This window comes from Triticum aestivum, chromosome 6B, assembly GCF_018294505.1.
Source record: "Triticum aestivum cultivar Chinese Spring chromosome 6B, IWGSC CS RefSeq v2.1, whole genome shotgun sequence".
In the NCBI taxonomy this organism is placed as follows: Eukaryota; Viridiplantae; Streptophyta; class Magnoliopsida; order Poales; family Poaceae; genus Triticum; species Triticum aestivum.
The window spans coordinates 581,639,987-581,712,075 of NC_057810.1; the positions used below are offsets into that span (position 1 = coordinate 581,639,987).

General features: G+C 46.6%; 1 protein-coding gene across 1 annotated transcript; it reads right to left on the reverse strand.

The window, feature by feature from the left end:
* Positions 1-17,183: 17,183 nt before the first annotated feature.
* On the reverse strand, positions 17,184-18,857 carry LOC123138148 (3-ketoacyl-CoA synthase 5-like). Its single transcript, XM_044558060.1, has one exon. The coding sequence runs from the start codon at positions 18,741-18,743 to the stop codon at positions 17,289-17,291; it is 1,455 nt and encodes a 484-aa protein (XP_044413995.1). The 5' UTR covers positions 18,744-18,857; the 3' UTR covers positions 17,184-17,288.
* Between the last annotated feature and the right edge of the window lie 53,232 nt (positions 18,858-72,089).

The window sequence follows — 72,089 nt, forward strand, 5'->3', positions numbered from 1 at the left end:
TGTCGACACCGTTCCTTCTCGATAGGTCCTACTCCGGAGAGTGTTCCAGAGTACCTGTCCGAGGAGCAGTGCCTTGTTGATCTAGCAGGCAAGAAAACCCCCTTGTTCATTCTGATACAATCCTACTCTCTCGTTCCTGCTCTCAGTTATTGCATTAGGACAACAACGATTCATCTGCTACTTTGTGCTGCGGTAGTTGAACCCATTCCTCTGCATGACCTGTCATTGCCAAAGTAAATAGTTGAAACCCACTAGCATGTGTAGGAGTTGATTGAGCCATGTTGTGTTCCTACCATGCTATGCCTGCTATTGCTTAGAGTGTGTCAGGTATGATTCATTGGGAATGAATTGGAGTGCAGTGTTCTATGTTCTGATGCTGAGAGTGAAGTGTGTGAACACAATTTGGTAAAGGTAGCGGTGAGAGGCCATGTAGGAGTACATGGTGGGTTGTCTCACTGGAACCGTCCTTAAGCACTAAGTTCTATGTATGTTGTCCAATGACTCGATACTACCACACATTGGGTTCCGGTAACTCGGCCCCTCTCGACTTATTAACCAACTTGATCTCTGTCTAGGAGTCGCAACTAGTTTCTGGTGTTTGTAGGTAGTGCTAATTTTCTACCAAGTGGCACCCGGCAGGGTGGGCTTGGGACAGACTAGGCACACGTGGCCTGGTGTACCGAGTGGCACCCGGATGGTGGGTTCGGGAACCCTGCACACATCGTTTGGGGCCGTGAGCGACACCCCGGCCGGATCTCCTTGCAGATGGAACCCGAATAGGCGATAAACCTGGGCTAGAGTCTTGTGTGGTTAGTCAGGTCATGGCCGACACCCTCGCCAAGCTTCCGCTTGAAGGTTGCCGAGATACATGACGTGTACATGGCGGTAAGTGGCGAGAGCGTGTGTGAAGAAGTACACCCCTGCAGGGTTAACATGATCTATTCGAATAGCCGGGTCCGCGGTTATGGACTTCTTGGATGCTTACGTGGATACTCTAAAATGCTCAAGACAAGTGTGAGTGCTATGGATGGCCTTCTCGTAGGGAGACGGGGATGAATCCATAGTAGTGTATTGTGTGGTGATTAGTGGACTCGTGTGCGCCTTATCACCTCAAAAGTTCTGGTAGTCGTAGAACAGGATAGCCACAGAGTCAAAGCCGGCTTGCTGCAACTAAACCCCACATTACCCTCTTGATACAAATGCATGTATGATAGGATCTGATGTAAGTCTTGCTGAGTACCTTTGTACTCATGTTGCTTTATTTATGTTTTTGCAGCGGAGACTTCGGTCTTACTAGTGTTCTCGTGGACTTCGACAAGTAGCTTGTACCTCAGCTACGATCTTGATCGGATATTGTAGTTAGTCAGGCTCTTCAGCGTTTTTCATTTGTAGATGTCTGTACCCAGACATGTAATGCTTCCGCTTGTTGCTTGTATGCTCTGTATGATGGGTCTTGTGACCCATATTTGCAATAAATGCTATGATGGCTCTTTGAGCCTTATATATATGAGTTGTTGAGTTATGCTGTGATGACATGTTGTACAGCACATACTTGCATGTTATGCGTACGTGTAATGTGTATTGCTATGTGTGGGATCTGACTATCTAGTTGTTTATCCTTAGTAGCCTCTCTTACTGGGAAATGTCTCCTAGTGCTTCCACTGAGCCATGGTAGCGTGCTACTGCTCCGGAACACTTAGGCTGGCCGGCATGTGTCCTTCTTTGTTCTTGTGTCTGTCCCTTCAGGGAAATGTCACGCGATGAATACCGGAGTCCTGTTAGCCCGCTACAGCCCTCACCGGAGTCCTGTTAGGCCAGTGCTACAGCCTAGATTCACTCGCTGATGACCGACACGTTCGATGTTGGGTCATGGATGCCTGTCCCTGTAAGTTTGTGCCACATTGGGTTCACGACTAGCCATGTCAGCCCGGGTTCTTTGTCATATGGATGCTAGCAACACTATCATATATGTGTGCCAAAAGGCACAAACGGTCCTGGGCATGGTAAGGCGACACCCGTGGGAATACCGTGCGTGAGGCCGCAAAGTGATATGAGGTGTTACATGCTAGGTCGGTGTGGCATGGAATCGGGGTCCTGACAGCTTTGGTATCAAAGCCTGACTGCCTGTAGGGTTACCAAGCCAAACTGGTCGAAGTTGAGTCTAGAAATTCTTTAGTTATATAAGGGAATTGATTGTGGGTAGGAACGTAAGGCTCTTTTACTCCTTCACCTCATGGCCTTCTGATCTGAGTCATCCTATCTTTCCTACGGGATTAAGGAACTAGGCTTCTCTTCCGTCTATCGAGATCACGTGTTACTACTCCGTAGTCCCATAGGATTGGTTGATTAGAGTCATACCCCAGTTTTCGAGTATTTCCGGTGTAGCTTGTTTAGTACTGTCCCAAAACCTTGAGTGGTGATGTTGAGTTATTGTTCTACCCCATTTTTAGCAGGATGTCCCATTCTGAGCATTTTACTGCGGTTATGCTGCCGGAATTGCCCTAGGAGTTCGAGAGTTACTAATTTCTTTATCCTACATTCTATAGCCTATAGATGATGCTGATTCCGTCCTTGGTTTCGTTTCTCAGGATGTCATTAGTTAAGCGAAGTTCTGTTGCCCGTAGCCAGAACCACGAAGATGGTAGGGATGAGGATCCTCCCGACCCGCCTTCGTTGACAGAGTTCATGTTAGATATCGAGAGGAACAAGCGTGAGTCTAACCGCTTGTTGGCACGTATCGAGGAGAACACCGCCCATCAGTTCAAAGGGTCTGTAACCATTCATGACTTCATCCGCTTGCACCCACCTACCTTTCATCATTCCATCGAGCCACTCGATGCAGATGACTGGCTCCATAGCATCACTCATAAGCTGTGTTCCGCGAACGTAGCTAAAGATGACAAGGTCACCTATGCCACATACCACCTGGAAGGTCCTGCTAGTCTTTGGTGGCAGAACTATGAGGCTATGCTTCCAGCTGGCCAGATTCCTACTTGGAGGGATTTCATTGAGGCTTTTCGCGAGCATCACATTCCCCAGGCCCTCCTTGATCGCAAGAGAGAAGAGTTCTGTAGTTTCACCCAGAGTAAGATGGCTGTTGATGCTTACAGTAGAGAGTTTGAGAACCTCGCTCGCTATGCCACAAAAGAGGTGTCCACGGACGCCAAGAAGCAGGCTAGGTTTCGGAAGGGTCTCAACCCCAAGTTGCGTCGTGATCTCCACCTACATCATTGTGATACATTCCAAGCTCTTGTGAACAAGGCCATTAATGCAGAGACAGCTCAGCTCACTTACGAGGAGTCTCGTAAGCACACCCGTGATTTGGGATCCTCCTCCGGTTCTGGTTCTTAGAAGCGTCAGATTTGGATTCCAAACTCCGCTCTTCCTTCCGGATATGCACCGAGGCCATCCCATGTGGTGCCTTCCCCATCTCAGTCGTATGTTCCACCCAGGCCTACTGGTATACCGCTTGTTAGTGCGGGTCCACGTCCAACTTCAGGGACTTGCTTCACATGCGGGAAGCCAGGACACTATGCACGTGACTGCTCTCAGACTAGTTATGCCCCACCCCAACCCAAGAAGTCTGTTGGCCATGGTAAGCCATCACGCAAGATGATCAGTGTCAAGTCAGCCCCCACTGAACGTGGACATGTGCATCACGTCTCAGCTAAAGACGCTCATGATGATCCGAATGTCGTTCTTGGTACACTCCTTGTCAATTGTCATCCAGGATCGGTTCTGTTCGATACTTGAGCATCTCATTCCTTCATTTCTGAAGGCTATGCTCGTTTGCATGACATGTCATTTTGTGATATGCCAACTCCGCTTGAAATCCAAACCCCAGGGTCTAGATGGCAAACCACCAGAATCAGCTATGGTAATGAAATCCTTGTTGATAGACTTGTATTTCTTGCATCACTTGTAGCCCTCAAGTCCTCAGATATTAACATCATCTTGGGTATGGACTGGATGACAGCTCATCATGCCAAGATTGATTATTACACAAGATCTGTTCAGCTTACACACCCATCTGGCAAGATAGTCACTGTCTCCACTAGAGTTGCAAAGCGTCAGCTCTATTCTCTTAATGCCAGCCCTCTTCCATACCTTGAAGATATCCCGGTAGTCCGTGACTTTCCGGATGTCTTTCCAGAGGAACTGCCAGGCATTCCACCTGACAGAGATGTAGAGTTCGTCATAGATCTTATTCCAGGAACTGCTCCAATCTCTAGGAGACCTTACAAAATGGCACCCTTAGAACTAGCCGAGCTTAAGAAACAACTTGATGAGTCCTTGCAAAAGGGTTTCATCCGTCCTAGTTCTTCTCCTTGGGCTTGCCCCGTCCTCTTCGTCAAGAAGAAGGATGGTACGGACCGGATGGTTGTAGATTATCGTCCTGTTAATTTGGTCACGATAAAGAACACGTATCCGCTCCCCAGGATCAACGATCTATATGATCAGCTTGCTGGATCCTCAGTCTTCTCCAAGATGGATCTGAGGTTAGGCTACCACCAAATCAAGATCAGAAACGGGGACATCCCTAAAACGGCTTTTGTCACTCGTTATGGTCAGTACGAGTACACCATCATGTCCTTTGGCCTAACCAACGCTCCAACTACCTTCTCCCGCTTGATGAACTCGATCTTCATGGAGTACTTAGATAAGTTCGTCGTGGTTTATCTCAATGATATTCTTATTTACTCGGAGAACGAGGAAGAGCATGCCGAACATCTTAGACTTGTGTTAGAAAAACTCAGAGAGCACCGCCTTTATGCCAAGTTCTCCAAGTGCGAATTTTGGTTGCCAGAAGTGACCTATCTAGGCCACGTGATCTCTGGTAAGGGCATTGCTGTCAACCCCGAGAGAGTTAAGGCCGTCCTTGATTGGACTCCACCTGAAATAGTCAAACAAGTTAGGAGTTTCCTTGGTCTAGCCAGCTATTGTCGCCGCTTTGTTGAAAACTTCTCCAAAGTAGCCAAACCCCTCACGGAACTTCTCAAGAAGGATAAAAAGTTTGAGTGGTCCCCACAGTGTGAGTACAGTTTTCAGGAACTGAAAAGACGCCTAACTTCTGCTCCCATACTTGTGCCACCGGATTTCACTAAAGACTTTGTTATCTACTGCGACGCCTCACGACAGGGACTAGGTTGCATTCTTATGCATGATCGTCATGTGATTGCCTATGCATCTCGACAGTTGCATCCACATGAGGAGAATTATCCTACACATGATCTAGAGCTTGCAGCCGTAGTCTATGCACTCAAGACCTAGCGACATTACCTTCTTGGTAAACATTGCGAGATCTACACCGATCACCAGAGTCTCAAGTATATCTTCACCCAACTGGATCTGAACCTTAGGCAAAGACGTTGGTTGGAAGTGATCTCAGATTATGATCTAGGGATTGCTTACACTCCAGGCAAAGCCAATGTCATGGCTGATGCGCTAAGTCGTAAATCCTATTGCAACAATCTCATGTTGCAGCAGGGCCAACCACTTCTCCATGAGGAATTATGTAAGCTTAACCTTCACATTGCTCCTCATGGATTCCTTTCTACCTTGGTGGCGAAACCTACTATTGTGGATCGTATCATAGAAGTCCAGAAGCATGATACAGGAATCTCCCAAATCAAGAAAAATATCTCCAAGGGAGTAGCTGGTTGTTTCTCTATGGATGAACGAGGTGTTGTTTACTTTGGGAACCGCTTGGTGGTTCCCAAGAGTCAGCGGATGCAACGATTGATTCTTAAGGAGGCGCATGAATCCCCTCTCACGATTCATCCTAGTAGTACTAAGATGTATCAGGACCTACGCCAGAGGTTCTGGAGGAATAGGATGAAGAGAGAAATCGCTGACTTTGTTGCTAACTGTGACGTTTGTCGTCGCGTTAAGGCAGAGCATTAGAGACCTGCTGGCGCCCTTCAGCCTTTAGCTATTCCTGAATGGAAATGGGATAAAGTTGGTATGGACTTCATCACCGGTTTTCCTAGGACTAAGAGAGGGAATAATGCTATCTTCGTAGTCATTGATCGTCTCTCCAAAGTGGCTCACTTCCTTCCTGTTCGAGAGAGTATCACCGCTAGTCAGCTCGCTGACTTATATATTTCTCGAATAGTGTCACTCCATGGTGTTCCACTAGAGATCAATTCAGACCGTGGTAGTCTTTTCACTTCTCATTTCTGGGAGAGTTTCCAAACTGCCATGGGAACCCATCTTTCCTTCAGTACCGCTTTCCACCCTCAGTCGAGTGGTCAGGTGGAAAGGGTCAACCAAATTCTCGAAGACATGCTTAGAGCTTGCGTTATCTCATTCGGTATGGATTGGGAGAAATGTCTTCCTTTTGCCGAGTTTGCTTATAACAATAGCTATCAATCCAGTCTCAAGAAAGCTCCTTTTGAGATTCTCTATGGACGAAGATGTCGAACACCATTGAACTGGTCAGAAACCGGTGAAAGACAATTCTTTGGACCGAACATGATCCAGGAGGCAGAAGAGCAAGTTCGCATCATTCGAGAGAATTTGAAGACAGCCCAGTCTCGTCAGAAGAGTCAGTATGACCGCCATCATAAGGATATGACTTATGAAATTGGCGACAAAGCTTACCTTCGGGTCACTCCTTTGAAGGGTACCCATCACTTCGGTATCAAGGGCAAGTTGGCTCCTCGTTACATTGGTCCTTTTCGCATTCTCGCTAAACGAGGAGAGGTTGCCTACCAGTTGGAACTACCCCCACATCTTTCTCGAGTTCATGATGTCTTCCACGTCTCTCAACTCAGGCGTTGCTTCTCGGATCCCATCCGCGGAGTGGACGACGAAACGCTTGATCTCCAAGATAACCTCACATACCGAGAGTACCCGGTTCGCATTCTTGATCAAGCAGAGCGTGTTACCCGACGTCAGAACATCAAGTTCCTCAAGGTTCAGTGGTCTCATCATTCCGAGAGAGAAGCTACCTGGGAGCGAGAAGATCGTCTTCGACTGGAGTACCCCACTTTCTTTCCGTCGACCCCTGAATCTCGGGACGAGATTCTTTCAAGTGGGGGCGAGTTGTCACATCCCTAGTTCTGGTATGCTCAAGGCTAGCTAGTCATTTGTGCATCATGTTTAAATTCCATCTAAATTTGAAATGAGGATTTGTGAAACCCTCAGAATCATTTTTGGAAATGACCCAAATAAAAATTGCTCCAAAAAGGTCCAAGAAAATGCTCATGTTGCTCTCTGAAAATGTTGGACAGAGATAAAAATCAAACCAATATTTTTAGGAGCTCATAAGTATTTATTTTGGGCATTTGGAATTAATGCAGTAAATATTTGCTTTGGATATATATTGTTATATATATACAATATTGTCCAAAAATTATGCTAGTTAATGAGGAGCTCTGGAATAATACCACTAGCACCTGCAAAAATTGGTATAAGTAAATAAAATTATTTAGTATTTTTTTTAAATCAAAACATATGTCAGAAAAACAAAACAGGAGAAAACCTACCTGGTGCTTACCTCCCTGTGCAGCCTGGCACTGTGCGGCCTGGCCTGGCCCAGCAGGCCGGCCCAGCCCACCACCGCCGTCGTCCTCCTGGCGCCAGTCGGCCAGGCGTGTGGCCGACGCGCACGCACGGGCAGAGCGCCACGCCACCAGCTCGCCTGCCTGCCTCCCCTGCCAGCGCGATGCCGCGATGCCTCTTCTCGGTGCCGCCCCGATCCCCCTGGCCTCACCCCCTCTCTCCCGTGTCTCTTCCCTCCTCTGGCTCCCTCTCCCTCTCTTCACCGAGTGCACCGGAGAGCACCGCTGCTCGTTGCCGTGGCCACCGGCCACCCCTCGCCCTGCCGCTGCGCCCAGAAGCTCCGCCACATCGCCGGCTACCTCTCCGTCAAGCCACGCGCCTCGGGAGGCCCTGGAGAGTAGCCATCACCGCCGTCTTCATCTCCGGTCGCCGGAGATCATCTTCGCCGCCCCGCCGTCTTCAACGCGTCCCGGAGCTCGCCGACAAGCCTGTCAAGTCCGCCGTGAGCATCTTCCCGTTTCCCCTCTCTTCTCCCCCTTGTTCCCACATCGTAGCCGTCGTTTCCACCGTGGCCGAAGCCATCGCCGCCGCAGCTCCTCGCCGTCGTGGCCACAGCCGCGCGCGCTCACAACGGAGCGCCTCACTGTGCTCAGGAAGCTCCCAGGAGCCTAACGCACACACCCACTCGCCCTCTCGTGCACCGTAGCGCCGAACCCAACCCCGACCGAGCTTCGGCCGCCGCCGAGCTCGTCGCCGGCGCCACTCCGGCCACTCCCCGGCCGAGCCACCACCACGGTTGGATGCGGACGAGCGTCCGCATCCCGTAGCTGTGCTTCACGCGCTAAACAGAGCCCTGTGGGCGATTTCCGCGGTGCCCCGCCGTCTCGGGCCTTGCCGGCGGCTTAACGCCGGTGAGGTTTGACCCTTTGACCTCGCCGGCCGTTAGGTGGGCCCCGTGGGTCAGGTGATTAGCTTAAGGCTAATCACCATCTATCTAACCCTGACACTGACAGTGGGCCCCCGCGCCCTAATATTTTAATTAGATTAGTATAAAACCCCTGATTAATCCTTAGACACTGACGTGTGGACCCCACATGTCAGGTTTGACCCTAGTCAGCCGCAGTTGACCTGCTGACGTCATGCTTACTCAATGCTGACGCAATAATGATTTCTGGAATTATTTTAATCAAGAAATTCCAGAAAATGATTCAAACTTCAAAAAATCATAGAAATTCAACCGTAGCTCAGATTGAAATAATTTATATATGAAAAATTATCAGAAAAATACAATCTTTCCATCTGTTCTAGTTTCATGCATGACAAACCAACTTATACCTACTGTGTAAGTGAAACACTAAAATGGCTTATATAAAGAGCTTATTTTGGAGATGCATTTGAATCTTTGGTTCAAATGGATTTCACCCAAATGATTGCTAGCTGCATTAGCTCAAACAGCATCACATCTACATGCCATGATCATGCATCATATTGTTGCATGTGCTTGTGTTTTGATTGTCGACACCGTTCCTTCTCGATAGGTCCTGCTCCGGAGAGTGTTCCAGAGTACCTGTCCGAGGAGCAGTGCCTTCCTTGTTGATCTACCAGGCAAGCAAACCCCCTTGTTCATTCCGATACAATCCTACTCTCTCGCTCCTGCTCTCAGTTATTGCATTAGGACAACAACGATTCATCTGCTACTTTGTGCTGCGGTAGTTGAACCCATTCCTCTGCATGACCTGTCATTGCCAAAGTAAATAGTTGAAACCCACTAGCATGTGTAGGAGTTGATTGATCCATGTTGTGTTCCTACCATGCTATGCCTGCTATTGCTTAGAGTGTGTCAGGTATGATTCATTGGGAATGAATTGGAGTGCAGTGTTCTATGTTCTAATGCTGAGAGTGAAGTGTGTGAACACGATTTGGTAAAGGTAGCGGTGAGAGGCCATGTAGGAGTACATGGTGGGTTTTCTCACTGGAACCGTCCTTAAGCACTGAGTTCTATGTATGTTGTCCAATGACTCGATACTACCACACATTGGGTTCCGATAACTCGGCCCCTCTCGACTTATTAACCAATTTGATCTCTGTCCAGGAATCGCAACTAGTTTCTGGTGTTTGTAGGTAGTGCTAATTTTCTACCAAGTGGCACCCGGCAGGGTGGGCTTGGGACAGACTAGGCACACGTGGCCTGGTGTACCGAGTGGCACCCGGATGGTGGGTTCGGGAACCCTGCACACATCGTTTGGGGCCGTGAGCGACACCCCGGCCGGATCTCCTTGCATATGGAACCCGAATAGGCGATAAACCTGGGCTAGAGTCTTGTGTGGTTAGTCAGGTCGTGGCCGACACCCTCGCCAGGCTTCCGCTTGAAGGTTGCCGAGATACATGACGTGTACATGGCGGTAAGTGGCGAGAGCGTGTGTGAAGAAGTACACCCCTGCAGGGTTAACATGATCTATTCGAATAGCCGGGTCCGCGGTTATGGACTTCTTGGATGCTTACATGGTACATAGACAACTTGAAGTGGATACTCTAAAATGCTCAAGACAAGTGTGAGTGCTATGGATGGCCTTCTCGTAGGGAGACGGGGATGAATCCATAGTAGTGTATTGTGTGGTGATTAGTGGACTCGTGTGCGCCTTATCACCTCAAAAGTTCTGGTAGTCGTAGAACAGGATAGCCACAGAGTCAAAGCTAGCTTGCTGCAACTAAACCCCACATTACCCTCTTGATACAAATGCATGTATGATAGGATCTGATGTAAGTCTTGCTGAGTACCTTTGTACTCATGTTGCTTTATTTATGTTTTTGCAGCGGAGACTTCAGTCTTACTAGTGTTCTCGTGGACTTCGACAAGTAGCTTGTACCTCAGCTACGATCTTGATCGGATATTGTAGTTAGTCAGGCTCTTCAGCCTTTTTCATTTGTAGATGTCTGTACCCAGACATGTAATGCTTCCGCTTGTTGCTTGTATGCTCTGTATGATGGGTCTTGTGACCCCTATTTGAAATAAATGCTATGATGGCTCTTCGAGCCTTATCTATATGAGTTGTTGAGTTATGTTGTGATGCCATGTTGTACAGCACATACTTGCATGTTATGCGTTCGTGTAATGTGTATTGCTATGTGTGGGATCTGACTATCTAGTTGTTTATCCTTAGTAGCCTCTCTTACCGGGAAATGTCTCCTAGTGCTTCCACTGAGCCATGGTAGCGTGCTACTGCTCCAGAACACTTAGGCTGGCCAACATGTGTCCTTCTTCATTCCTGTGTCTGTCCCTTCGGGGAAATGTCACGCAATGAATACCGGAGTCCTGTTAGCCCGCTACAGCCCGGTTCACCGGAGTCCTGTTAGCCCAGTGCTACAGCCTGGATTCACTCGCTGATGACCGACACGTTCGATGTTGGGTCATGGATGCCTGTCCCTGTAAGTTTGTGCCACTTTGGGTTCACGACTAGCCATGTCAGCCCGGGTTCTTTGTCATATGGATGCTAGCGACACTATCATATATGTGTGCCAAAAGGCGCAAACGGTCCCGGGCATGGTAAGGCGACACCCGTGGGAATACCGTGCGTGAGGCCGCAAAGTGATATGAGGTGTTACATGCTAGATCGGTGTGGCATGGAATCGGGGTCCTGACATTGATCATTTCCTAGAGAGAGTGATTCATTAGTTTTGTGATCATGACAATGTGCATCTCTATGAATTCTAATGACTTCGAAAATGATGTTGCTAATGATTCCAACATCTCCTTTGGCATGCATAAGGTCACAAAGCTCAAATAGACAATCACCAAACTTAGGATCATTAGGTTTCATCTTATTTAAATCAATGGACTTGTGAAGAATCTCATCTAAGTTTTTCAAGGAAGAGTCTAGAAATCGTTCCTCAAGAAATCTCCATATAGTGTAAGCACATTCAAGAGTTGGCAAGCAAGCAATCAAATTTCTAGGTAGTCCTCTAGTGATAAGGTTGACAGTTCAAAGATTACGAATCATGTCAAGAGACTCATCGGGGGTAGGATGTAAGGGGTCAACAAGGGGCGCACAAGGGGTAGTAATGTACTTGTTCAAGTGATATTCATTGAAAATCTCAAGCATCTCATTTTTCCAGGCATTATAGAACTCTCCATCAACCATAGGCACTCTACGTCTAATACTCCCAATCATAGACTCACCCATCTTCCTCCAATGGTGTTTAAACCAAAGCAATGGAGACCAAAGCTCTGATACCAATTAAAAGAATCGAGAAGAGGTGTCTAGAGGGGGGTGATTAGACCCTCAACAAGTAAAGGTAGCAGGTTTTAAGTTTTTCAAGTTGAGGTTGGAGATTAGCACAATTTCAAACATTCATAATACATTTCAAGCAAGCATGGCAAGAGTATGTGAGCAGCGGAAAGTAAAGCATGAAACTTGCAAGAAAGTAAGGGGATGGGATTGAAGTGTGCAAACGCAATTGGAGACACGGAGATTTTTGGCATGGTTCCGATAGGTGGTGCTATCGTACATCCACGTTGATGGAGACCTCAACCCACGAAGGGTAACGGTTGCGCGAGTCCACGGAGGGCTCCACCCATGAAGGGTCCACGAAGAAGCAACCTTGTCTATCCCACCATGGTCATCTCCCATGAAGGACTTGCCTCACTTGGGTAGATCTTCACAAAGTAGGCGATCTCCTTGCCCTTACAAACTCCTTGATTCAACTCCACAATCTTAACGGAGGCTCCCAAGTGACACCTAATCAATCTAGGAGACTCCACTCTCCAAAAGGTAATAGATGGTGTGTTGATGATGAATTCCTTGCTCTTATGCTTTAAATGATAGTCTTTTCAACACTCAACTCTCTCTCACAGATTTCGATATGTTGGAAAGATGATTTGAGTGGAAAGCAACTTTGGGAAGGCTAGAGATCAAGATTCTTGTGTTTGGATTGGAATGTCTTGGTCTCAACACATGAGTAGGTGGTTCTCTCTCAGAAAATGTATGGTGGAAGTGTAGGCATGTTCTGATGGCTCTCTCACGGATGGAGAAGGGCGTGGAGGGGTATATATAGCCTCCACAAAAAATCTAGCCATTACATACAATTTACCAAACTCGTAGGGACCGAATAGTGAAACTCGGTCAGACCGATCTGGTTCAAAATGTGAACGTTAGAGTTTTCGGTGGGACAGACAAGGTTAACTCGGTGGAACCGATGTGCTAGGGTTAGGGCAAAACCTCATCTCGGTGAGACCGATTTCAACAATCAGCAAACAGAGACTTGGTCAAGCAAACTCGGTGGGACCGACTGCATATCTCGGTGAGACCGAAATAACTGTAATAGGTAATAGAGAGTTTGCAGGGCCATCTCGGTGAGACCGAGATCCCATCAGTGAGATCGAACTGATTAGGGTTTCTGGCAGTGGCTATGTCAATGAACTCGGTGGCGCCAGATAGATCAAATCAGTGGGGCTAAGTTTGACTTTAGGTTTAGGACATATGTGGAAATGAGAAAGTGGTTGAGGGATTTTGGATCATATCACTAAGCATTTTGAGCAAGCAAGCCATTAAGCAACACCTCATCCCCTCTTGATAGTATTGGCTTTTCCTATGGACTCAATGTGATCCTGGATCACTAAAATGAAAATGTAGAGTTTTAAGATTTTGCCAATATGTGTCCTTAGCACCTTGAAGGGGTTCCACATCCTCTTATCCTGCCACTCTACTGTTGAACTTATCTGAAACATACTAGATAGAAGTATTAGTCCAACAAGATATATGTTAACATTAATTACCAAAATCACCCAGCGAGCACTTGTTCTTTCAAGGGTCATCTCCATCAACATCTTCAACAACACCATCTCCTCTCAAACCCTAGTTCATCTCTTGTGTTCATCTTTATACTAGAACCTCAGATTGGTACCTGTGGGTGACTAGTAGTGTTGATTACTATATGATTTATTTGGTGGAAGATTGTATGTTCAGATCCATTATGGTATCTAATGCCCCTATGATCTTGAGCACGATTATCATTTGTGAGTAGTTGCTTTTGTTCTTGAGGTCATTGGAGAAGTCATGTTGCAAGTAATCATGTGAACTTGATATGTGTTCTATATTTTGATGATATTTATGTTGCGATTCCCTTAGTGGTGTCATGTGAACGTCGACTACATGACACTTCACCATATTTAGGCCTAAGGGAATGCATTATGGAGTAGTTATTAGATGATGGGTTGCTAGAGTGACAGAATCTTAAACCCTAATTTATGCGCTACTTCGTAAGGGAACGATTTGGATACAAAAGTTTAATGTTATGGTTAGATTTTATCTTAATACTTTTCTCGTAGTTGCGGATGCTTGCGAGGGGGTTAATCACAAGTAGGAGGTTTGTTCAAGTAAGAACAACACCTAAGCATCGGTTCACTCACATATCAAATTATCAAAGTAGCGAACACAAAATCAAACCAACATGATGAAATTCCCGTGTACCCTCAAGAACACTTTGCTTATTATAAGAGACCGTTTTGGCCTGTCCTTTGCTACAAAAGGATTGGGCTACCTTGCTGCACTTTATTTATCGTTACTGTTACTTGCACGTTACAAATTATCTTTCTATCAAACTACATGTTACCGGCTATTTCAGTGCTTGTAGATAATACCTTGCTAAAAACCACTAATCATTTCCTTCTGCTCCTCGTTGGGTTCGACGCTCTTACTTATCGAAAGGACTACGATTGATCCCCTATACTTGTGGGTTATCACCCCTCTATTATTTCTTTGCTTGAGTATTTTTTTATATATTCAATAAAAATTCCTCATAAAGTTCCAGGTCATTTGGAGCTATGTAGAAATAGCTATCTCTGTTGTAGCTCCTTTAGGTCCAGAATTCCAACTGCTGGTAATTTCCCTCTTCATGTATATCTTGCAAAAGAGAGAAAATGTGTTAGAATTGCATCATAAAGGGGAATAATTCCGGCGCGCCTTTAAATTGCGGCGCTCGCCACGCGCCTATTCCACACACTTCTCTTCCTCTTCCGCTGTCACGCGCGCATCCACCGCTTCCTCGTTGCTTCCGCTGCCACGCGCGCCCCCACCACTCCAGCGCTTCGCCACCGACGCGCCACCATGCCGTCGCGCCGCCGAGGAGCGTCGGGCTACCGCGGCATCCACCAGCGCCCCAACGGCGGTTTCTACTCCGAGATACGGTCCGGCAAACTTCGGCTCGGCCTTGGCACCTTCGGGACAGCACGCGAGGCCGCCCGCGCGTACGATGCAGCGGCGTGGCGCCTAGGCAGGCCGCGCGCGCAGATGAACTTCCAGGACATCTACACGCTGCAGCAGGCGTTGGACCGTGCCCCACCGCCTCGTCTTAACACGACAGAAAACCGTGCGGAGCACGCCGAGCGGCAGTGCTGCCTCCTTGTCGCCCAGGAGGACGAGCGGGTCATGGCGGAGTGGCGCCGGTGCCACCCGGAGGACGTCACCTACGAGCAAACCTACTGGGCAAGGCGCCGCGAGGAGGAGGCGCAAAGGCGCCACGCCCGGCGGTTGGACAGGCGTTGGTGGAAGGCCCTAGCAATATCGCAGCGCGAAATCGTTGAGAATGGTGGGCAGACGATCTTTACGTTTGACGATGGTCGTTGGACGGACATATGGCTCGATACCTCGGACGAGACCAGCGAGGATGGCGACGATGATGATGGTGTCGACGACTTGGAGTAGGTTGTAGTTGCACTATCTAGTAGTTTTATCTATCTAGCTATGAAACTATGTAAACTATCTATGTATCTTTTTTTCTATAAATTTTATTTTAGTTTTATTAAAAAAATGTACGCAATGTATAACCCGCGCTGCCTTTTTGCGCCGCCGCTGGAGTTACGCGCGCGCTCAATTTTCACGCCGCCGCTGGAGCCATCGCTGCCGGTCGCGCCAAACCAGACGAACAGCGCACGGTAAATGAATTTTTAGCACGCGGCGCGTTGCGCGGCTGTTGGAGATGCTCTAACAGTGTGCAAGTAACCGGGGACGCCTCCTCGGGCTCGGCAACGTTTGCACACGAGGTACTGGTGTGGTGATATGCCATGCGTATATTCAGATCGTTAATATCCATCGGCATTTCTTAAGAAGCCAATTTTGCTGATTTCGTCCGTGTATGTATCCCCACACAGCACATATATATCCATGCAGCAATGCATCTATCGCCATTGGTACATCTGCATATTTGGCATGAGACAAAAAAGAGAGAGAACGAGCGCATATGCAGTCAAAGAAGCAGTTGGCTCATCTGCATGTGCTGCCAGAGATTATCAGATATGCATATGTTCAGATCAGTATATACAAAACGGCCAGCCTGTACGTCGGGATCGCCCGAAGGAGCCTAGGGTTTCCGATGTTTGGCGTGTCTGCTCTTTTCATCGGGAGCCAGATCGCTATGCTGTCTCGTACTGAAACATCTCCTTTCGGGTAGGAGATCGCTGCCTGTGGCTCTCTCTTCTTCCTGCGAGAAGCACAACAGGCGGAGGAAAGCAACCGGTGGTTGCTGCCAATGTTTCCCCGTGTTGGTCGAACCGAGCAGTAGATTTCGGCCATTTACTCCGCTCGCTGCACCGCTGCGGGTCCGGTGGGCAATGCAACCGCACATTCATGCCGTTCCGGCGCAGAAGGGCCCTCGACGCGGACTGGTCGGCGAGGCGGCGCACCAGATGACCGAGCTGGACTGGAGACTGGACACGCGGCCGGGACGGCGACATGCCACCCTTTGTCGACGCCGATGGCATGCGCGGCGCGCGCTCCCGATGGCACGAGGCCGTTGGGCTTGCCGATACGCACAGCGCCCCTGGCCGGCATTGATTGGGCTCGCACGGCCCGCACGCACGCGACACGTACGCCCCGTCCTGCCGTTGCCGCATCTCGCGCATGCATGCATGCATGATGCATGCAGAGGACTAGATGATGAGCGAGCGGGCGGCCGTGGCAGGCCATAACTTCAGGCCAGCGGCGGGCAGGACTGCGCGTGCAGGGATTGAATTAAACCGGGGTGGCATGTCAGGGCGGAAAGCGCCGAAGCGGCGGGTTCAGACAGCGAGCAGTCTGATCCGTCCGGTGAGTGACTGTCCGTCCGTCACCGCGGCGCGCAGAGATGAATTGATGGAGCAGGGCTGGGTAGGTAGGTATGGCACTGACTAATGACTGATGCACCGGGCGAGCGAGCCAGCTCTCTCTTTTCCCTCGTCTCATTAACTCGTAGGAGGACGGAGCAGGCATGGCAAGAACATTATCGAGTCATCCCAGAAACAGAAACAGAAACGGAGGTGTACACGATACTGGTAGTCTGGTACTGATCATCACACCAATTGAGCGTGCGGTACGTAACCACTAACGAGTGTAAACAGACAGGGCAAATGACCGAAGCAACCAAGCCACCTCGTACGCGCCGCAGCGCACAAGCACGAGCATGGTCGATAGAGCACAGCACGGCGGCGAACCGGCGATGGGATCAGTGCTGCAATGCAAACCCTAGCAGCCTCTGGCTGCCAGCGCATGCACAAACCCTAGCTACCATCGCCCGTCGGGATCTCACGTCCTCTTCTCAGCGAAAACGTTTGGTGCGTAGGATGACGTAGGGGCGGGGCGGGGGAGACGAGAAGTAAAAGGGAGAAGCATACATCAATGCAAGGCAACGTGCGGAGAGAGATGAGATGAGCTCAGTGGATGCATGCAGCGATGAATAGTTTTACGTACAGAGCACGAATCGATCGTTGGTACTAGTATTAGCTAGTGCTGAGTTGGGTTGGGTTGGCTAGGCTAATGCTTGACCACGTCGGGGATGTCGACGGGGTACCGGTGGACGCAGGCGGCCCAGGGCCCGTCGGCGCCGCCGGGCGCCGCGGGCGGGCGGATGCACTCCCAGGCGGCGCTGTTGCACTTGAACCCGGAGCCGAAGCCGATCATCCACACGCGGTCGCCCTTGCGCATGCGCCCCTTGGCCTCCACGTAGGCGAGCTCGTACCACAGCGAGCTGCTCGACGTGTTGCCGAACCGGTGCAGCGTCATCCGCGACGCCTCCACCTGCTCGTCCGACAGCGTCAGGCTGCGCTGCAGCTCGTCGATCACCGCGCGCCCGCCCGCGTGGATGCAGAAGTGCTCGAATGCCGTGCGGAAGTCGGGGATGTACGGTTTGATCCCGCGGTTCACCACCTTGCGCGCGATGAAGGACAACGCGAACAGCAGCTGCTCCGACGCCGGGAGCACCAGGGGCCCCATGGCCGTGATGTTCGCCTTCAGCGCGTCGCCGGCGACGCTCATCAGGTCCTTGGACAGGTTGATGCCCACGTTGCCGCGGTCGTCCTCCTCCTGGTACACGCAGCGGTACGCGCCGTCCTGGGCGCCGGTCAGCGTCCGCACCACGCGCGCCAGCCGGAACCGCGCGTTGGCGCCGTTGGTGGAGAGGAGCACGGCGGCGCCGCCCATGCGGAAGAGGCAGTTGGGCAGGAGCATGGCGCGCTCCTTGCCCATGTAGTAGTTTGGCGTGATGATCTCCGTGGACACCACCAGCGCGTTCGAGCCCCTGGGCGCGACCTGGAGCAGGTTCCGGGCGAGCCCCACGGAGACGAGCCCGGCGCTGCAGCCCATCCCGGCGAGGTGCACGTTGCGCACGTCCTTGCGGAGGTTGTAGCGGTTGACGATCATGTCGGCGAAGGATGGCGTCGGGGCGAAGAGGCTGCAGTTGACGACGAGGATGTCGATGTCCTCCGGGGCGACCTTGGTCTTGGTGAGCAGGTCGTCGATGGCGGAGAAGACGATGAGCTCGACCTCGGCGCGGGAGGACTCGAGGTCACGGGACGGCGGGATGTAGTGCTGCGCATAGGGGAGGCAGGTCTCTTCCCCAAGCCCCGAGCGCTCGAGCAGGCGCGACATGAACCGGACGCTGCGCTCGTCGAAGCCCGGCCAGACGCGGGCGTGCTCCTGGAACGCGGCGAACGGGACGCGGCAGCTGGGGCTGGTGCGGAAGCACGCGTAGTCCACCATGTACACTGCGCGCGGGCGGAGCTTGAGGTAGACGGCGGCCGCCGCGGCCGGGACGAACGCGGCCAGGAACATGTGCACGGGCCGGAGCGCGCGCAGCCGGGCGAGCAGCTCCTCGGGCCCTAGCTCCGCCGCCTTGAGCAGGGCCGAGGCGGCGAAGGGCACCGCCGCGATGGCCACGATGTTGCTCACCGCCAGCTGGTACAGCCGCTTGAGCTGCGCCGACGAGCTCATGCTAACGGTGCGCTCTGTATCGCTTGCGTGCGCTTGAGTCTGTGTTGGGAGCAGCTGTGGCTTTGTGGCCTCGTGGTTGTGTCGCCTGGCTCGCGGTGGGAGGGGAGGAGAAAGCCGGGAGGGAGAATTTAAAGAAGCGAAACTCCGGGTGCCGGACCCCGCAGGTGGAGCCCGAGCCTGTCGCTCCGAGAAGAGATCACGCTACAGAAGCAGGCAGAGGACTCACGATCCTGACTTGATGAGTCGGCTGTGTGAGTAGGTGGCTACTCCCCTCAGATTAATCAAGTCTCGGTCGACTGTGTAAAAGCCGTTGGATCTTTGCGCGTAGATTTGTGCTGGACTGAGCATCATCCGACGGCCCAAGTACCATGTCGTCCCACCGGCTGCAGGATGTTAGGGCATCTCCACGGCGGACCCATAAACCACCCGCGTCAGTCTGGATTGAACTGTCTGGACCGCCGAAGACATCTAATGCGAGACTGTATCGGTCCGCTGAGACGGTCCGGATAAGTTTTCTCCCGTAAATCAAAGACAAACATGGGAGATTTGGGTAGTCCGGACACCAGACACGTAGGACTACGACACTCCCAGCCCACCAAAAACCCTCCTTGAACCCGCGCCTTCATCCTCCTCATTTTCTCTTCTTCCTTCTTTCTTTCTTGCCTTCGTCGCTGCTCCACCATCCCGGCCCCACGCCACACCCTGTCGGAACTCTATGTCTCCCGCACCTCCAGCGCTCCAGCAGGGCTCCATCCCGCTTCTCCTCTGTCGTAGTTCAACCCCTGTCCTCCGAATACTCACCATGGCCGGCAACTGTTCGATGTATTGCTGGAGCTAAAAAAAGTTTTTCCTTCTTCTTTCTAGCAATGGATTCTCATTTGGAGTACATATACGAGTAGTATGTCAATGAGACGGCGATGATGCAGGCGGTCCTTGAAGACGCGGAGTGTGCAAATGAGCATGTTCTCAATTTCAAGGGCTCAATCAAGGGTCATTGACAGCTCAACCGCAACATGATGCGCGACCATGTGACACTGATGGCTGACTACTTTGCCCGATGCACTCTTCGCTGACCATTTTTGTTGACGCTTTCAGATGTGCAAGACTTTCTTCGATCATTTATACCATAGCATCCGGTCCTATGATGACTACTTCATCCTAAAGAAAGACGCCGTGGAAACCATTGAGTTCTCTGGTTACCAAAAGTGGACGGCCACACTCTGCATGCTTGCATATGGCACGCCCACTAATTCGTGGGACGAGTACCTACAGATATCTAAGAGCACATGCAGAGATGCCATGGTCAGGTTTGCAACTGCAGTAGTCGAGGTGTTCAAACCTCAGTGCATGAGAGAACCAACTGTGGCAGACACGGAGAGGCTCTTGGCAATCTCAGAAGCAAGATGGTGGATCTCTTGACTGCATGCATTGGAAATGGAAGAACTTCCCGAAGGCTTTGCAAGGGCAATATCAGGGTCATGTTAAGAAGCTCACCACAATTCCTGAAGCAGTTGCATCACAAGATCTTTGGATTTGGCACGCTGTCTTTGGAATGCCCGGGTGTCACAATGACATCAATGTGCTACAACGATCACCGTTGTTTGCGAGGTTGATTGAAGGAAAAGGACCTCCTTGCCATTATACTGTCAATGGACATGAGTACAAAATGAGCTACTATCTGTTTGACGGTATCTATCCTCCACGGGCTACCTTTGTCACCACCATCTCTAATCCACTTGGCCAGAAAAAGGCTCACTTTGCCCAAAGAAAGAAGCGGCTAGAAAGAATGTCGATAGGGCATTTGGAGTTTTATAGACCCATTTTGCAGTTGTTCGTGGACATGCTAAACAATGGGATTCAGAGACCTTGTGGGAGGTGATGACATGTTGTGTGATCATGCACAATATGATCGTTGAGAATGAGTATGATGATGCTGCTGCAACTCCAAAATCTGAGAACATCGGTGATCCTATCCAACTTCCAAACCAGAATTCGACCATATTTGAAGAGTTTATTCAAATGCATCAACAAATTCAACATCGACCAACTCACGAGCAACCGAAGAAAGATCTGATTGAGCATTAGCTGGCGGTCAAGGGGAAAACAATGTTGCGATGAAATATTTGAACTTTTTAAAATTTAAACTCCTATTGCATGCGGCTACTTGAACGTATGTACACTTTGTGTATGTGTGTGTGTGTTTGATCATTCGGACTTAGAAAAATATGGAAGGCCTGATGTATGCGGCACGGTTGGATGGCGGCCTCCCGTGTCCGTGTCCGCGGACTGGCCCCCTTTGTCTATAGATGTATGGGCGAGGAAATTTGTCGGTTGCCGTTGAAGATGCCCTTATCCCCTTGGTCATGGCTCAAGCCAGCAATCCTGCCCATGGGCTCTCGACCCAATGGGTAGGGTATGTGTCACCAACTTCGCCCATGGGTCTTACCACTAGGTAACTTGACTAGTCATGGGTAGGGTATGGATATAAATTTGTTGGGTAACGTAGTAATTTCAAAAAAAATTCCTACGCATACGCAAGATCATGGTGATGGCATAGCAACGAGAGGGGAGAGTGTTGTCCACGTACCCTCGTAGACCGTAAGCGAAAGCGTTATGACAACGCGGTTGATGTAGTCGTACGTCTTCACGATCCGACCGATCCAAGTACCGAACGTACGGCACCTCCGAGTTCAGCACACGTTCAGCTCGATGACGATCCCCGGGCTCCGATCCAGCAAAGCTTTGGGGATGAGTTCCGTCAGCACGACGGCGTGGTGACGATGATGATGCTCTACCGGCGCAGGACTTCGCCTAAACTCCGCGACAATATGACCGAGGTGGAATCTGGTGGAGGGGGGCACCGCACACAGCTAAGGAACGATCCGTAGATCAACTTGTGTGTTCTGGGGTGCCCCCCTGCCCCCGTATATAAAGGAGCAAGGGGGGAGGTGGCCGGCCCTAGGAGGGGGCGCGCCAAGTGTGGAGTCCTACTAGGACTCCCTAGTCCTAGTAGGATTCCACCTCTCTTGTTGGAGTAGGAGAAGGGGAAAGAGGGGGAGAGGAGGAAGGAAAGAGGGGCCGCACCCCTTGTCCAATTCGGACCAGAGGGGGGCTGCGCGCCTCCTTCCTTTCGGCCTCTCTCCTCTATTCCCGTATGGCCCAATAAGGCCCATATACTCCCCGGCGAATTCCCGTAACTCTCCAGTACTCCGAAAAATACCCGAATCACTCGGAACCTTTCCGAACTCCGAATATAGTCGTCCAATATATCGATTTTTACGTCTCGACCATTTCGAGACTCGTCGTCATGTCCCCGATCTCATCCGGGACTCCGAACTCCTTCGGTACATCAAAACTCATAAACTCATAATATAACTGTCATCGAAACCTTTAGTGTGCGGACCCTACGGGTTCGAGAACTATGTAGACATGACCTAGAACTATTCTTGGTCAATAACCAATAGCGGAACCTGGATGCCCATATTGGCTCCTACATATTCTACGAAGATCTTTATCGGTCAAACCGCATAACAACATACTTTGTTCCCTTTGTCATCGGTAAGTTACTTGCCCGAGATTCGATCGTCGGTATCCAATACCTAGTTCAATCTCGTTACCGGCAAGTCTCTTTACTCGTTACGTAATACATCATCTCACGACTAACTCATTAGTTGCAATGCTTGCAAGGCTTATAGTGATGTGCATTACCGAGAGGGCCCAGAGATACCTCTCCGACGATCGGAGTGACAAAACCTAATCTCGAAATACGCCAACCCAACATGTACCTTTGGAGACACCTGTAGTACTCCTTTATAATCACCCAGTTACGTTGTGACGTTTGGTAGCACCCAAAGTGTTCCTCCGGTAAACGGGAGTTGTATAATCTCATAGTTACAGGAACATGTATAAGTCATGAAGAAAGCAATAGCAACATACTTAACGATCAAGTGCTAAGCTAACGAAGTGGGTCAAATCAATCACATCATTCTCCTAATGATGTGATCCCGTTAATCAAATGACAACTCATGTCTATGGCTAGGAAACTTAACCATCTTTGATTCAACGAGCTAGTCAAGTAGAGGCATACTAGTGACACTATGTTTGTCTATGTATTCACACACATGTATTATGTTTTCGGTTAATACAATTCTAGCATGAATAATAAACATTTATCATGATATAAGGAAATAAATAATAACTTTATTATTGCCTCTAGGGCATATTTCCTTCAGTCTCCCACTTGCACTAGAGTCAATAATCTAGTTCACATCGCCATGTGATTTAACACCAATATTCACATCTGTATGTGATTAATACCCAATAGTTCACATCGTCATGTGACCAACACCCGAAGGGTTTACTAGAGTCAATAGTCTAGCTCACATCGCTATGTGATTAACACCCAAAGAGTACAAAGGTATGATCATGTTTTGTTCGTGAGAGAAATTTAGTCAACGGGTCTGTCACATACAAAGCCGTATGTATTTTGCAAATATTCTATGTCTTCAATGCTCGGCATGGAGCTATTCTAGCTAATTGCTCCCACTTTCAATATGTATCCAGATTGAGACTTAGAGTCATCTGGATTAGCATAAAAGTTTGCACCGATGTAACTTTTACAACGAACTCTTTTATCACCTCCATAATCAAGAAACATCTCCTTAGTCCTCACTAAGGATATTCTTGACCCATGTCTAGTGATCTACTTATTAGATCAAAATTGTATTCCTTTACCAAACACAGAGCAAGGTATACAATAGGTCTGGTTCACAGCATAGCATACTTTATAGAACCGATGACTGAGGCATAGGGAATGACTTTTCATTCTCTTTCTATTTTCTGCAATGGTCGGGTCTTGAGTCTTACTCAACTTCACACCTTGTAACACAGGCAAGAACTCCTTCTTTGACTATTCCATTTTGAACTATTTTCAAAAATTTATCAAGGCATGTACTTATTGAAAAATCTTATCAAGCGTCTTGATCTATCTATATAGATCTTGATGCTCATTGTGTAAGCAGCTTCACCGAGGTCTTGCTTTGAAAAACTCTTATTCAAGTATCCTTTCATGCTATCCAGAATTTCGATATCATTTCCAATATACAATATGTCATGCACATATAACATTAGAAATGCTACAGAGCTCCCACTCACTTTCTTGTAAATACAGGCTTCTTCAAAAGTCTGTATAAAACCATATGCTTTGATCAACTCATCAAAGCATATATTCCAACTCCGAGATGCTTGCACCAGTCCATAGATGGATCGCTGGAGCTTGCACACTTTGTTAGCATCTTTAGGATTGACAAAAACTTTCTGGTTGCATCATATACAACTCTTCTTTAGTAAATCTATTAAGGAATGCGGTTTTGACATCCATTTGCCAGATTTCATTAAATGTGGCAATTGCTAACATGATTTAGACAGACTTAAGCTTCGATACGAGTGAGAAAATCTCATCATATTCAACACCTTGAACTTGTTGAAAACCTTTCACAACAAGTCGAGTTTAGTAGATAGTAACACTCTTATCAGTGTCCGTCTTCCTCTTGAAGATCCATTTATTTAACATGGCTTGCTAATCATCGAGCAAGTCAATCAAAGTCCATACTTTGTTCTCATACATGGATCATATCTCAGATTTTATGGCCTCAGGCCATTTCGTGGAATCTGGGCTCATCATCGCTTCCTCATAGTTCGTAGGTTCATCATAGTCTAGTAACATGACTTCCAGAACATGATTACCGTACCACTCTGGTGCGGATCTTACTCTGGAAGACCTACGAGGTTTGGTAGCAACTTGATCTGAAGTTTCATGATCATCATCATTAACTTCCTCACTAATTGGTGTAGGAATCACTGGAACTGATTTCTGTGATGCACTACTTTCCAATTCAGGAGAAGGTACAAATTACCTTATCAAGCTCTACTTTCCTCCCACTCACTTCTTTCGAGAGAAACTCCTTCTCTAGAAAGGATCCATTAGCAATGAATGTTTTGCCTTTGGATTTGTGATAGAAGGAGTACCCAATAGTTTCCTTTGGGTATTCTATGAAGACGCACTTCTCCGATTTGGGTTCGAGCTTATCAGGTTGAAAACCTTTTTTTCATACAAGCATCGCAACTCCAAACTTTAAGAAACGACAGCTTAGGTTTACTGCTAAACCATAGTTCATACGGTGTCGTCTCAACGGGTTTAGATGGTGCCCTATTAAACGTGAATGCAGCTGTCTCTAATGCATAACCCCAAAATGATAGTGCTAAATCAGTAAGAGACATCATAGATTGCACCATATCCAATAAAGTGCGGTTACGACGTTCGGACACACCATAACGTAGTAGTGTTCCAGGTGGCGTGAGCTGTGAAACTATTCCACATTGTTTTAATTGAAGACCAAACTCGTAACTCAAATATTTGTCTCCGCGATCAAATCGCAGAAACTTTATTTTCTTGTTACGATGATTTTTTCACTTCACTCTAAAATTCTTTGAACCTTTCAACTATTTCAGACTTATGTTTCATCAAGTAGATATACCCATATCTGCTCAAATCATCTTGTGAAGGTCAGAAAATAATGATACTTGCCACGAGCATCAACACTCATTGGATTGCATACATCGGTATGTATTATTTCCAATAAGTCAGTAGCTTGTTCCATTGTTCCGGAGAACGGAGTTTTAGTCATCTTGCCCAAAAGGCACGGTTCGCAAGCATCAAATGATTCATAACCAAGTGATTCCGAAAATCCATCTTTATGGAGTTTCTTCATGCGCTTTACACCGATATGACCCAAACGGCAGTGCCACAAATAAGTTGCACTATCATTATTAACTTTGCGTATTTTGGCATCAATATTATGAATATGTGTATCATTACGGTCGAGATCCAACAAACTATTTTCATTGGGTGTATAACCATCGAAGGTCTTATTCATGTAAACAGAATAACAATTATTCTTTAACTTCAAATGAAAAACCATATCGCAATAAACATGATCAAATCATATTCATGTTCAACGCAAACGCCAAATAACATTTATTTAGGTTTAACACTAATCCCGAAAGTATAGGGAGTGTGTGATGATGATCATATCAATCTTGGAACCACTTCCAACACAGATCATCACTTCACCCTCAACTAGTTTCTGTTTATTCTGTAACTCCTGTTTCGAGTTACTAATCTTTAGCAACCGAACAAGTATTAAATACTCAGGGGTTACTATAAACACTAGTAAGGTACACATCAATAACCTGTATATCAAATATACCCTTGTTCAGTTTGCCATCCTTCTTATCCACCAAATATTCAGGGTATTATCGTTTCCAGTGACCATTTCCTTTGCAGTGTAAGCACTCAGTTTCAGGCTTTGGTTCAGCTTTGGGCTTCTTCGTGGGAGTGACAACTTGCTTGTCATTTTACTTGAAGTTTCCCTTTCTTTTCCTTTGCCCTTTTCTAGAAACTAGTGGTCTTGTCAATCATCAACACTTGATGCTCTTTTCTTGATTTCTACCTTCGTCGATTTCAGCATCACGAAGAGCTCGAGAATAGTTTTCGTCATCCCTTGCATTATAGTTCATCACAAAGTTCTACTAACTTGGTGGTGGTGACTAGAGAATTCTGTCAATCACTATCTTATCTGGAAGATTAACTCCCACTTGATTCAAGCGATTGTAGTACCGAGACAATCTGAGCACATGCTCACTAGTTGAGCGATTCTCCTCCATCTTTTAGCTATAGAACTTGTTGGAGACTTCATATATCTCAACTCGGGTATTTGCTTGAAATATTAACTTCAATTCCTGGAACATCTCATATGGTCCATGACATTCAAAACATCTTTGAAGCCCCGATTCTAAGCCGTTAAGCATGGTGCACTAAACTATCAAGTAGTCATCATTTGAGCTAGTCAAACGTTCATAACGTCTGCATCTGCTCCTGCAATAGGTTTGTCACCTAGCGGTGCATTAAGGACATAATTATTCTGTGCAGCAATGAGGATAAACCTCAGATCACGGATCCAATCCGCATCATTGCTACTAACATCTTTCAACATAATTTCCTCTAGGAACATATCGAAATAAACATATGAAAGCAACAACGCAAGCTATTGATCTACAACATATTTTGCAAAATACTACCAGGACTAAGTTCATGATAAATTTAAGTTCAATTAATCATATTACTTAAGAACTCCCACTTAGAAAGACATCCCTCTAATCCTCTAAGTGATCACGTGATCCAAATCAACTAAACCATAACCGATCATCACGTGAAATGGAGTAGCTTTCAATGGTGAACATCATTATGTTGATCATATCTACTATATGATTCACGCTCGACCTTTCGGTCTCCGTGTTCCGAGGCCATATCTGCATATGCTAGGCTCGTCAAGTTTAACCTGAGTATTCTGCGTGTGCAAAACTGGCTTGCACCCGTTGTAGATGGACATAGATCTTATCACACCCGATCATCACGTGGTGTCTGGGCACGACGAACTTTGGCAACGGTGCATACTCAGGGAGAACACTTCTTGATATTTTTTAGTGAGAGATCATCTTAAAATGCTACCGTCAATCAAAGCAAGATAAGATGCATAAAGGATAAACATCACATGCAATCAATATAAGTGATATGATATGGCCATCATCATCTTGTGCTTGTGATCTCCATCTTTGAAGCACCGTCGTGATCACCATCGTCACCGGCGCGACACCTTGATCTCCATCGTAGCATCGTTGTCATTACGCCATCTATTGCTTCTACGACTATCGCTACCGCTTAGTGATAAAGTAAAGCAATTACAGGGCGTTTGCATTTCATACAATAAAGCAACAACCATATGGCTCCTGCCAGTTGCCGATAACTTCGGTTACAAAACATGATCATCTCATACAATAAAATATAGCATCACATCTTGACCATATCACATCACAACATGCCCTGCAAAAACAAGTTAGACGTCCTCTACTTTGTTGTTGCAAATTTTACGTGGCTGCTACGGGTTTAGCAAGAACCGTTCTTACCTACGCATCAAAACCACAACGATAGTTTGTCAAGTTCGTGATGTTTTAACCTTCGCAAGGACCGGGCGTTGCCACACTCGGTTCAACTAAAGTGAGAGAGACAGACACTCGCCGGTCACCTTTAAGCAACGAGTGCTCGTAGCGGTGAAACTAGTCTCGCGTAAGCGTATGCGTAATGTCGGTCTGGGCCGCTTCATCTCACAATACCGCCAAACCAAAGTATGACATGCTGGTAAGCAGTATGACTTGTATCGCCCACAACTCACTTGTGTTCTACTCATGCATATAATATCAACGCATAAAACCTAGGCTCGGATGCCACTGTTGGGTAACGTAGTAATTTCAAAAAAAATTCCTACGCACACGCAAGATCATGGTGATGGCATAGCAACGAGAGGGGAGAGTGTTGTGCACGTACCCTCGTAGACCGTAAGCGGAAGCGTTATGACAACGCGGTTGATGTAGTCGTACGTCTTCATGATCCGACTGATCCAAGTACCGAACGTATGGCACCTCCGAGTTCAACACACGTTCAGCTCGATGACGATCCCAGGGCTCCGATCCAGCAAAGCTTCCGGGATGAGTTCCGTCAGCACGACGGTGTGGTGACGATGATGATGCTCTACCGGCGCAGGGCTTCGCCTAAACTCCGCGACGATATGACCAAGGTGGAATATGGTGGAGGGGGGCACCGCACACGGCTAAGGAACGATCCGTAGATCAACTTGTGTGTTCTGGGGTGCCCCCTGCCCCCGTATATAAAGGAGCAAGGGGGAGGTGGCCGGCCCTAGGAGGGGGCGAGCCAAGTGTGGAGTCCTACTAGGACTCCCAAGTCCTAGTAGGATTCCACCTCCCTTGTTGGAGTAGGAGAAGGGGAAAGAGGGGGAGAGGAGGAAGGAAAGAGGGGCCGCACCCCTTGTCCAATTCGGACCAGAGGGGGGCTGCGCGCCTCCTTCCTTTCGGCCTCTCTCCTCTATTCCCGTATGGCCCAATAAGGCCCATATACTCCCCGGCGAATTCCCGTAACTCTCCGGTACTCCGAAAAATACCCGAATCACTCGGAACATTTCCGAACTCCAAATATAGTCGTCCAATATATCGATCTTTACGTCTCGACCATTTTGAGACTCCTTGTCATGTCCCCGATCTCATCCGGGACTCCTAACTCCTTCGGTACATCAAAACTCATAAACTCATAATATAACTGTCATCGAAACCTTTAGCGTGCGGACCCTACGGGTTCGAGAACTATGTAGACATGACCTAGAACTATTCTTGGTCAATAACCAATAGCGGAACCTGGATGCCCATATTGGCTCCTACATATTCTACGAAGATCTTTATCGGTCAAACCGCATAACAACATACTTTGTTCCCTTTGTCATCGGTATGTTACTTGCCCGAGATTCGATCGTCGGTATCCAATACCTAGTTCAATCTCGTTACTGGCAAGTCTCTTTACTCGTTACGTAATACATCATCTCACAACTAACTCATTAGTTGCAATGCTTGCAAGGCTTATAGTGATGTGCATTACCGAGAGGGCCCACAGATACCTCTCCGACGATCGGAGTGACAAAACCTAATCTCGAAATACGCCAACCCAACATGTACGTTTGGAGACACCTGTAGTACTCCTTTATAATCACCCAGTTACGTTGTGACGTTTGGTAGCACCCAAAGTGTTCCTCCGGTAAACGGGAGTTGCATAATCTCATAGTTACAGGAACATGTATAAGTCATGAAGAAAGCAATAGCAACATACTTAACGATCAAGTGCTAAGCTAACGGAATGGGTCAAATCAATCACATCATTCTCCTAATGATGTGATCCCGTTAATCAAATGACAACTCATGTCTATGGCTAGGAAACTTAACCATCTTTGATTAAACGAGCTAGTCAAGTAGAGGCATACTAGTGACACTATGTTTGTCTATGTATTCACACACATGTATTATGTTTCCGGTTAATACAATTCTAGCATGAATAATAAACATTTATCATGATATAAGGAAATAAATAGTAACTTTATTATTGCCTCTAGGGCATATTTCCTTCAAAATTTATGTTCATAGATCACCGGTGGGTTGCCCATTAATATTGATAATAAAATAAATATATTTTCTACACTTATTCTTTATATGTAGAAATGCACTTCATACAAGTATAAGCTAACTCTCAAGTCTGAACGGCTAGTTGCAAACTGGACACTACTGGTATCAATGACTCTAGGCGCTCATCACTTCCCTTATCTAGTAGGCCCATAGAAAACCCAACTAGACCCTTTCGTTAGAGCATCTCCAAAAGATGCGCCAGATAAGCCGTGCGTTGGAAAAAATAGCTATATAGCGCCCGCGACCAAAACTAGCGCTCCAACAGTTGCGCTAAAATCCCGCGCGCAATAAACAAGATTCAACGCGCTAGGGAAAACAACATCGCACGCTGCGTATTTGGTGCGCCTGCTCGCGTGCGCTGTAAAATCTGGGCTACTGTAGGTGGGTCCGCCATGTTTTTGTGCATCTGGCAAACCTCTTCGTCACTCTCGCGTGCAAAAAAACTATTTTAACGCTATATAAAAACTAGGGCGCCACGCAACTACGAGTCACTGGAGATGCTCTTAGGCCCGATATTAGTCCTCAAGTCCTAAGCCTAGCCGAATTGACATGGGAACAGTGCGATGTTCACTTGGATGGCCTCTATAGCTGGAATCTGGTTCCACATGTGGGCAATGCTACTGCCCTGATGCCTTGCGTGCATCGAGCTGCTAAATGTCTAGCATTTAGTACCACCTCATTATTGGAAAACGTTGCATGGAAAACAAAAAAATATATACGCACATGTAAGATCTATTCATAGAGATGCATAGCAACGAGGGGGAGAGTATGTCTACGTACCCTCATAGACTGTAAGCGGAAGGTTTAGTAACGCGGTTGATGTAGTCGAACTTCTTCGGGATCCAACCGATCGAGTACCGAACGTACGACACCTCCGCATTCAGCACACGTTCAACTAGGTGACGTCCTCGCCTTCTTGATCTAGCAAGACGACAAGGTAGTGGATGAGTTCCGGCAGCACGACGGCATGGTGATGCTACATCCACAGGGCTTCGCCTAAGCACTACGAAAATATGACCAAGGGACGAAACTATGAAGGGGGGCGCCGCACACGGCTAAGAGATTGTCATTGTTATGTGCGGCGCCCCTCCCACATATATATAGGTGGGGGAAGAGGAGAGCAGCTAGGAGGCGCCCCAAGTAGGGCCGAATCCTACTTGGGCTCCTGCCCTGGCCGCGCCCCCTTCCTTATTTGCCCCGTGGAAAAGGGAAAGGGGGGAGAGGAAGGCAAGGGGGGGCCGAATCCCCCCCCCTTTCCTTTTCTCCCCAAGGCCGACTGCCATAGGAGGGGCGCGCCAGCCCCTAGTGGGCTGGGGTGCTCCCCTCTAATGGGCCAATATGCCCATCTTCCTCACGGGGCTTCCCGGAACCCCTTCCGGTGATCCGATGACCACCGGTACCTTCCAAAACTCTTTCGATGTCTGAATATGATCGTCCTATATATCAATCTTTACCTCCGGACCATTTTGGACCTCCTACTCCTGTCCGTGATTTCATCTGGAACTCAGAACAACATTCAATCAACAAATCATCTAACTCATATAACACTATATCGTCAATGAACATTAAGCGTGCAGACTCTACGAGTTCGAGAACTATGTAGACATGACCGAGACACCTCTCTGGTCAATAACCAATAGCGGAATCTGGATGCCCATATTGGCACCTACATATTCTATGAAGATCTGTATCGGTCAAACCTTATGACAACATACGTAATTCCCTTTGTCCATTGGTATGTTACTTGCCCGAGATTCGACCGTCAGTATCTTCATACCTAGTTCAATCTCGTTACCGGCAAGTCTCTTTATTCGTTCCATAATACATCATGTCATAACTAACTCATTAGTCATTTGCTTGCAAGGCTTCTTATGATGTGTATTACTGAGAGGGCCCAGAGGTACCTTTCCGATACTCGGAGTGACAAATCCTAATCTTGATCCATGCCAACTCAATGAACACCTTCGGAGATACCTGTAGAGCATCTTTATAATCACCCAGTTACGTTGTGACATTTGATAGCACACAAGGCATTCCTCCGGATTTTGGAGTTGCATGATCTCATGGTCGAAGTAACATGTATTTGACATTAAGAAAGCAGTAGCAATAAACTAAACGATCATATGCTAAGCTAACAGATGGGTCTTGTCCATCTCATCATTCTCCTAACGATGTGATCCCGTTATCAAATGACAACTCATGTCTATGGTTAGGAAACGTTAACCATCTTTTGATCAACAAGCTAGTCTAGTAGAGGCTCACTAGGGACATGGTATTTGTTTATGTATCCACACATGTATTTAAGTTTCCGGTCAATACAATTCTAGAATGAATAATAAACCTTTATCATGATTAAGGAAATATAATAATAACCATTTTATTATTGCCTCTAGGGCATATTTCCATCAGTCTCCCACTTGCAATAGAATCAATAATCTAGTTCGCGTCGCCATGTGATTAACACCGATAGTTCACATCGCCATGTGACCAACACCTAAAGAGTTTACTAGAGTCAATAATCTAGTTCGCATCGCCATGTGATTAGTACCCAAAGAGTATGAAGGTGTGATCATGTTTTGCTTGTGAGAGAAGTTTAGTCAACGGGTCTACCACATTCAGATCCGTATGTATTTTGCAAATTTCTATGTCTACAATGCTCTGCATGGAGTTACTCTAGCTAATTGCTCCCACTTTTAATACGTATCCAGATTGAGATTGGGAGTCATCCAGATCGATGTCAAAGCTTGCATTAACGTAACTCTTTACGACGAGCTCTTTATCTCCTCCATAACCAAGAAACATTTCCTAAGTCCTCTTTAGGTACCTAAGGATAATTTTGATCGCCGTCCAGTGATCTACTCCTAGATCACTATTGTATCCCCTTGCCAAACTCATTGCAAGACACACAACAGGTCTGGTACACAGCGTGGCATACTTTATAGAACCTATGGCTGAGGCATAGGGAATGACTTTCATTCTCTTTCCATATTCTGCCGTGGTCGGGTTTTGAGTCTTACTCAACTTCACACCTTGTTACATAGGTAAGAACCCTTTCTTTGACTGACCCATTTTTAAACTTTCTCCAAAACTTTGTCAAGGTATGTGCTTTGTGAAATTCATATTAAGCGTCTTGATATATCCCTATAGATCTTGACGCCCAATATATAAGCAGCTTCACAAAGATTTTCATTGAAAAAATCTTATTCAAGTATCCTTTTATGCTATCAAGAAATTCTATATCATTTCCAATCAGCAATATGTCATCCACATATAATATCAGAAATGCTATAGAGCTCCCAGTCACTTTGTTGTAAATATAGGCTTCACCTTAAATCTGTATAAAACCATATGCTTTGATCACCTCATCAAAGCATATATTCCAACTCCGAGATGCTTGCACCAGTCCATAGATGGATCGCTGGAGCTTGCAAAATTTGTTAGCATCTTTAGGATCGATAAAACCTTCTAGTTGTATCATATACAACTCTTATTTAAGAAATCCATTAAGGAATGAAGTTTTGACGTCCATTTGCTAGATTTCCAAATTATAAAATGCGGTAATTGCTAACATGATTCGAACAGACTTAAGCATCGCTACGGGTGAGAAATTCTCATTGCAGTCAACTCCTTGAACTTGTCGAAAAGCTCTTGCGACAAGTCGAGCTTTGTAGATAGTAACATTACCATCAGCGTCAGCCTTCTTCTTGAAGATCCATTTATTTTCAATGGCTTGTCGATCATCGGGCAAGTCTACCAAAGTCCCTACTTTGTTCTCATACATGGATCCTATCTCAGATTTCATGGCCTCAAGCCATTTATCACAATTTGGGCTCATCATAGCTTCTTCATAGTTTTTAGGTTCGCTGTTGTCTAACAACACGACTTTCAGGACATGATTATCGTAGCACTCTGGCGCGGAACGTGTTCTGGTCGACCGACAAGGTTCAGTAGTAACTTGATCTGAATTTTCATGATCATCATCATTTGCTTCCTCTCTGGTTGGTGTAGGCACCACATGAATGACTTTCTTTGATTTACTACTTTCCAATTTGAGAGAAGGTACAATTACCTCATCAAGTTCTACTTTCCTCCCACTCACTTCCTTCGGGAGAAACTCCTTCTCTGGAAAGGACCCATTCTTGGTAACAAAGATCTTGCCTTTGGATCTATGGTAGAAGGTGCACCCAATAGTTTCCTTAGGGTATCCTATGAAGACGCACTTCTCCGACTTGGGTTTGAGCTTATCAGACTGAAGCCTTTTGACATAAGCGTCGCATCCCCCAAACTGTAAGAAATGACAGCTTAGGTTTCTTGCTAAACCACAATTCATATGGTGTCATCTTATCGGATCTAGACAATGCCCTATTTAATGTGAATGCGGCTATCTCTAATGCATAACCCCAAAACGGTAGTGGTAAATCGGTAAGAGACATCATAGATCGCACCATATCTAATAAAGTACGGTTACGATGTTCGGACACACCATTACGCCATGGTGTTCCAGGTGGCGTGAGTTGTGAAACAATTCCACATTGTTTAAAATGAAGGCTAAACTCATAACTCAAATATTCTCCTCTGCCATTAGATCATAGAAACTTTATTTTCTTATTATGATGATTCTCCACTTCACTCTAAAATTCTTTGAACTTTTTAAATGTTTCAGACTTGTGTTTCATCAAGTAGATATACCCATCCTACTCAAATCATCTGTGAAGGTCAGAAAATAACGATACATGTCATGTGCCTCAACACTCATCGGACCACAGACATCGGTATGTATTATTTTCAATAAGTCATTAGCTCCCTCTATTGTTCCGGAGAATGGAGTTCTAGTCATCTTGCCTATGAGGCATGGTTCACAAGTATCAAATGATTCATAATCAAGTGATTCCAAAAGTCCATCCGCATGGAGTTTCTTCATGTGCTTTACACCAATATGACCTAAATGGCAGCGCCACAGGTATGTTGTACTATCATTATCAACTTTGCATCTTTTGGAATCAATATTATGCATATATGTATCACTATGATCGATATTCAATAAACCACTCACATTTGGTGTATGACCATAGAAGGTTTTATTCATGTAAGCAGAACAACAATTATTCTCTGACTTAAATGAATAACTGTATTGCAATAAACATGATCTAATCATATTCATGCTCAATGCAAACACCAAATAACATATATTTAGGTTCAACACTAATCCCAAAGGTATAGGGAGTGTGCGATGGTGATCGTATCAACCTTGGAATCACTACCAACGCACATCGTCACCTCACCCTTAACTAGTATCTGTTTATTCTGCAACTCCTGTTTCCAGTTAGTAATCTTAGCAACTGAACCAGTATCAAATACCCAGGGGCTACTATGAACACTAGTAAGGTACACATCAATAACATGTATATCAAATATACCTTTGTTCACTTTGCCATCCTTCTTATTCGCCAAGTATTTGGGCGCAATTCCACTTCGAGTGACCATTTCCTTTGCAGTAGAAGCACTCATTTTGAGGCTTGGGTCCAGCTTCGGGCTTCTCCATGGGAGTAGCAACTTGCTTGCCATTCTTCTTGAAATTCCCTTTCTTTCCCTTGCCCTTTTTCTTGAAACTAGTGGTCTTGTTAACCATAAACACTTGATGCTCCTTTTTTTGAGAACTGATGATAGTGAGATTCTCCCACTGCCTTTTGTATTAATAAATCAGAGTGGGGGGGGGGGTTAGAGTGTCCAGATCTTTACATGTTACATTAGGAGGAGGGGGGAGGGTTAGGTAAAGTAGCTAACACAAGAAAAAAAAATCACAACGAGCTAGCTATGGATAAAATGTAAGGACCCTGTGTCGGTGTCAAAACCGGCGGATCTCAGGTAGGGGGTCCCGAACTGTGCGTCTGAGGCTAATGGTAACAGGAGGCGGGGAACACAATGTTTACCCAGGTTCGAGCCTTGTCTATGGAGGTAATACCCTACTTCCTGCTTGATTGATCTTGATGATATGAGTATTACAAGAGTTGATCTACCATGAGACCATAGAGGCTAAACCCTAGAAACTAGCCTATGATTCTGATTGTTTATATATCTATCGACTAGCCTAGCCTCGGTTTATATAATGCACCAGAGGCCTAGGATAACAAGAGTCCTAGCCGAATACGCCGGTGGGGAGGAGTCCTTGTCTTGATCACCAAGTCTTTTGGAATCTTCCTTGTATGCGGCAACTGTCCGAACTGGCCCATGAGTATACGGCCATGGGGGTACTCGGCCCAATCTAACTGATCGGGAGATGACGTGGTGAGTACCCCCTAGTCCAGGACACCGTCAGTAGCCCCCTGAACCGGTCTTCAAGTTGGGGACGCTCCTCGATTCTTCCGAACTGTTATTCATCTTCGGTCGTCGGTCTTGAAAACTGGTTCAACAAATCTTCTCATCTTCGATCTTGAGGATCGCCGAAGTGCATCCGAAGAGTTTACATGTCGGGTATCCGAGGAGCCCCTTTAAGTTTCCGGCCTTTATCAATGCCTTTTTATTTTTATGCCACACCTCGGGTTTGAAGTTGTTCCCGGGCGGTAGTGTCCTCTTGTGTCTGAGCTCCCACGCCGGACTATATTTGAGGTATCTTTCGCAGCCGAGCACCAACGCCAGGTTGTATCTGAGCTCCAATGTCGGACAGTATCCGAGCTCCAATGCCAGATTGTATCCATGCTCTAATGCCGGACTGTATCCGAGGTGTCATAGATCACCTTGGTTCTAAAAAGTTGAAGGAGTTTAGCCATGCTTAATGCTAGAAATGCCCTCTATGGAGCCATCCACTAGCACTCGAGCTTTATGCCGGATTGCTTCTAAGGTGGTGCGCCACCCCTGACTGCGGGCTGATTTTTTGATTGGTGCAATTTATTCTCTGCCGAGATATATAGCCAGTAGCCCTCAAGGTGTGTGTGTCGGTCTAAAACCCGAGATGCACCTGAAGGAAAACATGAAACCGCTGATCCTAGTAGCCCCTGAGACTCAGGTCGATGCGCGAAATCGGCCAGAGGATCAACGCCTAGCTCGACAGCATACATAGGAATAAAAACGCAGTGTAATATATTAGAGATAATAGTGATCGGCGAACAGGCCCTTGAGAGAGGGTCTTGAGAAGTTGTCGTAATATACCAGCTTGATCCTGGAAAGGTCCATATGGTACCTATTGTTGTCCGAAGACGCGTTTGTGCATAGTTCGGTCAAGCCGAACACTAAGCACTTTGAATTTTCTACATTGAATAGGCAATGCAGTAGCCCCTGAGACAATGGTCTGGTGGCAAAACCAGATCAGGGGATCGATGTGCCCCTTTAATATTTGTAAATAATAAGCCCGAAAGCCTAGTAGCTCCCAAGCCTTAATGCAGGCATGGGTGGCCGATAAGGATCGATATCCATAGTATAATCACAAATTATGTGTAATGACTCAATGTATCCAAGTACTTTACATCATTAGTGCTCGGATCCGCATTGTACAAAACTTTTTTGACCGACCATCGGCTTCAACCTCTTTGGCCAGTAGCTGAGGAGTGTTTTCCTACTTTATGAAGCCGTTATAAGGGCAAAGATTTATGGAAAACAAGGCAATCTGGTGACACGGTTTTATGAACAAAGGTACACAGAGAGATATGCTATATTACGTAATGTAAGAAACATCTTCCAAGGAAAATAGTCCCGCTATCGGTTCCTTTCTTTGCGTCGTCATGCTTATCATGATCATGAAACCTCACCTACGGTCAATGTGGGAGGAAAATATTGAGGATTTAGTTCGTGGAAAGTTCCCGAACTCTATGTTATTAATGAACCAAAATTTTCACTTCCGTCATTTCCGACCAATGTGATCCTTTAAGATTGCTAGCTTTCGGCTTCACCCAGCCTGAGGTACTAACTCGGATGACCCGGTAGTAACAATCACATAGGTGCTCCCTTTACCGCCTAGCCGAACAATCGGGAACGTAGGGGTAAGCACAGGAGCCAGGCAACCCAGCTTGGCAAAAATCTTAAGTCAAATTGATGCATATTTATGGCTTTATAACGATGATTATGGAAGGCGGCCCTTGTATATTAAATACAAATGCCATCGATATGTTTATTTTGACTCTGTTGCGACCGTTTGTCAGTTGAAAGTGGCCCATCATCGGCTTCTTCTCCTTTGTAGATACTATGCAGGGTGTTTCCGCAATAACAAGACAACCCTTAGCCGATGTCTCAGTGCCCGAAGGCGTTTATGTTAGCGGAAACAAGGCAATCAAATATCCGGACTTTATAAGTTTCACTTAGTCATAGGAGCTTTAAACTGGGGAAGTTAGCTACGAGCCCCCAGTTAGTGTTCGGCGATAGCCGAGGTCAAGCCGTAAACACGTCGGCCACTGTTATGAACGGCCTGTGATTTAACATAATCATCGGATCACTGACTGGTTTACACTTATTGTGACGGTTAGTTTTCGGCTTTCTCCACTGAGGTGTTTAACCATGCGAGCTGGAAGCACCATCACAATGGTTCTCCCTTTGCACACCTAGCCGAACAAAGCGGAATGTAGGAGGCAAGCGCAGGAGCCGGGCAACCCAACTATTGACCGAAGATACAATTTGAAACCGATGCATATATAACAATATCCCAGAATGTTTCTTGTCGAATCTCTAAAGGTGTTCGGCGTTACACATTTACTATAAAACAACTCATGTAAATTTTAAGAGCCCCCAAGTGACTTGGGGAAAAGAATTTTATGATATAATGATTGTGTCTACCGAAGTACTTATATCATATCTGTGTTCACCCAAGCTTTAAATGCGTCTTAACCGACCGTCGGCTTCTCCCTCTTCGGTCAAGGACCGAAAAGTGTTATGTACTCCACCTGTCGAGAATATCGATGGTGTTTCCGATAACCAGGCAATCAGGCCATAAGGCTGTAACAGACAAAGCACGCTCAGGGAACTTATGCTATATTACTGACGAAGTGTAAGAAGCATCTTCAAAGAAAATAGTACCTCCACCGATACCTTTCTTCGGTTGCTCATTGTTATTATGAGACTTGTGCAATATATTTTTTGTACTCATGAGTTCCGTTGTGTGCCGACCATGATTGAAAATGATAAGAGCGCTAGATTTCGGCTTCACTCAGTCTGAGGTCTAAGCTCGGATGACCCGGTCGTGACAATCGCAGAGGTGCTCCCTTTACTCCCTAGCCGAACAATCGGGAACGTATGGGTAAGCACAGGAGCCAGGCAACCCAGCTTGCAGAACACTTAGGTCAATATGGTGCATATTGTGGCGTAATACACGAACAAGGAACAAAGTCGTACAAGTATAATCATATGCAAGAGGAAAGGCTTCATAAAGGAAGCCCCCAAGTAAACGGGGTATTTGAATTTGTGTGTCACAAACAAAGTTTTGACAAGGAATTTTGTCACAAACAACTTTTTGCCAAAAAAGTATAAAGCTTGGTCGAACCGAACAAAATTTAAAACAGAAAGTCTTTCAGCATGAAAGCAACTTAGCTGGTTAATGTGCTCGGTGTTAATGACGCGATTCGGGCTTGTGGCGGGACGAAGACGCCCATTGATATGTGATAGATCCGACAAGGTTCGCAGTCCTCAGCATGAACGAGGTGTCCGAGCAAGGAGTTTGGCACTCCGGAGTTGTGGCCGCGTAACGTAGTCAAAATCGATTACCTGCACACATAAAACAGTGCGGTCCAGAAAATAATAATATATATATGTATAATCCTTGCATAATTGCTTTACGCAAAAATAATTTATTTAAAGAGATGTGGCCTGGTGCCGAAGCCAATGTCGATGCAGGGCGTCAGCGTGACGTAGTGAAGGCGTAACAAAGCCTGGATTTGCAGGGCGGTCCGGGTTCCGGATGCGGTGTTCGCCGAACTACGGACGGGAAACGGACCGAACCATCATGCAACCATCGTTAATGCAGCCATCATTTGACAGACCTGTGTACAGATGATGGAACAAACCAGAGTAATATTTTTTCAAAAAAATCAACCCAAGCAAAAAAATTACTAGGATTAATAGCACCTGGTTTATCTGTTGTAGCAATCTGAAAAAAGGTTACTCCCGAAATTGGGACTTGATCCGCACACCCATTGCCTGCTGAACGATGGAGCGGCGGCATGGCGATGCTGGCAAAGGTTGGCTTGCCGAGGCAAAGCCCCCGGTCCAGCTAACGTGACAAAGTTGGTCGGTTGACGACGCCAAAGTCTTCGGAGTAGGTCGGTGAAGGGATGACGAAGCCCCCAGTCCAGACAAGGAGATGGAGCAGGTCTGTGAGGAGATGTTGCAGCTGCCATGTCAGCCGAGGTGTTGAAGCAGCTCGGTGTGATGGACATCGTCTCGATGAAGCAATGGTTCGGCCATGCCGATGCAGGTCATAACTTGTGACGTGGTCAATGCTGGCGTGATGAAGTGATGGTGCGGCGATGCCGGTGTGCCTGGTCCGTGTAATCCGTGGGGCGGCGATGTTGGTGACGATTTATCCTTCATGATGCCGAACTATTGTTCGGCTGGCCAAGATGATGATTCGAAGAAGTTGAGCTCGGATCAACAAAGTGACAACGTGTCTAGCGCAGGTCGGCAGCCATAGAGCAACGTTGTCAGGCTGGTTTGACACCAGCGTGATGGTGAATATCATATTGGAAAATACTTTAAAATTAGCGGGATGTGTTTGAGAACAAAACACAATACCCCATACAAAACTTCCTTCAAAAAGGATGTCTGAAATCCCGTTCATAAAAACGATGAATTCGGGTCGGATTCGTTCTCGCGTAGAAAACATATCCGAAAAGTGATGCACTAATCGGAAGGTTCCTGGAGTTTGGACGGTCGGATCGAGCTGAAATTTTGAGAGGTGGTAGATATGGGAATTCCTCAGCAGATGAACGGTTGGATCTTCTAAAGGACCTCTGAGCTAGGCTCTGGAGACCATGCCCTGAACTCGACCAGATTCCCATCCAGATCTGACAGGGCTCCGGTATCTTGGAGATTGCCAGAGATTCCTCCATCGGAACTCGACGAATTTTTTCAGGGTTGTTGTAGACTCAATTCCGCACAATTCCGCCAAAGCAATCGTTAAAACGACACTCAAGGAGGTGGTGGCGGCGGATACAAGTTCACTATCCAGAAAAACAGCACGGTCGCCCGGGGGCAATGTTGGCATTGAGCCCCCGAGCTCCGAGGATAATTTCTCCAAGATCATGATAGAGATCGGAGTTGATGTTGATGAAGTCACTCATCCGAACATAACGGTCGGAGGTAGGGCGCAGTCCTTGGTTAATCCAAGGTAACCAGTCGAGCCGGTGACGAAGAAGTCGACGTCGCAGTTGATCTGCAGTCAACCCATTGATCCTTTTGCTGATCACACAACAAAACTCTCAATGAAAGCACCAATGTTGGTGTCAAAATCGGCGAATCTCGGGTAGGGGGTCCCGAACTATGCGTCTAAGACTAATGGTAACAGGAGGCGGGAGACACAATGTTTACCCAGGTTCGGGCCCTCTCTATGGAGGTAATACCGTACTTCCTGCTTGATTGATCTTGATGATATGAGTATTACAAGAGTTGATCTACCACGAGATAGTAGAGGCTAAACCCTAGAAGCTAGCCTATCATTTTGATTGTTTATATATCTATCGACTAGCCTGACCTCGGTTTATATAATGCACCAGAGGCCTAGAATAACAAGAGTCCTAGCCGAATACGCCGGTGGGGAGGAGTCCTTGTCTTGATCACCAAGTCTTGTGGAATCTTCCGTATATGCGGCAGCTGTCCGAACTGGCCCATGAGTATACGGCCATGGGGGTCCTCGGCCCAATCTAACTGGTCGGGAGACGACGTGGTGAGTACCCCCTAGTCCAGGACACCGTTACCTTGCTCTTGCTTCGATCTATGAACCAACATGGCAAAGTCCAACTTGAATATGCTCCTCCAAGAGTCAAACGAGGGCGGGATCCCTCTGAAGTGTTTATCGTTCCTCTCCTTCCAGATCCCCCAGTCTACCACGGCAAAAACTTCCAGGAATATCGGCCGATCCCATCTGGCTTTGCCCTCATGTAGCATTCGCATCCAACAAGTGTAATTTGGCCATTGTATTCCAAGGGCATCCCATCATCTCTGACTAAAGGGGCAGGTAAAGAATAGGTGCACGATGTCTTCCTTAGGCGGGGGGGGGGGGGTGGCAGAGAAGGCAGGTGTAGTCATTGTTTTGGATTTTGTAATGCCTTCTCCTGAGCATATTTCTAGTGTTCAATCTCTCAGCCATCAGTAGCCACAAGAACACTTTCCACTGCATTGTACATTTGGTTTTCCAGATCCAATCGAAGGCCTCATCAACTTGCACCTGGCTGAAATAGTGAGCATAATACTGCATGGACCGAAGCGCATCACCCTCCCAGACACAAGTCTCCAAATCCTTGCCATCAGCGAGCGAGGTATCCAAAGTCTCAGATTGCAGCCTAGTAACCTCACGCCGTGCCTCCAGTGAAAACGGCAGGTGGAACACTTCACCCAATCGATCAGAAGATAGAAGTTGCCTCACTGAGATATCCGGTTCTCTGGCAAAAGAAAAAGCTCTCGGGAATTTGTCTTGGAAAACCTCACTCTTCCAATTATCTTTCCAAAACAGGATCGTGTCACCTGCCACCACCTCCGATTTTGTGACCCCTCTATATATGTGTGATAACTATATGAGGTCTCTCCACCAGAACGATCCACATGATTCTGAGGCATGAGGTATTTTGCCCACATAGTAAGTATCCCAGACCATACTGACCCAAGGAACATCGCATTTGTTATAGAATTTGTGAAGCTGTTTCAGCAGAAGCCCTTGGTTTTGGATCTTAAGATCGATGATCCCCAGACCGCCTTTGCTCTTAGGTCTGCACACCATCCCCCATGTTGCCAACGAGTTACCCTTGTACCCATCATCCGATTTCTTCACCCAAAGGCATGACCTATGCAGTTTATCAAGGTGCTCGATGATCTTATGGTTTATCTTGATGAAACACATGGCGTAAATGGCTAGGGAGGTGACCACCAAATTGAGTAGTGTGAGCTTGGAGCTATAGTACAACGGCGAGGCTGCTGCTGGAACTCACCTCTGAGCCGAGATCACTATTGGCATCAGGTCAGTCACACTTGGGCGCATGGTGCCCATGGGCAGGCCCAGATATGTAAATGACATCTGGCCAATAGAGCAACCAAAGATAGCTGCAATTTCCACCGCTTGCACATGATCAAGGTTGATGGGCACCAAAGTTGACTTGTGGAAGTTGATCTTTAGGCCCACCGACATCGCGTAGTCGACCAAAATATCTCTCAACACTCATGATTGCGAGGTACAAGCAGGGAGGACAGCGATCGTGTCGTTAACATATTGAATTACGGGATAGTCACTATCAGAAGTGGGCAAGGGCAACCAGAGCAGACCTGCCCGGCTAGCGTCATTGATCGCCGACTGTAGTAGGTCCGCTGCAAGGACAAACATCAAAGGCGATAACGGATCGCCCTGACGAACTCCACAAAGGCACTCAAACTGCTTTCCTGGGGCACCTTTAAGCAGCACCGCAGAGCTTCCCGAGGAAAAAATGCATTTGATCCAGCCCAACCACTTATCATCAAATCCCATATGACGCGTGATCTCAATCATCGGCTCATGTTGAATAGTATCAAATGTTTCCGCGAAGTCAAGTTTCAGAATACAACAGGCTCTCCTCGATGCTTGGCATTGGTGGATGTATTCAAAGGACCAGGCCAAGCAGTCCTGGATTGATCTCCCTTTGAGGAATCCATACTGATTCCAATGAATGATCTTGAGCACAATTTTCTGCAAACGATTAGCAAGCAATTTAGTTATGAGTTTCAAGCAGCAGTTAAGTAACGTGGCCTGAAATCATTAGCATTTTCCGGTGACTGGGTCTTTGGGATGAGTTTTATGAAACTAGAGTTCGGGCTCTGGAGATCAATGACACCATCATAGAATCTTTGCACAGTCTGTAGAAATCTTCTTTGATGATGTACCAACATGACTTCAGAAAGCAACCATTAAATCCATCAGGACCCGGGGCTCTATCAAAGGGCATCTCATGAACTACCCTATCAATCTCATCATGAGTGAAATGTTTGGTTAGTTCATCCAGACCCTCCACCTTCTTAATGATTCTTGACAGATCAAACTTCATTTCATACTCCCCCCTTTTACCCAATCTCTCCTTGTATGTGTCAAAGAGTTCTTTTTCTTTACCCACATGGTCAGTCACCACCGTGCCATCCTGGAGTTTGAGTGAAGCTATGGAGTTTTTACGATATCTTTCAGATGCCGCAGAGTGGAAAAATTTGGTGTTATCACCTGCATAGCAAAACCATCGGACATTGTACCTCTTCTTCCAGTATTCTCGTTTGTAGCCGAGGAGGGTTACCAGATGATTCTTGAAGATCGACTTGAAGTTGGCTTCAGGTATTGTAAGAGGTCTTTTCTCCTCGATACCATCAAGTTCCAAAAGAGCCCAGTTGGAGTTATTGATACACAGGTTCAACCGAGAAATCTGCTTGCTCCAACGCTTAAGAGCATATCTCAAGTTCTTAAACTTCTTGCACAATAGTTTTGCCGAATTGGGTGCATAGCAGTATTTCCCCTAGGTAGACCGGACCAGATCAAAGAATCCTGGGTGGGAGATCCAGAAGTTTTCAAACCTAAACACCTTACTTTTAGGGACACAGGTTTCGATCGAGATGATACATGGCGTGTGATCAGACACTGGCTTGGGAAGGGGCCCCACTATGATGTTAGAATAATTGGATGTCCAATTCGACGAGGTGAAGAACTAATCAATTTGCTCAAGCAGAGGCTCAGTTTGCATGTTAGTCCACGTGTACTGCCTGCCCTTAATAGGTAGCTCAACAAGCGCCTGTGATTGAATAAAATCGTTAAAAGTAAGCATGTCATTAGTATTGCCCCCCGGTTTGTTACGATTATCAGGCGCTCTAATGTAGTTGAAATCACCACATATTAGCCAGTCCTCATCATCAGGTATATCCAGCTCAAACAACCATGAGGTGAAATCATCTCTGCCTGGCCCAGCGCATGGGCCATACACATTAACAAGTTTCCAAGACCTGGTTGTTTGCATAGAAGTAAACTGAATGCCCAAAGCAAAAGATTCAGAGCAAAACACATTGCCAGTGAACACAGAGCTGTCCCACAACACAATTAAACCAACAGAGGCCCCCTGAGAGGGCACCACTTCAAACTTATCGAATTTTTTAGGACAGAAAAGTTTAACAAAAGCAGCATCAAAAGTAGCATGCTTAGTTTCTTGTAAACTGAGAGGATTGAGAAGAGGTGTCTAGGGGGGGGGGGTTGATTAGACACTAAGTGCTAAAAGTAGCAGTTTTTAATTTCTCTAAGTTTAAGTGGAGTTTAGCCACAAGTTTAAAAAACACAATACATATCAAGCAAGCATGCAAAGAGTATATGAGCAGCGGAAAATAAAGCATGCAACTTGCAAGAATGTAAAGGGAAGGGTTTGGAGTGTTCAAACGCAATTTGGAGACACGGTGATTTTTTAGCCGTGGTTCCGATAGGTGGTGCTATCGTACATCCACGTTGATGGAGACTTCAACCCACGAAGGGTAACGGCTGCGCGAGTCCACGGAGGGCTCCACCCAAGAAGGGTCCACGAAGAAGCAACCTTGTCTATCCCACCATGGCCGTCGCCCACGAAGGACTTGCCTCACTAGCGGTAGATCTTCATGAAGTAGGCGATCTCCTTGCCCTTACAAACTCCTTGGTTCAACTCCACAATCTTGTCGGAGGCTCCCAAGTGACACCTAGCCAACCTAGGAGACACCACTCTCCAAGAAGTAACAAATGGTGTGTTGATGATGAACTCCTTGCTCTTGTGCTTCAAATGATAGTCTCCCCAACACTCAACTCTCTCTCACAGGATTTGGATTTGGTGGAAAGAAGATTTGAGTGGAAAGCAACTTGGGGAAGGCTAGAGATCAAAATTCATATGGTAGGAATGGAATATCTTGGTCTCAACACATGAGTAGGTGGTTCTCTCTCAGAAATGGTAAGTTGGAAGTGTAGGTTTGTTCTGATGGCTCTCTCCACGAATGAAGAGGAGGTGGAGGGGTATATATAGCCTCCACACAAAATCTAACCGTTACACACAATTTACCAATCTCGGTGGGACCGAATCAACAAACTCAGTCAGACCGATTCAGTAAACCTAGTGACCGTTAGGGTTTTCGGTGGGACCGACATGCAACTCAGTAGGACCGATATGGTTAGGGTTAGGGCATAACGTAATCTCGGTGAGACCGATTACACAAACTCAGTGAGATCGATTTTGGTAATAAGCTAACTAGAGAGTTGGTCAGGTAAACTCGGTGGGACCGATTCACTAATCTCGGTGAGACCGAAACTTCACGAAAAGGAAACAAAGAGTTTACATTGTAATCTCGGTAGGACCTATTACACAAACTCGGCGAGACCGATTTTCATAATGGACATACATAGAGAGATTACAATCCCATCTCAGTGAGACCGAGATCCCTATCGGTAAGACTGATTTGCCTAGGGTTTGTGGCAGTGGCTATGACATCTGAACTCAGTGGCGCCGGATAGAAAGAATCGGTGGGGCCGAGTTGGACTTTAGGTTTAGGTCATATGTGGATGTGGGAAAGTAGTTGAGGGTTTTGGAGCATATCACTAAGCACTATGAAGCAAGAACCTCATCAAGCAACACCTCATCCCTCCTTGATAGTATTGGCTTTTCCTATAGACTCAAAGTGATCTTGGATCACTAAAATATAAAATGTAGAGTCTTGAGCTTGAAGCTTGAGCCAATCCTTTTATCCTTAGCATCTTGAAGGGGTTCCTCATCCTTTAGTCCACACCACTTCATTGTTGAACTTATCTGAAAACATACTAGGTCAAAGTGTTAGTCCAACAAGAGATATGTTGGCATTAATTACCAAAATCACCTAGGGAGCACTTGTGCTTTCAATCTCCCCCTTTTTGGTAATTGATGACAACATACATCAAAGCTTTAGATAGAGGATAACAAGAATAACAAGTAAAGCTTTGGAAGGACATGTAACAAGCATATGCTCCCCCTACATGTATGCAAGCATGTGAATATGGAATATAGGAGCATGTGAATGCATAAGCATGATGGAGCAGGCAATGTGTTACATGTATCTTGCCTATATACATGAGAGCGAAGAATTTTGGGAAATGTACCTTCATGCTCATGAGTCCTTCTTGCAAACAGTATGTACATCAGCAAGAATTTCTCATACACATGACTGTGATGCATATACTTACCTTGATCTTGAGTTGGCTTAGGGTGAAATGTACCCGTGAAAAAGAGGTTAGATAACACAGATGCATCTACAAGCCTGAGCAAACAAGAAGAAACCACAAGAATACCAAGACTGGGATGACATGTAGAGAGTGAGTGCCAAGTACCATATTGGATTAGACATGTCCCCAAAGGTATAGGTATGTAATGAATTTATAGATTTCCTTTCCCTTATGTATTGCTCCCCCTGAATCTAGCATGGGATACTGGGAGAAGATAGGGAACAGAAAATCAGAGCTCAATGAAGTAAATGAACAGAGCTAATGCAACTAAGCACATATGAACATGTCTTTCCCCTCTAGAAAACATGTAACATCTCTCCTCTTGAACACCAAGCATCTGGGATCATTGAAGATTACCCTCCCCTTGAGTATTCTCTCCCCCTAGAGATATGATCTCTCTCTATAGATAAAGTTTTGATGTGATCTCTCTCTCCCCTTTTGACATCAATTTCCAAGAAGGGCCTTCTGGATTTGTTGTCACATGGGTTTGGTCCTTGAGTCACAGATCAAAGCAGCAAAGAAAAAAGTGATGCTGGTAGAGGACAAGATTCATTGAGTGGAGCTGGATCAAAAGAATCACAGTAATAAGTGGCAAGCTGTTTTTCTCTGTAGTGAGATCGGTAGCACCGAGTTGTATACTTCGGTAGCACCGAAAGGTTTCGGTGGGACCAAAAATAGTAGGCCGGTGTGACCGAGTTCATGACAGGGAAAACATTTGGCACCTCAGCTCACTTAGACAAGTAAGATCTCACAAGAATTTGCAATGAATTGGATGCAGGAAATGCAGAACAGACAGTAAATGAGAAGAAACTTAAAAGAAATCTAGATGAAGTTTTTTTGAAAGGGGAAACAAATATGCATGAGACAAATGCAAGAGCACAGAAAAGAACACGAGAGAACTTCATCTAGAATTGGTCAGCGACAAAGTCACCTATGTTAGAGTATATTGACTTAGGAGTCAAGTGAGATCACTTGATCAAAGGTCATACTCATCGTTTAAGCTCAAAATGTGGTTACCATTTTTTGTTTAAGCATCTTGATGTATTCACATCTTGTCGAGTTGCTTTGACTCATGTCTTGGAGCAAAGCTTCCCTAAGATGGAATAACATACCTTGGGTGGCGGTGTTGATCGTGATCGTGTAGTTGAACTTGTGTGGGTTGCTCAAGGTTGATGTAGCTCATCAAGAGTTGGGAGCACCCCTTGGAATTTGAGTCCATCCACTTTTGAATGGATTTTTGCTTCCTCATCTTCAACCACCCATATGTAGAGACTTGGTGATGTAGAGATTGCTCAAGATGTGAGTGAGTTGCAATCTCATAGATTTAGATCCATCCAAGTTCCTACAAGGGTTAGATGACATGCAAGATGCTAATATATCCAAGATGTAAGATTATCATCATAAGAGAAATATCAAGGATTAGTCATAGGCTCATGTCTTGCATGTATCAAATGGAGTTCCTACTCCAAGTTTGAAGCATCAATGATGTTCAATTCACCTCTCAACCTGCAAAACACTTTCTCATCAAGAGGTTTGGTGAAAATATCCGCTAATTGTTTTTCTGTGCGAACATGCTTAAGATTGATGTCCCCTTTGGCAACATGATCTCGAATGAAATGATGACGAACTTCGATATGCTTAGTTCGAGAGTGTTGCACAGGATTGTGAGCAATCTTGATAGCACTTTCATTGTCACAAAGTAATGGAACATGTTTCACATATATCCCATAATCTTTAAGAGTTTGGCTCATCCAAAGTAATTGAGCACAACATGAACCAGCGGCAATGTATTCCGCTTCGGCGGTGGATAAGGATACCGAGTTTTGTTTCTTGGAATACCAAGACACAAGAGATCTACCAAGGAATTGACAAGTACCCGTAGTGGACTTTCTATCAACCTTGTCACCGGTATAGTCCGAGTCGGAGTAGCCAACAAGATTGAAGGAGGCCCTCTTAGGATACCAAATACCAAAATTTGGTGTATGAATTAGGTATCTCACTATCCTTTTCACAGCCTTAAGATGATATTCTTTAGGTGCAGCTTGATATCGTTCACACATGCACCACTCAGCATAATATCGGGACGTGAAGCACATATGTATAATAATGAACTAATCATAGAGCGATAAACTTTTTGATCGATCGGTTCACCATCTTTGGTCAAATCAAGATGTCCACTAGTAGGCATGGGTGTAGACATACCTTTGCATTCTTGCATATTGAACTTCTTGAATAAGTCTTTGGTGTACTTCGTTTGAGAGACAAAAGTACCTTCCTTAGTTTGCTTGATTTGCAACCCAAGAAAGAATTTGAGTTCACTCATCATCGACATCTCAAACTTCTCGAACATTAGCTTCCCAAACTTCTCACTAAAATGAGGGTTAGTTGATCCAAATATAATATCATTGACATAAATTTGGCATACAAATAATTCTCCATTAACCCTTTTAGTAAAAAGTGTAGAATCAATTTTTCCAATTTCAAAACCTTTTTCAATAAGGAACTTGGTTAAGCATTTATACCAAGCTCTAGGAGCTTGGTTAAGACCATAAAGAGCTTTGCGAAGTTTGTAAACATGATTAGGTTTCTTAGGATTGATAAAGCCGGGAGGTTGTTTAACATAAACTTCCTCCTCTATTTCACCATTTAGAAAAGCACTTTTGATGTCCATTTGGTACAAGGTGATATCATGGTGATTAGCATAGGCAAGTAAGATGCGAATGGATTCAAGTCTAGCAACGGGAGCATAAGTCTCACCATAGTCCATACCTTCGACTTGTGTATAGCCTTGGGCGACGAGACGTGCTTTGTTGCGAACTACTTGTCCATCTTCATCTTGCTTGTTGCGAAACACCCATTTGGTACCGATGATGTTGTCATTGTTGTCGGGCTTCTCAACCAATGTCGAAATTTGATTTCTCTAAAAGTTGTGTAGCTCTTCATGCATAGCATTTATCCAATCCGGATCTTCCAATGCTTCTTCAACCTTCATAGGTTCAATGCTAGAGATGAATGAACATGTTCACAAAAGTTAGCTAAACGAGTTTTAGAGGAGTGATTCTCCCGGTTTGGATATCATTGTAGATTTGCTCGACGGGATGGTCTTTAGCAATTCTTGCTCGAACTCGTGAAAGATTTTTCTTGGGTCTTGGTTGAACATCTTCTTCATCATCATCTTCTTCTTCTTCTTGGCCTTCTTCATTGTTGGCGTTGTCGTTCTCTTGTCGTGGTGGAGAAGGAGGTTGTTGACGTTCTTGGTGTACTTCCTCGTTTTCTTCATCTTGGTGTGTCCCACTTGTGGATGCTTCCGTATCAACTCTTGGTTCACCTTGTCGAGAGGTAGAAGTTTCCACTTGGAAGGACGAGGTACTCTCCTTCACCTCCGTTGGATGAATCTTGCCAATAGATAAGTCTTGAATTGCTTCTGAGGGGTCTTTGTCTCCTACATCAATTGGCAATTGCTCTACTTGTGAGCCGTTAGATTCATCAAACTTCACATCTACCGTTTCTTCAACCTTCCGCGTGAAATTGTTGTAGACACGGTAAGTGTGAGAGTTTGAGCCGTAACCAAGTAGGAAACCTTCATGAGACTTAGGAGCAAATTTAGAGCGACGATGCTTATCAAGAATGTAGCACTTTGAGCTGAATACTCGAAAGTATCCAACTTGGGGTTTGTTACCGGTGAGGAGCTCGTATGCTGTCTTGCCGAGTAGCTTGTGTAGATACAAGCGATTTGTTGCATGACAAACTGTCTCAACCGCTTCTGCCCAAAAGTGCTTCGGCGTCTTGTACTCATCAAGCATCGTTCTTGCCATTTCGATGAGCATCCGGTTCTTCCTCTCAACAACTCCATTTTGTTGAGGTGTGTACGTAGCCGAGAACTCATGTGAAATCCCTTCTTTGTCAAGAAAGGTGTCCACATTTGCGTTCTTGAACTCCGTTCCGTTGTCGCTGCAAACCTTTTTGATCTTCACCTCGAACTGATTTTGAGCCTTCCTAGCAAAGTTTTTGAAGATCTTTTGAACCTGCGATTTGTCATCGAGAAAGAACACCCACGTAAATCTTGAAAAATCATCAACTATAACTAGACCAAAAGAATTTCCACCGAGACTTTTGTAAGCGTTGGGACCGAAGAGATCCATGTGAAGTAGCTCAGGTGGCCTCCTTGTGGTCATGATGTTCTTCACGAGATGCCTTCCTCCAACCTGTTTACCAGCTTGACAAGCACTGCAAAGTCTATCCTTATCAAATATGACATCGTTAACACCAAGGATATGATTTCCTTTAATAAGCTTGTCAAGATTTCGCATGCCAACATGACTTAATCGTCTATGCCATAACCAACCTTTTGAAGATTTAGCAATAAATCAAGTTCTAGGTTGAGCCTTTTTAGTAAAATCAACAATGTAAAGATCACCTCTACGTATACCGGTAAATACCATTTTATGATTGTCTCTATGAAACACTTGGCAATCTACTTCAGTAAATAGGACATTGAAACCAAAATCGGCAAGTCTAGATACTGAAAGTAAGTTGTAGCCAAGAGATTTGACGAGCATGACATTTTGAATGGAGCTATCATGTGAGATGTCCACCTTACCGAGGCCAACTACCTTACCCTTTGAGTTGTCACCGAAAGTGACATACTTTCGAGGACCATCATTTTCGGCAAGCTCACGAAACATGTCTTTATCTCCGGTCATGTGATCGGTACATCCACTGTCAAGAACCCATTCCTTTCCTCCTGCCATATATCCCCGAAGATTTGCCATAAGACCAAAGTGTCTCATTGCATCATCAAGATCAAAGTCATCATCATCATCCTCATCATAGTATCCATGTTCAACATCGTCATGTGGTGGATCAATTCCTAGTGAGGGTGATTCGTTAGTATGAGTTTGACAATGATCTCCTTTATGAAGTCTAGTAGCTTCGGAAATAACATCGCTAATAATTTCAACATTTCCTTTGGCACGCATAAGATTTGTAAGCTCAAATAGACGATCACCAAACATGGAATCATTGGAATTCATCTTACTCAAGGCAATAGACTTATGAAGAATTTCGTCTAGATTTTTCAATGAATAATTAGGAAATCGTTCCTCCAGAAATTTCCATATAGTGTAGGCACACTCAAGAGTAGGCAAGTTTCCAATCAAGTTTCTAGGCAAGCCTCTGGTGATAAGATTAACAGTTCTAACATTCCTAATCATGTCAATTGACTCATCAAGGGTAGGATGCATAGGATCAACATGAGGTGCACAAGGGCTAGCAATGTACTTGTTCAAATGATATTGATTGAAAATCACAAGCATCTCATTTTTCCACTCATGAAAATACTCTCCATGAAGTATAGGCACAATATGTCTAAGACTCCCCAAAGTAGACTCATCCATCTTCCTCCAATGGTGATTAAACCAAATCAATGGAGACCAAAGCTCTGATACCAATCGAGAGGATCGAGAAGAGGTGTCTAGAGGGGGGGGGGGTGATTAGACACTAAGTGCTAAAAGTAGCAGTTTTTAATTTCTCTAAGTTTAAGTGGAGTTTAGGCACAAGTTTAACAAACACAATACATATCAAGCAAGCATGCAAAGAGTATATGAGCAGCGGAAAATAAAGCATGCAACTTGCAAGAATGTAAAGGGAAGTGTTTGGAGTGTTCAAACACAATTTGGAGACACGGTGATTTTTTAGCCGTGGTTCCGATAGGTGGTATTATCGTACATCCACGTTGGACTTCAACCCACGAAGGGTAAAGGCTGTGCGAGTCCACGGAGGGCTCCACCCAAGAAGGGTCGACTAAGAAGCAACCTTGTCTATCCCACCATGGCCGTCGCCCACGAAGGATTTGCGTCACTAGCGGTAGATCTTCACAAAGTAGGCAATCTCCTTACAAACTCCTTGGTTCAACTCCACAATCTTGTCAGAGGCTCCCAAGTGACACCTAGCCAATCTAGGAGACACCACTCTCCAAGAAGTAACAAATGGTGTGTTGATGATGAACTCCTTGCTCTTGTGCTTCAAATGATAGTCTCCCCAACACTCAACTCTCTCTCACAGGATTTGGATTTGGTGGAAAGAAGATTTGAGTGGAAAGCAACTTGGGGAAGGTTAGAGATCAAGATTCATATGGTAGGAATGGAATATCTTGGTCTCAACACATGAGTAGGTGGTTCTCTCTCAGAAATGGTAAGTTGGAAGTGTACGTTTGTTCTGATGGCTCTCTCCATGAATGAAGAGGAGGTGGATGGGTATATATAGCCTCCACACAAAATCTAACCGTTACACACAATTTACCAATCTCGGTGGGACCGAATCAACAAACTCGGTCAAACCGATTCAGTAAACCTACTGACCGTTAGGGTTTTCGGTGGGACCTACATGCAACTCGATAGGACCGATATGGTTAGGGTTAGGGCATAATGTAATCCCGGTGAGACCGATTACACAAACTCGGTGAGACCGATTTTGGTAATAAGCTAACCAGAGAGTTGGTCAGGTAAACTCGGTGGGACCGATTCACTAATCTCGGTGAGACCGAAACTTCACGAAAAGGAAACAGAGAGTTTACATTACAATCTCGGTAGGACCGATTACCAAACTCGGTGAGATCGATTTTGATAATGGACATACACAGAAAGATTACAATCCCATCTCGATGAGACTGAGATCCCATCGGTAAGACCGATTTGCCTAGGGTTTGTGGGAGTGCCTATGACATCTGAACTCGGTGGCGCCGGATAGAAAGAATCGGTGGGGCCGAGTTGGACATTAGGTTTAGGTCATATGTGGATGTGGGAAAGTAGTTGAGGGTTTTGGAGCATATCACTAAGCACTATGAAGCAAGAACCTCATTAAGCAACACCTCATCCCTCCTTGATAGTATTGGCTTTTCCTATAGACTCAATGTGATATTGGATCACTAAAATATAAAATGTAGAGTCTTGAGCTTGAAGCTTGAGCCAATCCTTTTATCCTTAGCATCTTGAAGGGGTTCCTCATCCTTTAGTCCATGCCACTTCATTGTTGAACTTATCTGAAAACATACTAGGTCAAAGTGTTAGTCCAACAAGAGATATATTGACATTAATTACCAACACCTAGGGGGCACTTGTGCTTTCATAAACAGATAACTGAACAACTGCTACTACTGATAGCATTACGCAGTGCCAACTGTTTTTTGTCCGAACTGATCCCTCGGACATTCCAGCATAGAACTTTCCACGCTTTAAGATGCATCAGGATCCGTGGCCTCGCTCTTCTGCCCACCTTGAATACAGAGTAGCTTCTTCACGCTTAACTGACTCAGATATAAACCACACATATTAGTGCCAATGGATTGAATAGCATCACTACAAAAAAATACACATCCGTGACATTTTGGGCTGAACGGATTTTTTTTCTGTCATACATATGACACTTCTATGACGATAATTGTGACAAAACCCGGTATCATCATAGATGTGGTGGGCTCCTACTTCTATGACAAAAAATCATGACAGAAAATGGGCTTTTCGTCCTGGGAGGGCCGGAGACACAGCTCCATGACATTCTTTGGGCCGTCCACGACGGAAAAAACCATGGTAGAAGCGAGGGCGAGGAAAATTTCAGGGAGTTCCCGGTTACGGTGGGTGGTCAGGGGCGGAGCGATGCGCGTTTCTCTCGTACTCGTATGCACGTGTGTGCGAAGCGTTGGCTCTAACTGAACCCGAGCGAGGCGTTGGGCTCTAACTAAACCCGAGCGATTTCACTGCAGGCTACGCGTTACTGAACCCAAGCGATCGACCGATGGCTGTTAACTGAACCCGATCGAGCGATTCCTTCGCTACTGTTGCTAAATGAAGCCGATCGATGCTGCCTCTGGAAGAACAGTGAGCGTTGCGGGGGGTTTGGATGAACAATGAGTGGTGGGGGTGGATGAACAGGAGCCCGTGGCGTTGCCTCTGGATGAACAGGACCCCGATTGATCGAGTCGGTTTGGGCTGGATGAATAGGAGCCCGTGGAGGGCTGGATGAACAGGACGACCCCGTGGAGGGCTGGATGAACAGTAGACGGTGGAGGGGTGGATGAACAGTAGCCCGTGGAGGGGTGGTTGAACTGGAGCCCGTGGAGGGGTGGTTGAACAGTAGCCGGTGGAGTAGCGCACGGTGGAGGCTGGATGAACACGAGCCCGTGGAGGCTGGAGGAGGTCGACGGTGGATGAACAGTAGCCCGTTGAGGCTGGAGGAGGTCGATGGTGGAGATGAATAGCATCCCGTGGAGTCCTGTTTTGCGGTACGCCACACCCCTCCCGATGAACAGGACCCTCGTTCGACCGTAGCGCTCCAACACAAGTCCGTTTCATCCGTTTTGCGGTACGCCACACCCCTCCTGATCAATAGGACCCCTGTTTTGACCGGAGGAGGTCCGTTTCCTCCATTTTGCGATACGCCAGACCCCTCCCGATGAACAGGATCCCTTTTCGAACATGGCCGGTCGAACACAAGGCCGTTTTCTCCATTCTGCGGTATGCCAGGCCTCGTTTCCATCGCCTATTCCGTCCAAGCCCTCCCGATGAACATGACGATGCATTCTGTTTCGACCCAGCCAGTTGGCTCCCCATGAACACGATGATGACATTATTTCTCCGTTCCGACCAAACCATGTACACGAGCCCTGGCCTTACGTATACGCGAGTAGGCATTCGAGACCCTACCCATATGTACACATACGTGGCCGTATTTTCTTTCTTGCACACTGGCCGCTATACGTACGTGTACATGCTACGTGCGCGCCTCTACTACGACACGTGCGCACCTCTACATCGACAAGTATATATGTACGTACACGTTCGTGACCAAAATGACAACACTACGTATGCTTCGACCAGGTGGGTCTCGACTATCAGGCACTTTCTTGCGTGCGAAGATGTAGCTGGTGGGTCCCAACAGTCAGGGGGGCGAATCATTTTTTTTGCCCGGACGCACTTCCTTGTGTGCGAAGATGTACCTGGTCGGTCCCAGCAGTCAGGGGGAAACATTTTTTTCATGAAATACGGTGGCCCGTCCGGTGGGTCCCCACTGTTCGGTGGAGGAATAATTATTTTGCGCGTACTAAGGAGGCACTTCCTTGCTGCGGCCGTGGACCCAGCTATCAGCCTCTCCACATACAGTCCACGTCCGACGGAAGCCGTTCCTTGACCATGTTGACCACGCTGCGCTGAGAGAACCACGGCGGTGGACGACGGCGAGGCCCAGGAAGGGGACGAGGCGGAGCCGGGGAAGACGTAGCAGTGGATGCCCATGCGAAGAGGAGTACGAGCGTTCACTGGTTCGGCTGCGGTGTGAGGCTGCCGTTGCCGCAGAATAACAGGGGGTGTGGGTGAGTAGAGGGATGGCCTGGCCAGTGGTGGGAGTAGTAGGGGGCGGTGAGGCCTCCGCGGCATCACAACCGGCCACGGGAGGGAGGAGCATGCAGCACGACCGGCGCTGCTTTCGGCGACTGGAGCACGAAGACCAGAGGTTGAAGAAGCACTACGGCCGTTGGATGGACATCGTACGGTCACTAGAGCTGGAATCGTTCATATTGACTAAGTTGACAAAGCCCTCCGTCCCCGTCAACTTAGTAGGCCCACAAGTCAGCCTTCCACCAGGGTGGGTCCCAGCTAGCCGGGGGAGTATTCATTTTTTTGTGCGTAATAAGGAGGTACTTCCGGTGGGTCCGAGCTGACAACGGGGGGAACATTTTTTTTTTGCGAAATATGGTGGCCTGTCTGGTGGATCCCAGTAGTTAGGGGGAAACGTTTTTTTCGCAAAATATTGGTGGCCCATCCGGTGGGTCCCTGCTGTCACGTGGAGGAATAATTATTTTGCGCGTAATAAGGAGGCACTTCCTTGCGGCTGCCGTGGACCCAACTGTCAGCCTCTCCACGTATAGTACTCTTCTGATGGAAGTCGTTCCTTGACCACGTTGACCACGCCGCGCCGAGAGCACCAGGGCGGTGGACGACGGCGAGGCCTAGGAAGGAAGGGGACGACGCGGAGCTGGGGAAGACGCAGCAGTGGATGCCCACGCGTAGAGGAGTAGGAGGATTCACTGGTTCAACTATGGTGTGAGTCTACCATCGCCGCAGGGCCTGGATAGTGGTGGGAGTACTAGGGGGCGGTGAGGCCTCAATGGTAGCACAGCCGGCCACTGGAGGCAGGAGCAGGCAGTCTCGCCGGCGCTGGTTTTTGCGGCTGGTGCAAGAAGAGCAGCACTTGAAGAAGCAGCAGGACCGTTCGATTCAAATCCAACGGTTACTGCTGCTACAATCATTTGTTGACTAAGTTGACAAGCCCTGCGGACGCGTCAACTTAGTAGGCCCACAGGTCAGCCTCCCAACCGGTGCGCCCCAGATGACAGTGGGAGGAATCATTTTTTTTGCGTAATAAGGAGGCAGTTGATTGCGTGCGGCTAGGCCAGCGGAGGGAGCATGGTGGGCCGGGGAAGCCTGCGCATCATCACTTCTGTAGGACCTTGAGAAGAGGTGTCTAGAGGGGGGGGATTAGACACTAAGTACCAAAGTTGCAGTTTTTAGGTTTCTTTAACTTTGAGTGGAGTTTAGGCACAAGTTTAACATTCACAACATATAGCAAGCAAGCATGCAAAGAGTATATGAGCAGCGGAAAGTAAAGCATGCAACTTGCAAGAATGTAAAGGGAAGGGTTTGGAGGATTCAAACACAATTGGAGACACGGATGTTTTTGGCGTGGTTCCAATAGGTGGTGCTATCGTACATCCACGTTGATGGAGACTTCAACCCACGAAGGGTAACAGTTGCGCGAGTCCACGGAGGGCTCCACCCATGAAGGGTCCACGAAGAAGCAACCTTGTCTATTCCACCATGGCCGTCGCCCACGAAGGACTTGCCTCACTAGCGGTAGATCTTCACGAAGTAGGCGATCTCCTTGCCCTTACAAACTCCTTGGTTCAACTCCACAATCTTGTCGGAGGCTCCCAAGTGACACCTAGCCAATCTAGGAGACACCACTCTCCAAGAAGTAACAAATGGTGCGTTGATGATGAACTCCTTGCTCTTGTGCTTCAAATGATAGTCTCCCCAACACTCAACTCTCTCTCATAGGATTTGGATCTGGTGGAAAGAGGGTTTGAGTGGAAAGAAACTTGGGGAAGGCTAGAGATCAAGATTCATATGGTAGGAATGGAATATCTTGGCCTCAACACATGAGTAGGTAGTTCTCTCTCAGAAATAGGATGCTGGAAGTGTAGATTCAGTCTGACGGCTCTCTCCATGAATGAAGAGGAGGTGGAGGGGTATATATAGCCTCCACACAAAATCTAACTGTTACACACAATCTACCAAACTCGGTGGGACCGAATCGTTAAACTCGGTTAGACCGATTTAGCAAATAATGTGACCGTTAGGGTTTTCGGTGGGATCGGAATGCAACTCGGTAGGACCGATTCAGTTAGGGTTAGGGCATAACGTAATCTCGGTGAGACCGATTACACAAACTCGATGAGACCGATTTTCGTAACAAGCTAACCAGAGAGTTGGTCAGGCAAACTCGGTTGGACCGATTATCAAACTCGGTGGGACCGATTTTGATAATGAGTCAACCAGAAAGTTTGCATTGTAATCTCGGTAGTACCGATTGCTCAAACTCGGTAAGACCGATTTTGATGATGGACATACACAGAGAGATTACAATCCCATCTCGGTGAGACCGAGATCCCTATCGGTGAGATCGATTTGCCTAGGGTTTGTGGCAGTGGCTATGATATCCAAACTCGGTGGCGCCGGATAGAAAGAATCAGTGGGGCCGAGTTTGACTTTATGTTTAGGACATGTGTGTGGAAATGGGAAAGTAGTTGAGGGTATTTGGAGCATATCACCAAGCACTTGAAGCAAGAGGCTCATTAAGCAACACCTCATCCCTCCTTGATAGTATTGGCTTTTCCTATAGACTCAATGTGATCTTGGATCACTAAAATGTAAAATGAAGAGTCTTCAGCTTGAAGCTTGAGCCAATCCTTTGTCCTTAGCATCTTGAAGGAGTTCCCACATACTTTAGTCCATGCCACTCCATTGTTGAACTTGTCTGAAATATACTAGATAAAAGTGTTAGTCCAACAAGAGATATGTTGTCATTAATTACCAAAACCACCTAGGGAGCACTTGTGCTTTCAACTGCGGGCCACAAGAGGAGGGAGCAGGCAGTCCCGCTGGCGCTAGTTTAGGAGGCTGGAGCAGGAAGATCAGAGATTGAAGAAGCACGTCGGCCGTTGGATGGACATCCAACAGGCACTGTTGCTAGAATCGTGTGTTGACTGACAAAGCCTTGCGTAAACAAGTCAACCTCGAAATCTGTGTCGTGTATAGCCCATTTGCTATTATTTTTATAATTTTTACTCACTTTCTAATTCATATGGAAATTATTGCATTCCCTTTTCCATTTTTAGAATTCCTGCCCATTTTCTGGTCAGTACCAGGGTTAAAGAAATTAACTAAATATGTGCAAAATTTTGAAAATTCGCAAATTTTGGCTAGGGAACGAAATATTCTTAATCCAAAAATTAGTAGCCATACTAAAACAAATTTAAAAATAAATTAGTACTATGTCATGTTAAATCCAATGAAATACAATAAAATATCAATGAAGAACAAAAACAAAAAAAGAAACTAATATCCCATTTGCTATATTTTTTTGGAATTTTCAACCCCTTTGATATTACTTTTAATAGACACTGACCATACTCTTTGGCCAGGACGGAATGCATCCCTCCTCGTCTTCAAAGATTTGCAGACCAGTAAGTCGAAGAAACCAAATAGGCCTAGCTTGGGTATTCTTCAAAAAGAAATACTAGGCTACCTATTTTCCCAAAAAAATACCTGCTGGGCTAGTCATGTTGTTAGACGGGCCACAGAGACCACACAACCCAGTTTATAGCCTACTCCTCCGAATTACTACTCAAAGAAAGTTGTGCAATTCTGTCGTTAATTGACTATATGTTAAAAATGATGTGGGTCCCGGATATCAGCAGGGTGGATTAGAGTAAAAAAACGAGGGGTGCATCTGAGTAGTAAAAGAGGCGCTTGCTTGTGTTCAGGAGTGGACCTGGTGGGTCCGTACTGTCATACTCACACTACAGTTCTCTCCCGATTCACTATGTTGACATGCACCATTTCGAAAACAAACTATGTTGACAGGGACGGACGGCGGCGCTGCGGCGAGTGCACCAAGGCGGAGGATAAAGTGCTGTCGCCAATGTGCTGGGCTGGGTTGGACATTTTTATTGAAAAATGAAAATGGACTGGAACTATTTACGACGTTGACTATGATTTGCATGGGTCCACTGGTTGCAGGAAGAAAATGCTGGGAGAAAGAAGACTAGTCGCTATCTTTGCCTAAGAATAATATCGACTGAATGTAATGACACTATCATAGGAAATAATATTCTCCTGTTAAATCATGATTTTTAAAAACTGTTGCATGAGCATTTATCTTTATTTATTTATTTACTTATTTATGTTTAGGGAACCATGAGCATGTACCTGGGCCGGATTCATGTGAGAGCCTCCTTTCCAGTTAATTATGGGCTCCTCTATTGGGCCTTCATTAGTGGGCTGCATGTTATCAACAAGTGGAAAATGTGTTCCGTACGAAAAATAGTATGCATTACATACGGTATGGGGTACTAAGGATCGAATCAGGCAATGACTTCCAAAACATTGTGTTTGTCATTCTAACAACACATTTATTCAACCAACAAATGAAATATACTACTGATTGTACATTGAAAACAGCAGCAGCAGCAACCAGGCCTGGGGGTGCAACAGAAGCAGTAAGCAGGCCAGAAGAGTGAAGACGCAGCTCTCTCTTCCAAACCAAACATCAGTCATTATTACAAAAGGGCTACCAAAAAAGAACAAGTGTATGCATCAAACTAAATAAAGATCCTACTACACCAAGTGTATGCATCTAACTAACTGGCTTAGTTAGATGTTACTATTTATTAAGCTTGGAGATTGGCTGATGGCTTGAACTAGATGGGTGCCTGACGGGGGAAACTCCAGCCAGCAGGTCGAAGTCTGATACTTGCGACCCTCTCTCCTACTTTGGGCTGCAGAGCGTGGCGGCACGTATCAGGGTATTGTGCAAGCAGAGACGCATCATACGCAGTGTACACATAGTTTTGCCTGATGAACGAAACCACACTGCCATCATGATCCTTGCCATCGGTTATCTCCTGGTTAATCGGATAATTCAGTCCGACAAACAGAGAGCATGTACCAAGGCTACTTACTAGCCTCCAGTCAAAAATTCCTGAAGGCCCAGAGAAGCTGGGATCCTGCTCAAAGACCTAGCAGTGACTATGATTGTATTCCGCGAAACAACACGTCCGGTATGTGCGAACGATCATTAATCGTTCGCCGTTGTCTGATTGAGCCAGGAACCACCTGCAACTGCCATGCTGCTTTTCTTTGAAAGGTTCTGGGATTAGGAAGGGTAGGGACACCAGGCGGCCTACAACATCATATCAAGTTGGAGTCAAATAAAAAAGGCCTCTTGATTTAGTCAATCTTAAGAACAACATGTTATGAGCATGACTATTTTTTCAGTAAATGTTGACAGTAATATAAGCAAGCCATCATGATATCATAGGAAAGTAACATACTGCTGTAACAGCCGATTGTAGCGATGACTGGAGTAGGCCAGCAATACGTCCAACCATAGAAGGAGTCGACGGCGTAAATGAAGCCCTTGTGTTCAATGGCATCAAAGAACCATGGAGGATGTATGATCCTGGGATGGACATGCAGATTTATCCACTTACCGCAGTGACCTGTCAGATAGGCGAGACCGCGGTTGAAGAACGCAATTAGCCTAAAGTCTTTATAATTCACAGATCTTGTGGGCACTTGGCAGATAACAACCTTGAGCAAATCAAACTTTGTATCATGTTGGCTACTATAAGATTCCGAGTATTCTGGGCCGCGGTGCCAAAGCAGTGCAGTGTTAATCGAAGGTAGGGGGATCAATCACCGGGTGTAGACCTCCACCAGCATCCAGCTGTCGCGACCGTCGACGAGCACCATCCAAGACGTGTTCATGCCGACCCAGTACATACCGTTAATGTAGTTGAGGGTGACGGGGATCGGATCGTAGTCAAGGGGGTTGACGGTCGCCACCCTATGATCGTTATGCTGCGTGACATGCCATTTCTGAAGATCAGGCCGCATCAGCAAGCAAGGATCTGGCTTAAAAAGCTCCGGCCTGAGGGCTTTGAGTAAACGATACAGCCCCGACGAGCACGTGGAAAGTGGCATGGTACTGAGATTGTCCACACGCGAATCGATGAGCTTGATTACCTCTGTGGGAAGCGAATTCCAGCCACTCTTTCGGCGGACACTGCTCGGTTCTGCCATTGTTAGTGATTGGTTTCAGACGAGGGGGGGGGGGAGGCGCCTTAGCAGGGATGGAAGATTGGACGAGATTATGTGCGGACAAAGATGGATAAGTGAATATGTGCCGCGGGAAGTGGACAGGTGATGATGACTACAGCACGCCGCTTGACTTACGAGACACATACCAGCAGCGTAGGGTCATATCGATGCCAGACAACTTGCTTGAGTGATCACAGTACTAGTACTCCCTACAGTACCTACTACAGTACTATGCCCTAACTTGCTTGAGTAGAGTAGTAGAGTAGGACTCTGCTCTACTATTAGCACCGGAGTAGTAGTATATTCTAATCTAAAATAGTTACAAACTTCAATGCCCGAGCGTGGAACGACTACGAACCGTGCTCAAAGACCGTGTCTACGTGGTGTTTGGAATTATATGCAGAAAAAATAGCAAGATGCCCGTGCATTGCACGACACACCATCATCACCAACTCGGTTTTTCTCTACTCCTACTCCTATAAAAGACTTAGTTGGCGATGATGGAGGCGAGGAGGCGTGTTCAGCCGGATGTGCAGCGGACGGCGCAGTACTATTTGATTTTTTATAAAAAACAAAGAAGAGTAGTAGAGATGGAGACTTAGGGAGGACCACGAGGTTGTGGGAGATAAGGATGAATGAGGCAAGGCCTTATCTGTAAATGTGGAGAGAGGTGTGGGTATCTTTTGTAAAATTATCATAGTTGGCTTTCTATCCGTCAGATATAGATAGGAGGGTCTATATTACAAGATGGCAGGCATACCATCATCACCAAGTCAGTTTTCTATAAGAGTAGATATAGATAGATAGAGACTAGGGAGTACTAGTAAGGACACCATCTACTGCTTCGTGTGCTACTCCTGTGCTCCATTGGGCGGCCGCAACATCCCCTACAGCCACTCCCTCCCGCGCTCCATTCAGCGGGCGCTGTTGAAATTTGGGGAGCGCACTCTCCCGACTGCTGGCAACCACGACTTCACCGACGATGACTTCTTCCCTTACCTCGGCAACCTCTTCCTCAACGACATGGGCGACAACCTCAACCCCAATGGTGCTGCTCCCGTTGCACCGTATGTGTTTCTGTCCTTCCTGTTCGAAATCGTGGTAGAATTCATGTTTCTACTCTGTATCCTACTACTATGCTAGTCCACATGATTAGTTTCATCTCTCTTATAGCCGTCATGATTTATTTTGTGCTTATTCGGATTAAATCTCGTAGTAACTTGCTCATATATTCAACTGGCGCAACGTCCCCTACAGCCACTCCCGTTTCATGGACGGCCTGGTCGATGCCTCCAATGAGCCCTTCGTCTACTGCTATGAGTGCCCGATGCCGTTTTGGGGCTCGCCGGTGGACATGGTGCATCACCTCGCGGATGCATGCAACGGTCACTACTGGCCCTTGGCGGAGAACATCAAGTATGAGACGTGCTACCCATTCACCATGCCAGAGTCACTAGAGGGTCACCGCCGCCTGCTAGTCTCGGAGGAGGACGACATTGTCTTCCTCTTGATCGTGGGCACCGGTGAGGCCCGCATAGGCCGCCGCCCCGTCTTTGTAGTGTGTGTCAGGGGCGACACTGCTGACGCTAACACTGACACAAGGCCGATGTACGAGTGCGTGGTCAGTGTTACTACCCCTCCGGGTCACGTGGGCGGCGACACCGGCCTCATCGAATGGACTTGGACTCTGCGGAGCTGGGACTTTCCCGCAGATGTGGACTTGGAAAAACCATGGCATCCTTTACCCACCGACGCGGTGCACGGGGACTCCAAGGAGGTTCACCTGGACATACGCATTATCAAGTTAAATGTTGATCATTAGTCTTCGCTCAATGTAATCCGCTGTTTAAGCATGTTGAGACTTCCATGCATGATCTTGCTCTATTGGAGTATCACACATGAATAAAAGTGTATCCATTTATGGTTTAGTATAGAATCTTCCATGTATGAACTTTTACTACAGTACTGGTGAAGGACTTACTATGAACCATATCTTACATCTCCTCTGCCCCCTTCCAAGTCATCCTAATTTAATCCCTCCGTCTAGGTGTAGAAGGGCATGGTTAATATTACTTAATTGTATAGCCAATTGTTGACTATAAGAAAGTGCCATGTCATCTGTAGCCAACATGTATAACAATCGATACTCAAAAGCTAATTCTTAAAGATCATTTCTTGCAAAGCACAAAAGGTGTTATTTCTTCACAAGTTTTGGATGCAGGTTGAAGAGTTGAACGCTTTTGTTTGCAAAAGATACCTTTTTATCTATTTCACCCGGATGTTTGTGAGCTCTAGAGATGAAATAATATCCGAAGAAACCTATCGATACCCGTTACACATGAGATGACCCCCACGTCCTTTGTCAAAATAAACAACTCCCCGATCAATGCATTTCACTCTTCGGTGCAACGCACGGGCACCTTACTACTATAGATTAGTACGACCAAAAATTTAACTAACATTATATATAGTAAGATAAATGCTGATGCATGTCACCTAAAATTATATCATTCAAAACTATGTTCAAATACGAATCAAACGATATAGTTTTTGTTGACATGCACTAACATTTTGTCAGTTAATTCTTCAGTTAAATTCAATGGGGGACTAATAAACCACGACCGATGTAGTACAAGTGTAGAGGGCGGCGCTGCACGGGAGTCTCACCCCGCTTGTGGCGCGGCAGTAAAGCCGTCATATCACAAAACCCAACCACTGCGAGTAATAAGTGGCCTGGTAAAATAAACAGACAAGCAACCATCACATCCCTCCGTCTTTTTGCATTTCATATCTCTGCATTTACTTTCTCCAGTTCATCTCGCACACTCGGTCCCTGGCTACTACTCCTAGTATCCCTAGCTACTACTCTTAGGGCCAGTTCTTTTTGCGGCTTAAAAAATAAGCCGTCTCTTCCCCAGCTTTTCCCACAAGACTAGTCATAGTGGAGAGTAACATTAAGGTGCCTCACTCATTTATCTGGGCTTCTAAACTACTAGTACTACTAGTACTCCCTTCATTTTTATATACAAGGTCACAAACTCAAATTACAGGTACCAAGATAAAAATCAATTTGTGCTTTACAAGTCAATTTTTTTCTCGTTTACCGGGTAAATTAATAGGGTGCATGCACATTAGAAGAAATTGAGTGGCCGTGAGAGAGGAAGTACTACTCCCTCCGTCTAGGTGTGTAAGTCATCTTACGAAAACCAAATAATCCAAAAACACTTAGGCGCGATGCATTAAATTCTACCTCGTTTCTTGTTTCTTGACATATCAACCAATAAGAGATGTGGGGTGTGCATGCTTTTAATGACTTGAGACTACCAAACACGACATGCAGTGGTTAGTTCATTGCATGCACTGCTATTAATTAACAAATGAACATTAAGTTATCTCGTTTTCTCCTCCTCCTTGGTTACGGTGCACAACCTAAGATGACTTACTCACCTAGACGGAGGGAGTAGATGAGTTTGTCATTATCATCCACTACATGCATGCTAGTAATTAAGCCATGGGTTACTAGTACGAGGAAACATCATTAATATTTGTCTCGATTACTGTTGGTGGCCTTGTATAGATGCAAAATGTATTTTTTATAGTGGCCTTATATACGAAAATGGAGGGAGTACCTCCGTTCTGGTTTATTCGTCACCATTGTAATTGGTGGTAAATTTTGACCAAAGATTTAACTAATGAAATGTTAGTGCATGTGAGCAAGTCATCTTAGGTTGTGCACTGTGGCCAAGGAGGAGGGGAAAACGAGAGACCTTAATGTTTACTCCCTCCGTTCCTAAATATTTGTCTTTCTAGAGATTTCAACAAGTGACTACATATGAAGCAAAATGAGTGAATCTACACTCTAAAATATGTCTATATACATTTGTATGTGGTAGTCCATTTGAAATCCTAAAAAGACAAATATTTAGGAACAGAGGGAGTATTTGGTAATTAATAGCATTGCATGCAATGAACTAACCACTGCATGTCGTGTTTGGTACTCTCAAGTCATTAAAAGCATGCACACCCTGCATCTCTTTATTGGTTTATATGTCAAGAAACAAGATACGAGGTTGAAGTTAATGCACCGCGCCTAATTATTTTGGGATTATTTGGTTTTCGTAAGATGACTTACACACCTAGACAGAGGGAGTACCACTAATCTAGAAGCCTAAACGAACTGGCCCCTAGTACTCCTACTAGTAGTACTAGTACTCAAGTTGGAATTCCAATTGCACGGCACAACTTGTTAGGCAAAAAATTTGATACAGGGTGTAGGAAGCGGTTTGGGAATTTGCATGCCTTTCCGACCAGTGAGATACTCCGTACAAAGTACGACAGAGAAATAACCACACAGAAGGAAGCTAAAAGTAAACAATCAAACTAGCATTTTTCCATTTGTTTTGCATTGAATCGTTTGACAAGCTTGACTAGTGCTATTTTTCTACTTTTACAAAAACTGCATCATAATGTTAAAACGTGCATTTGCCCGTACATAAGTAATAGTAGTACTCCCTCCGTCTAGGTGGATAAAGTCTTCCCTCCTACTTGGTCACGGTGCACAACCAAAGATGACTTATTCACCTGGACGGAGGGAGTAGCATAGTCTGCAATCATATATAGAGAGAGATGTGCAATGCGATAGTATATAGTACTAAAGTTTGTGCTGTATGCACCTACTTACAAAATGCGTACGAATACACAAGGTTTCCAAACTTCCCTCTTACATACTTAATTAAGGACGCTAATAATTCCCGAACATTTGGGATTTATCATTTGCATCCCAAAACTAATGAGATCACCTTACGAAACTAAATTATACTCCCTACTAAAAGCCACGACGCTCGCAGGAGCACTTGCGGCGCGCCACGAGTGCCCTGGTGCGCGGCCATTTCCTAGTGCACCGACACAACGCCTCTTCCTCAGCCCCGCAACTCGCGAGGTGCTGATTGGCGGCTTGCCGGCGGGCGAGCGCAATCTCACCGGTGTGGTGATCCGGCGCCAGCAGGTACTCCTCCTCGCTAGAAGCGTGCACCCGGTCCACATACCGCCAAGCGTAGATGAGGCGCTTGGGCCCGACTGCACTCAGGGCTTTGGCACGGGCGTCCTCCACGACCCTCACGGCCCTTGCACGAGCCTTCTGCCGAGCCAATTGCCTGACTCTTTTGGATGCGACATAGAGCTGCCAGGCAGCTTGCCCCGCGGCGCGCTTCTCTTGCTCGGCCTTCTTCTCCGCCTCTATTTTCGCATGCTCTGCCGGCAGCAAAGCCTCCCACATGGCGCCATCCATTTCTTTCCAAAGCTCCTCAAGGCTAGGGGGGGGGGGGCTCGGCGGGCGGTGTGGCGTTCTCCTCGTAGCAGGGAGCCGATGCGCGTGCTGGCGAGATTGGGAATGCCGACGCGTCCACTAAGGGAGTCCTGGATAAGGGGGTATCCGGACAACTGGACTATATACTTTGGCCGGACTGTTGGACTATGAAGATACAAGATAGAAGACTTCGCCCCGTGTCCGGATGGGACTCTCCTTGGCGTGGAAGGCAAGCTTGGCGATTCGTATGTAGATCTCCTCCTCTGTAAACCGACTCTGTCTAACCCTAGCCCCCTCCGGTGTCTATATAAACCGGAGGGTTTAGTCCGTAGGACCGATCATCATTATCATCAACAATCATACCATAGGCTAGCTTCTAGGGTTTAGCCTCTCTGATCTCGTGGTAGATCCACTCTTGTAATACTCTAGGCAGTAGGGTATTACCTCCATCGAGAGGGCTCGAACCTGGGTAAACATCGTGTCCCTAGCCTCTTGTTACCATTAGCCTTAGACGCACAGTTTGGGACCCCCTACCCGAGATCCGCCGGTTTTGACACCGACATTGGTGCTTTCATTGAGAGTTCCTCTGTGTCGTCGCTACAAGGTTAGATGGCTTCTTCAACCTTCAACCACGCCGTCCTGTGCGAGACTTTTCTCCCCGCACAGTTCTTCGTGTTCGACGGCTTCACACTGCGGGCCAATTCGCTTGGCCATCTGGAGCAGATCGATAGCTACGCCCCTAGCCATCAGGTCAGATTTGGAAACCTAAACTACACTGCCGACATCCGCAGAGACTTGATCTTCGACGGATTCGGGCCCATATCAGGAGCGCCGAACAATCGCGACGAGCATGACCTAGATATGCAGTCAGACAGTATTTGGAACATCGCACCTGCCACCGCTCCGGACTTTGTTCCAGAGCAGGTCGTGCCTTCCGAGGACAGGTGGATGGACCCAACCTCGAAGGCCGCATCCTCATCGGCGTTGGAGCCGAACACAGACTCCTCTCCTCAGGAAATCTGTACCTCCGGACCCCCGGACTCATCTCCGGTAGTGTGTTCCGGACCGCGCGCATCCGTGCCCATCGAATCTAATTGGGCTCCAGTCAGGGAGTTCGCCGCCGCGGGTATCTCTCAGCACTCACCCTTCGGAGACGTGCTGAATTCATTAGGGTCTCTCTCTTTGTCAGGAGACTCCTGGCTGAACTATGTCCGGCTCGAGGGGGAAGCTGGCGACGAAGAAATTCGTTACCCACTCACCACCCACTTAATAGCCACGGTCGATGACTTAACCAACGTGCTTAACTTCGATTCCGAAGACATCGACGGTATAGACGATGATGCGGGAGAAGAACAGGAACCACCACCCACAAGGCGCTGGACTGCCACCTCTTCATATGATATATACATGGTGACTACTCCCAAAGAAACCAATGGCGACGAGGCAACGGGAGATAACCCCCCGGGGAAGAAAGCAAAACATGGGCGTCATCGGTGCCGCTCCAAGCCTCGCCACAACAATACCGGCACTGGAGAAGAAAATCCAGAGTGTGCCGAAGAAGAATACGACCCTGATCAAACCACTGTCGATCAAGCCGAACAGGAGCACAGGCTGGCTAGCCTAGACGAACAGGCGACGGATGGATACTTGGAGGACGATAACTATATGCCTCCCTCCGAAGACGAGGTGAGCGTCGGTGGCGACGAATTCGGCGTACCAGAGGATCCCATAGAGCAGGAGCGCTTCAAGCACAGGCTTATAGCTACTGCAAGAAGCCTGAAAAAGAAGCAGCAGCAGCTGCAAGCCGACCAAGATCTGCTCACAGTCAGACGGACTAACGACCGGGCAGCCAAAGAATACGGACTCGAGCGCCGAACAAAATACTACCCAAAGCGTAGGCCACTACCTCAATTCAAAGAGGCGACACCAAAAGTCAAACGCAGGCCTACACCCCGCCGACAGTATACTGCGACAAGGGGCTGCGCACAAGACCGACATTATATACCAAACAGCAACACGGCAAGCACCCCAGACGCATCAGAGGACAAAAACAGAGTCTACAAAGTTTGGTGCAATAGATATAAGCGTCCCAAGGAAAAACTGGTGCCCAGGGAACGACGATCAACACAGGAGCCTGTCATCTTCAACCCGTGGAGCGGGAGAGGAGATTTCAACATCTTAATTCGGGCCCCTCCAGCTTGACCCGCATACTTGACCGCCCATGTCAAATTCATGGCACCCCAGGAGCGGCTGCCAATCATACCAATAGAGAATGCTGGGTCTTTAAACAAATCGGCAGGCCGGCACCGGAAGGAGCGTGAAGAAGCCCGGATTATCAAGTATAGGGACCAATAACTTGCGGATCAGACTCACCAAATAACTCCTTATAGAGTATCATAACTAGGCGTGACGGCCATCCAGGCCCCGCCACCCCGGAGCTGGTCTCCGGATAGCCAAAAGTGTAATACCAACTTTCGGTCTAACACCTCTAGGCAGGAGCTACTCAGCACCACCAGGATACACTGCGACTCGACACATTACCACCCAAGACCCACGTGACGAAGTCACAAATGCGGTCAAGACAGAGCTTCGCCTTGGCCCCGAAGAATATTCGGCTACTATCATCACTCAAGCAGCGAGTCAAAGTTTTTTCAATCAAACTTAGATTCGACAGCCGAACTCCCAGACACCGACGAAGGAGTCCGAACCGCTTCATGATGCCCCAACCTAACCATAGCTCATACAAATCTTTCAACGTCAGGCGGACGGATCACATCCGCGGGCTCAACCACCGCTCACACATACCTCTTAAGCATTATTTGCAGGTTCGTCCTCGCGCACAACTGGACCGGCGACTTGGAAGCAGCTCAAACGCACACAGGGGGGATCTCCACCCCACATGAATACAATCCGGATACTCCTCCCTACTCGCGCACAGCCAACCACCGCCCGACCCTAATAGGTTCTGCCATCATGCCTCTCTTTTATAACATGCACCATACTCATACGCACAGGCGTGTTACTTAAACACATCATGTACAGTCATTTGACGCTTATCTGCTATTTTCTCAACGACATTTTGTCATAACGGCATCCGAACATCGTGTTATGCCTTTGAACGTCAGGGGCTTCCTTGCACCCGTACTACGATGACTAAAATCCGAACACCTTCTCGGTCATTCGGCACCCCGAACTTATAGCATTATATGCATCAGCTCCGAATCATGTCTTGGGTCATTGGTTGGGTTTGCCCGGCTCCCATGTTTTGGTACCTTACGTTCCGCAATATCGGCTAAGGTAGCGCTGGGAGAAGTACTGCGATTGTGTCTCGGTTCTGCCGGACGAACACCTCAGTAGAGAAAGCCGAAAACTAACTGTCATGATACGGCGAGAGCTGGTCAGCTGTTCGAGAGGTTGTAAAATCTTTAAGGATTTATTCCGCATAAATGCCATAATAAAATGCAGCGTGCGAAGGATCGGTCCACCGATCAGGCGCTATTAGAGTCCCCATGCGGTCTTCCGAACACCAGGGGCTGCGCCTCCCATACTCGAATTCCTATGGCTAAGTGAGAGTAATAAAGCCCGATAGTCCAATTGCCTGGTTCGTCGTGCTGAACACCTCCTTCATGGACCCAAGAATGGGGTAGAGAGTGTTCAAGTTTATCCCGAACACCCCCGTAGTTCCTACGTGGGGGCAGAAGCCGACGACTGGCCAACTCTCAAGACCAACATATTAAAATGGCCGCGCAGGAATAGAATTTACACATAGCAGGCACCTACATATAAGTGACTCTGTTTTGCCTTACAAAGGATAGCACATCTGCTTTCAGGGAAAAATAATGTCTTTCGTACATTCCTCGGCCACGAGACGGGCGCCTTTCAGGACACCATCATAATATGGTTCGGGCTTGCGGTGCTCCTTCCCTTTCGGTGGACCCTCAGTCATCAGCTTCTCAGCATCAAGCTTCCCCCAGTGTGCTTTCGCACGTGCAAAGGCCATCCGTGCCCCTTCTATGCAAACCGACCGCTTGATGACGTCCAGCTGAGGGCAAGCCCTCGCAATCCGCTTCACGAGC

Bases quoted from the DNA above. Each gene is read 5' to 3' on its own strand.
- LOC123138148 (XM_044558060.1), bottom strand. From the start codon at position 18,743: ATGAGCTCGTCGGCGCAGCTCAAGCGGCTGTACCAGCTGGCGGTGAGC.